Source organism: Primulina tabacum, chromosome 15 (assembly GCF_025594145.1).
Source record: "Primulina tabacum isolate GXHZ01 chromosome 15, ASM2559414v2, whole genome shotgun sequence".
NCBI classification, from domain to species: domain Eukaryota; kingdom Viridiplantae; phylum Streptophyta; class Magnoliopsida; order Lamiales; family Gesneriaceae; genus Primulina; species Primulina tabacum.
This window is the reverse complement of record NC_134564.1, coordinates 3,443,541-3,515,629: the sequence shown is the minus strand read 5'-3', so window position 1 is coordinate 3,515,629 and position 72,089 is coordinate 3,443,541. Positions and strand designations below refer to the sequence as shown.

At 35.5% G+C, this 72,089-nt stretch overlaps 6 protein-coding genes across 8 annotated transcripts; 3 read left to right on the top strand and 3 right to left on the bottom strand.

The window, feature by feature from the left end:
• The first annotated feature begins 1,966 nt into the window (after nt 1–1,966).
• LOC142526793 (cyclin-dependent kinase inhibitor 6-like) lies at nt 1,967–3,779 on the top strand. The gene is made up of 4 exons (XM_075631388.1): nt 1,967–2,247; nt 2,348–2,418; nt 2,649–2,858; nt 3,547–3,779. The coding sequence occupies exons 1-4, from the start codon at nt 2,053–2,055 to the stop codon at nt 3,614–3,616; spliced, it is 546 nt and encodes a 181-aa protein (XP_075487503.1). The 5' UTR covers nt 1,967–2,052; the 3' UTR covers nt 3,617–3,779.
• A 3,244-nt stretch (nt 3,780–7,023) lies between these two features.
• LOC142528058 (uncharacterized) lies at nt 7,024–9,206 on the top strand. Of its 3 annotated transcripts, XR_012815594.1 has the most exons (6): nt 7,028–7,372; nt 7,685–7,765; nt 8,021–8,056; nt 8,137–8,376; nt 8,461–8,602; nt 8,736–9,203. XR_012815594.1 is itself a non-coding variant. In XM_075633107.1 (5 exons), exons 2-5 carry the CDS (start codon nt 7,748–7,750, stop codon nt 8,539–8,541), a joined length of 375 nt encoding a protein of 124 aa, XP_075489222.1. In that variant the 5' UTR covers nt 7,024–7,372; nt 7,685–7,747; the 3' UTR covers nt 8,542–9,206. The 3 variants fall into 3 exon arrangements, 1 of the variants encoding a protein (XP_075489222.1); XM_075633107.1 differs by having other exon boundaries at nt 7,024–7,372; nt 8,461–9,206; XR_012815595.1 differs by having other exon boundaries at nt 7,028–7,765.
• Nucleotides 9,207–37,459: 28,253 nt separating this feature from the next.
• Nucleotides 37,460–49,575, top strand: LOC142526722 (autophagy-related protein 2-like). The gene is given in 15 exon segments (XM_075631276.1): nt 37,460–38,059; nt 38,438–39,489; nt 39,961–40,109; nt 40,796–40,971; nt 41,110–43,699; nt 43,776–44,341; nt 44,440–44,552; nt 45,327–45,429; nt 45,431–45,535; nt 45,858–45,971; nt 48,202–48,309; nt 48,392–48,524; nt 48,770–48,972; nt 49,187–49,383; nt 49,497–49,575. Coding segments are annotated over 15 exon segments (5,889 nt in total). The 5' UTR covers nt 37,460–37,855; the 3' UTR covers nt 49,573–49,575.
• A 1,315-nt stretch (nt 49,576–50,890) lies between these two features.
• Nucleotides 50,891–51,928, bottom strand: LOC142527294 (uncharacterized). The gene is made up of 2 exons (XM_075632059.1): nt 51,383–51,928; nt 50,891–51,292 (listed from the first exon to the last, which is right to left on the bottom strand). Exons 1-2 carry the CDS (start codon nt 51,834–51,836, stop codon nt 51,273–51,275), a joined length of 474 nt encoding a protein of 157 aa, XP_075488174.1. The 5' UTR covers nt 51,837–51,928; the 3' UTR covers nt 50,891–51,272.
• Nucleotides 51,929–58,583: 6,655 nt separating this feature from the next.
• Nucleotides 58,584–62,999, bottom strand: LOC142527777 (ceramide synthase LOH2-like). The gene is made up of 6 exons (XM_075632707.1): nt 62,661–62,999; nt 61,300–61,508; nt 60,632–60,787; nt 59,834–60,019; nt 59,407–59,585; nt 58,584–58,993 (listed from the first exon to the last, which is right to left on the bottom strand). Exons 1-6 carry the CDS (start codon nt 62,775–62,777, stop codon nt 58,974–58,976), a joined length of 867 nt encoding a protein of 288 aa, XP_075488822.1. The 5' UTR covers nt 62,778–62,999; the 3' UTR covers nt 58,584–58,973.
• Nucleotides 63,000–65,454: 2,455 nt separating this feature from the next.
• LOC142527778 (ceramide synthase LOH2-like) lies at nt 65,455–69,744 on the bottom strand. The gene is made up of 6 exons (XM_075632708.1): nt 69,441–69,744; nt 68,080–68,288; nt 67,412–67,567; nt 66,614–66,799; nt 66,187–66,365; nt 65,455–65,773 (listed from the first exon to the last, which is right to left on the bottom strand). The coding sequence occupies exons 1-6, from the start codon at nt 69,555–69,557 to the stop codon at nt 65,754–65,756; spliced, it is 867 nt and encodes a 288-aa protein (XP_075488823.1). The 5' UTR covers nt 69,558–69,744; the 3' UTR covers nt 65,455–65,753.
• Between the last annotated feature and the right edge of the window lie 2,345 nt (nt 69,745–72,089).

The following is a 72,089-nucleotide window of genomic DNA, read 5'->3' as shown; positions in this document are numbered from 1 at the left end:
AAAATAATGACTCTTTCCACTGAACTACATATAACTTACATTAGAGTTTTAACATTTTATTAATATATATAATTATTAAAACAGACCATGACACCAAAGTTAGTTACTCTAAGTGTCTCAAACTTAATAAAATAGTATAGATAACGTCATTGTTTTGTATAAACATGTAATTTATATTTTTCGTATCGAAGATAATTAAATATTATTTGTCAGAAGAACGATGGTTGATTTTAACTTGTAAATCATACACACACAGACTTTATTAAATGATGACCAAACTTAGAAAATAAGTGATCATAAAATTATTGGAGGACAATTTCATCAACCACATATATTTAAATGATATTCCTAACCATCATTTATAATATACCTGTGAAAATGGAAATAAGTGTCTCCCATAAATTTGCATTCGCACCATTAAATTTGGCAACGCTTAATAAAAGCAAACATTTCACCAAGATTTATTGTGTGTGGTTGTCCTCAAACATTTATGTTCATTTAACACGCCTTAAAATTCCATACCAAAACGTATTCCTTTTCTTTATTACTCTATGTACGATATTTTTTTAGGACATTATATTTTAAAAAAAATAAAATTCCACGGCATGTTTTTGTCCCTTAAAAACATGCATCAATTTCTGATATTACGTCGACACTGGACACATCAACAATTTCGTTTTGATATTTTTAAATTATGGATATTTTTTGTCTTATGATTGACGTGACATTGGACATATCGGCAATTTTCGATACCACGTCGACAGTTTTCAGTACCACATCTTCATTTTCTGATGTCATGTCAACATTATGACGAATTATGACTAAAAGGAAAAAAATCAACTTTACTACATTATATCAAAATATTACCCAGACCCAAAACGAGACAAGTTAAATATTCAAATTTTGTTTTTTGGTAATTTTAATTTATGAATATTTTTTGTTTAATTGTTGAGATGGCGCCGGTTACATCAGAAATGTTCGATAGTTGACAATTTTCAATATCACATCAGCATTGTTTTGTGTCACGTCAACATTCTGACGAATTTTTACTAAAAGAAAAAAAAAATAAAAGTTACTGCACTACAAATAAAATTTGAATACTTATCAAAACCCAAAACGAGACAAGTTAAATATTCAAATTTTGGTTTCGGTACTTTTAATTTATGGATAATTACGTCAACATTTTTAAGTACTATATCAATATTTTTGTGTCACGTCAACATTCTGACGAATTATGATTTAAAAAATCAAAACTAATATACTAAAATCAAAGTATGAATTCTTATACGAACCCGTCTAAACGATACAAGTTATTATATAAAAATATTATTTTCCAAAACTAATTCGAAGACACGACATTAGAAATAGGCAATTATGCTCCAACCAAAATTAAATAAAATTTATCAAGATCCGAATCAAAATTAAATATATCGAATCGGATTCAAAATTCATTATGAATCTCAAAACTTAAAACTCAGATCTCAAAATTAATGGCTTATTTTGATCATTTAAAAAATTGATAACAAGATTAATTGACAAGAGTAATTAAACAATAATTTTATTGATTGGTTAAATTTGAATTCCTATAACTTAAAATATTATTGTTGAACTATGTCCATAGTCTATCTTATGGCATGAAGTTTTTTCCCCACTACTTTTCGGTTCTACTGTAACAAATCACAAGATTCCCGGTCTCCTAACCGGATACTGCCGGTGCCCCGTCTCTCCACGTGTCTGCTACTTATTGGGCGCGGCCGCCATAATTATTCCCCTCATAGGGTCCCGATTTCTTGTAACGGCACTCCCATGTGCCCGGTCACCGTTAACGGAGTCAGGACCACATGCTACGTTAACCGCTCATTTGATCTCCACCGTTGGATCAAAGCACCATCTCTCCCCTTCAAATTTTTGGTGTGAAGTCTGGTAGTGAAAGCTACATATCTATATAGACAAAAGAAATTGAGCTTTCAGCTTCTAAAGTCCAATTCCTTCTCTCTCTCTATCGCTCGCGAATGTGTGTATATATACTATGTATGTATAGGTAGAGAAAAGATGGCTGAATACCTGAAGATAAGCGAGAGGAGAAAAGCTATGGCGGAGGAGGATGTGCAGCTGATTTTCTGTAAGAAAAGGAAGCTGTGTTCTGAGAATTCACTTTCGTCTGCGGTGTCGGTAGGATATGGAGGCTTCGAGGATGATGAATCAAGCGACGATGTACAAAAAGGATCGAGATCACCAGATCTGGAGGTGAGAGTTTGAAATTCGAACTCGATTTCTAATGAGAATTGTACTTGTGAAAACAGATTTATAGAATTCAGGTTCATCAATCGTTCCTATTTCCTTTCAGAACGTTGATTCGGAGAACGAGCCCGAGAGTTTCGAAACGGAAATCTCTACGCCCATCAATGGCGGCGTCAGGTTGTAAATAATAAATTTATCGATCATTTTTTGCATATATATCAATTAATTCTGTTTCTTTAATTTCACCGTTTCAGCTTCTGAATTTTGATATATCCATTCCTAAATAGAAAAGCCGTTTCTACTCAATTTTTTTCAGGCGAATTATTCATTTACTTTAGCATTAATTTTTCATCGCTCCATCTGCGGTTTTATATTTAAAAATTTGTTGTTGCAATGGTTTTTCACAGTAGCCTTTCTACTCCAACAAGCGAGCTTTGTCGAGACTCAGAGGAAGTGTCAATGAGATCATCAACGTCAAAGAAGAAACAATTGTCGCAGGCGGTGAAATCTCACCGGGATCTTGCATCTCCGGCAGCGGAGAAGATTCCGTCGGCTGATGAGATAGAAGAATTCTTCGCGGCGGCAGAAAAGTGCGACCAGAAGCGATTCGCAGAAAAGTGAGTGTTACCTTTTAAAAACTTGCGTATATGCATGCAATCATTACACACACATCTGCGTTAGGAAACACTGCGGTGCGCGTTATAGTACTCACACCATTCATTCATTCATTCACAGGGGATATTGGGAGAATTGGGTCAACCATATTTTTAAAATAATCCTCTCACGCGTATTTGAAATATATAGTAGATGATTATTTTTTAAAAATAATTATTGATTAAAATTAAATAACAAAATACCCCATTCATAACCCGATTATATATAACTAATCAACATATTATGTAATATTTCTTCCAGTTTATATATTCCTGAAAAAATTCCATCTTAATTTTTATTAGATAAAAACTTGTGTAAGACGGTTTCAAATATCGTATTTGTGAGGCGAATCTCTTATTTGGGTCATCCATGAAAAATTATTACTTTTTATTGTAAATATCGATAGGGTTGACCCGTCTCACAGATAAAGATTCGTGAGACCGTCTCACAAGAGACCTACTCTTTTTATTATTTTTCTGATGCCTAAATTGTAAAATCTATTTCCATTATTATTTTTAGTAAATAGATGTACGTGCTACCATTATTAATCTCCATTGAATAAAGTTTATGAGTTTTTAGTATAATCTATTATTTATGCAACTCAAAGAAGCAAATAATGATTTGATTGAGTGGCTTTCCTTCCGTTTTCAGGTATAACTATGATTTTTTGAAGGACGTTCCATTGGAGGGAAGATACCAGTGGGTTCGGTTACGGCCTTAAATGAAAATCTTTTTTTAATTTCCTTTTAGAGTTTCCATTGCCATTTTCTAATAAATTCGACCTATTTTGTGTACAGTGATTTCCGAAGAATTATAATTTTAGTCTAGTAAATTGATATGATTTGAATTTTATTCTTTTTACTCGATAATATTTGGTTTTCATATAGTAACTTGCATTTTTTTTGGTTCTTTTTTCGTCATAAGCCAATAATCATCGAACATTACTTATTTGATATTGATGATGACCGACGTATCAAAAATATACCTATATTATAAATATTAAAATTAATTCAAACCAAACAGAACAAAAAACATTTCAAAACAATATCCAATATTCAAAATGTAAGAAAAAAGCTCGTCGTTTCCTTTTATTTTTTTCTTATATTGATTTTAATATGTATAATATATGTTCTATTATTAATCAGTGGCAAATAATCCATATTTGATGGAAAAAATCCAAATTAGAAAAAAAACAAGTTATTGGATAAGAATCAAACATTTACTAGTTACATGACTAAACCTCAAAAACATCAACTTCCACGCCTAAAATTACAATTTTTCCTTCCCATGACAATGTGTTAATGCTAGAGTTCTTCACTTCTTTAATTTCTATCCATTTACTTCAGCAAACCTGGAATTTTGACAAAGTGGTTTGAGCTAAATTGGTCTCGGTTCTTTAGATGATGTTATGGAGAACGTTTAAAATAAAAGGGGGGCTAACGTTTATATTTTTAAACCAGGGTGATATCTATTTCAGGTCTGCACCCCATCCCCACATGTATTAAAGGGTGGTGTTTAGTTACTTTTTATTTTAAATATATATTTATTTCCTATAATAAATTTGAAAACTCTTTCAATTGAATCTTGGGTAATGTACTCTAAAATGTTAGTTCTTTTTGTAAATGGAAATGGATGGTAAGGGATTGTTGATCTCTTATTTGGTCAGTGGTCCTCATCAAAGTTTTTTGTGATTTTTTTTTATTACAACTGACAAAATTATTGAAAAGGGCATTGTTTTTTGTTTCAAGGTAATCCATTTGGAATTTACGAGCGAGTTTATGCCAACTTTTGGAAGCGTTTGTTAAATCACTTGAATTGCATGTATGGCGTTGGGATGAAAATTAGACAAACTTCCACATGTGTGTGGGATGAATGCAAGTAGTGCATGTGAGTACGAAAATTAAAAACACGTGGATTTGTGTTTTGTTGGTTGCAGTACAAATATATATATCGCAGTACATACATATATATATTTATAATTGATATGCGGAACATCTATTGTGAGCACTTATATGAGTATTGATTGAGGTAATGTCCGTCTATTGGATATACACGACGATATCTTAGCGGCGTTCATAATATGAGTTCAACATATCGAAACTATATCTATGTTGCTTGTTAATTAGTTTATTTATAATATTTACATACTACAAAATGTATCACGGGCCTTGTGAATTTGACTGAAATCTTGAATTTGTTTTGTATTTGGATATTTATGGCCATCAAACTGGCCAAAAATTTATTTACTTGGAGATGAATCTTTTAAACCAGCAGCAAAGCTAGTAAAATATTGACTGCGCGTGTTTCCTAAAAACTTACCATGATTTTTGAGTTTTCTTAAAGAAAAGACTTCGAACAACCTGATTTACTTTCCAGGGTTTATTACTGATCAATACACGTAAAAAAAGTATCTTAATTATTTGTAACTGTACTTGATTAGAAGAGATAATGCAATTGTTGGGTCCATTATCATGAGTCATGCATGTGGGTTGATGGGGTGTTTTTCAAATGGCTTCCATGTGCTTTGGATCCGATGCCCATTATTCTATATATAAACACAAAATTTGTTGTAAGACGGTTTAACGAGTCAATTTTGTTAGATATATCTCATGTTTGGGTCACTCATGAAAAATATTAATTTTTTTATACCAAAAATATTATTTATTATTGCAAATATGATTATGATTGACTTGTTTCACAGATAAAGATCCGTGATACCATCTCACTAGAGAGCGACTATTTTTGTAAAAGAAGTAGAGGAATCCAAAGCATGAAAGAATGTTACTAATTAATTGGTTGGTTAATTCAAGAAAGGATGCATGGCCTTGAATTTAACAATCTTTTCTTTTCTTAATTGCTTACTTGGTATCCATTAGACTGGATTTGGAAAATTCTGATTAAAGTAGCTACTTTAAAATTATAGTAAAAAAGTTCATTTTTTTCCTCTTTTAGTGACAGTTATTTTTTTTAACTATATTATATCGTTAATTACTTGATAAATTTCTAATTCAATTATTTTTTTTATAAATATTTATTTGTACATATTATTGATATTTTATTTTATCAATTATTTTTACATCTCGAACATAATATATATATATATATATATATATATATATATATATATATTAGATATGAAAGAATGATGTATTGATACATTTAATAGTTCATACAACATGAACTATTAATGTGAACTATTAAATGTATCAATACATCATTCTTTCATATCTAATACAAACTTCATACAACATGAATTATTAAATTTATCGATCAATTATATATGGATCTCCGATTATCTATTCTTGTATTAAATAAGAAAGATCGATAACTCATTTATTAATTTAATAACTTATGTATATCTCTCACTCGATTTAGCACATGCTTTTCCTTGATTATTGATTTAAACGAGTTAATGATCTTCATTAGTAAACTTGAATTAATCACACCACAAAATGATTTCATTTGATGTCATTTGGGTTTAGTTAAACCTATCTTGAAGGTATACCCTCATGATAAATCTAACGACTACCAATGCATTAAAAAAGTATGTTGTATAAAAAATAGACCCCCGCATATGTAGATTGGTGATACTCCGGGGAGACTCGGGTCATGGATACTGGATTATCCCGGATCTATAAACCCATCGAGTTCCTATGATTGACTGACGAGAAGGTCTAGGAAATAAATACCATACATTATTTATATCAAACAGATTTAGTTCTTCCTGAATAGCATCTATCCAACCGTTATATAAAAAGCTTCGTCTATCTTTTTAAGTTCTAATTGCAAAAAAAAAGTCTGCATGCAATAATTCATTAATCATATATTGTCTAGTTCTAGAAAGTGTTGAAAGGCATTCAATATTAATAAAAACAGCCCAAGTGTGTGGCCATGAAGTCCAGTTTAAGCCCAATAAGACACACAGCCCGAGACAATTTCGAGTCGCCGAGTTTCTACGAATTATTTATCACTAAAATGCGCCGTGGTGCGCATCGTCTGAGCTGGCAGACACGCCACCTTTCAAAATGTGTCTTGTATGTTACTAAATGATGATCATGAGCTAATATAAGGTGGCGAAATGAAATTGTGATTATTGTAATATTTTGAAAGAAATAAAATTGGAAAGAATTAATTACACTGGATTGTCTAGTTCTCTGAGCCGCATACTCGTATATATGATTGATTTTTAGTAATTAATGTGATAAAAATTCACATTAGACGAAGATTTTTGAATGGGATTCTCCTCCCTCCTGCTGTCAACAGTTGTGGCAGATGATATATGTAGACTGCTTATTTGGCTTGTTTTCGTCCCTTTTCCTGCTTAGTCAAGGAGAAATGGTTTTGTGTCTGATCTGCATTTGCCTCCGATCCTTTTTTTTGGTCAAATATCATTTGATTGGTGAGCTATTTTTTCTGCAGATTTATTCCTGAGAGAGCTACATCACTTGCTTTTTCTGTTCTTGGTGAGATAGTCAAGGTCAGTCTTTTTGATATATTTGCATGTGGAAACAGTGGCAAATCGAACAATAACTTATGAGCACAAGATTTAAAAACCTTTCGCAAATTATCTATTTATTTCAGGCCTCTATGATTCAATGATAACCATGTTGGGTAATTTTGTTGACTTTCTTCCAAGCATGACTCAATGTTGATGTCCTATGTCATTTAAATTGCATGTATCAATACTGTATGTTCTTTTGGTTAATATAGACACGTTTAGCTAGCTCATAAATATTCAGTTATAAAATTTGACTCCTTCCTATTTTAGTCCGTGTGATTGTATTCACAGGAGCTAAGGGCTGGATTATGTCCTGTAGTCTTTTCTTCCTTTTCAGGTGGTTCTAAAGCTTGCATGTATAAGGTTTTCCAGGAAAAGTCACTACATGGGCATTTTCACGACTGATACATGCAAAAAATTGTCTCTAAATTATGTGTTGCTTCTTTTCCATTCACTAATCATTCTTAAACTATTTCTTTGACGACTTTGTCTCACATGTCTTTTCAATTAAGCCTCACATCACTCTGACGATGAAGTCACTTCACTTATATGTAAAATAGGACTAAAAAATACTCTTTTCTTGTTCTGGATGTGGCATGTCAATGGTTCTTTTTCTAATGGATGCAGATTATTGAAGGACGTTCTGAATTTGAGCTAAATCTGGTAGATTTTGTCCCTGGTCTTCTATCTATTCTGTGTATTGAGGTTACCCCCTTTTATTGAACTATTTGTGTCACTTAAAGGAGGATAGTAGACTGGTTGCAAGCTGCATCTCAGGCCAGATCTATGATTCTGATCCTGTTGATTTTGTTCATGATTTGGGTGCCCGATTTTCTTTACACCGTTCCATGCTCAGAATGTCTGGTTCGTCAAAGCTGCTATCGTTGTCTGCAAAAGGTGTTACTTCAAGCTTGGATGCTTTATTCCTCATCAGGTTTGGATCCCAAAATGCAGAGTACTGGCAAACTCTTTACTCGTCAGTTGTAAGTTACCAACTGGCCTGTGCTTGTTCAAATCATTTCTCGACTCTTTTGCTCTCACCCTTGTATTCTTTTACCTTTTTCCAGGGTTTGGGTGCCCCCTTTTTCATTTTAAGCTCAAAAAATGATAGTGTTGCTCCATATTCAACTCTCTGCAACTTTGCTTAGCATTTGCAGGATGTGGGGGGTAATGTAAAAGTTGTGAAGTGGACCACCTCAGCCGAACTAGGTGTAGGTCTTAAACCAGATGTCTGCCATTGTCTTAAATTTCAACTGCCTACTCAACTTTCTTTTAATTTGTTGCTAATTTATATTTTTATTTTTTTATGCATCTTACCTATTTGTTCTATTACGTGTCATAGGTCATTACAAGTATCTAGCAATGCAATAAACATAAGCGATAGCACAGTTGCTTGAGCAGGCAGTTTCAGTTTTCTCCCAAAAAATAAAAAAACTTGGAGAAAAATCTCGAGACAAACTATTTGCATGATGTAATCTCTGATTTGATTCGCGATCTCCAGAATGCAGCAGTTGACTCGAATCAAAGCTTCCTAAGAGTTGCTCTGGGGACAAATGACCACTTCTTCCTACCAAGTCCATCTGCTTATCAAAACAACAAAGAATTCGGGTTCTTACAGGAGGATCAAAAAGAGAGGTCTTCTTTACGATCAAGTCCTTGTAGTTGTATGCACACCAACAGTGTTCTTGGCCAAGTTCTTTTTAATATCTGTGTCCCTAAAACTGTTGAAGGTTGGGATATTAAATTCTCATGTGCCTTGAATGGAGAGCCGCTTGCCTCATCACATGAGCGATCACCATTCCAGTTACATTAAGCAATGATCAAGATTGCGAGAGCTTCCGAGTTAACTAGGTGGTGATATGATGCTGATGCACCCATTTCATTTTTTAAAAATACCAAAATTAGAAATAACAAAAAGTAACTAATTATTAGAATATAATATTTTTTTATATAATTTCAAGTCTACCATTAAATTAGAGGCAAAAACTTGTGTGAGATGGTATTAAGAGTCGTATTTTTTGAGACATATTTTTTATTTGGCTCATTCATGAAAAAATATTATTTTTTATGCTAAGAATATTATTTTTTATCGTGAATATTGGTAGGATTGATCTGTCTCGCAGATTAAGACTCTGAATTAGAACGCATCCTGTTTCGTCCCATGTTTCTGATGTTTTGCCACGTGTCTTATGGTTCTCTCATTTTTGGGCCACGTGATTTGTCCCACACGTGATCTTTATCTTTTTAACCAAACTTCAATGCATGAAAATTGAAATGAATATGCTGCGATACGATGTCAAAAAATAAGTTAATAAAAAATGATGCGATACGTACAGATGAGCATATGACAAAACGTATTTATCGAATGGTATATTTAAAAGTTTTTTAAAGGGATAAAATTAAAATTTAGAATGTTTTTCAGATTTATATAAAGATATAGACTTACAAATTGATACTCACGGAAAATTTAGGGTCCGATCTCAACGAGCGTCACTAGTTCAGACGTGGGCTTTAAGATTACCCTGAGCCTGAAATCAAGAAGAAGACCGTTAGGAAGGGGCCACGAGGGTGTCCTGGCGTAGCCCCTCCGACGCTCAAGTCAGTGACTGAGGATATATGGGGGGAGCAGCTAAGGGTGCTGCTGAAAACAATATATTGAATTTTTGAACTTGAACACTCAAACCTGGTATTTATAGGAGAATATCTGAGCCCTTGATGAGCTTGTCTTCCATTTGGGCTAGGGATGAGCCAAGGGTAGATACCTGAACTCTTGATGGACTTGTCTTCCATTTGGGCCCTCGCCTCCAAGATGTAATCCGGGCCTAGGGGCCCACGGTGTATCACCAGTCTCCCCCTCCCGAGTCGAACTGAATCGTAGGTTCAAAGTTTGATTAATTGGTTCGTTCTCGGTTTACCGGTGCGAGTTGTGAATTTTCTTCCAGCCGCTCGTTAGTCTCCGAAAATAGGAAGCAGATCAAAAATCGTAATCCTAGGAGCTCTCCATCGTCTAGCAACCGCATGCTCCCACATACACTCATCTCACGACCTAGCCCTCTCGCACCTGCGCCATCACCCTTAGAACGCTCGGCACACGTCCCTGCCTCACCCACCGCCCCTCCTCGCACCGCCTACTCGCCCACGCGTCCTCACGCAGGTCCTCGCTGAGCGTAGCGCCCAGCCTTCCGCCTCCCTGCTCGCCACTGCCATCGCCTGCTCGCCGTCTGCTACCGCGCGCACGCCCTCGCATGCTCGCCCTCCTCGTCGCGCGCCTTGCCAACAGCGTTCAGCCCCCAGCGCGCCATCTTGCCACCGCGCAGCCCTAGCGCCCGTCCCCACTTCCAGCCCGCTCGCACAGCAGAACGCTCGACTGCGCACCGCCTGCCACCGTGCGCATGCCCTAGCACCTCACCCGAGTACGCTCGCCCCGCCTCCGTCAGCTCACCCAACGCGCACGTCACACTCGACCGCGCACCGCCTACCACCGTGCGCATGCCCTGGCACCTCGCCCGAGTACGCTCGCCCCGCCTCCGTCAGCTCGCCCACCGCCCCTCCTCGCATCGCCTACTCACCCACGCGTCCTCACGCAGGTCCTCGCTGAGCGTAGCGCCCAGCCTTCCGCCTCCCTGCTCGCCACTGCCATCGCCTGCTCGCCGTCCGCTACCGCGCGCACGCCCTCGCATGCTCGCCCTCCTCGTCGCGCGCCTTGCCAACAGCGTTCAGCCCCCAGCGCGCCATCTTGCCACCGCGCAGCCCTAGCGCCCGTCCCCACTTCCAGCCCGCTCGCACAACAGCCTCGCCTTCCGCCTACCTGTTCGCACCTGCCATCTCACGCTCGACCGCGCACCGCCTGCCACCGTGCGCATGCCCGAGCACCTCGCCCGAGTACGCTAGCCCCGCCTCCGTCAGTTCGCACCTGCCATCTCACGCTCGACCGCGCACCGCCTGCCACCGTGCGCATGCCCTAGCATCTCACCCGAGTACGCTCGCCCCGCCTCCGTCAGCTCGCCCAGCGCGCACGTCACACTCGACCGCGCACCGCCTACCACCGTGCGCATGCCCTAGCACCTCGCCCGAGTACGCTCGCCCCGCCTCCGTCAGCTCGCCTCAGCGCGCACGTCACACTTGCCCTGCACGAGCGCGCACGTCACACTCGCCCTACACGAGCGCGCACGTCACGCTCGCCCGACGCGCCTCTGCCACGCTCGCCCGAGGCTCGCCCAGCTCCTCTGCCTCACTCGCCCAGCTCCTCTGCCACACTCGCCCGAGGCTCGCCAAGCGCTCCCCAGCGCCCCTGCCACGCTCGCCCGACGCTTGCCCAGCGCTGCTCCACGCTCGCCCAATGCCAGCTCGCCCCTCGCCCTTGCCACGCTTGCCCAACGCTCGCCCAGCACATCGCCTCGCACTCTCCCTTCGCCCGCAGCCCTTTGTTCCTGAAGTGCTTTTGGAGTCACCGGGCAGGTCGATCCCCGTAATTTGCGCAGCGGCAAACATTTTTCGTTATCGACAAACCAAATAAATTTTTCTCCTCACAAACTCTGCTCTTCTACTAGGTGATGCCTTAGTAGGAAAATTTTTATTTAATTCTCCTCCTTCACTCTACTCCTCTGCTAGGCGATGCCTTAGCAGGAAAATTTAATTTTTCTCCGGCCAAACTCTGCTCCTCTGCTAGGCGATGCCTTAGCAGGAAAAATTTAATTTCTCCCAAACTTTGCTCCTCTGCTAGGCGATGCCTTAGCAGGAAAATAAAAATTCTCCGCCTTTACCCTCTAACTCCTCTGCTAGGCAACGCCTTAGTAGGAAAATAAAGATTTCACCTCGTCACCCTCTAACTCCTCTGCTAAGCGACGCCTTAGCAGGAAAATAAAAATTTCTAGGCAACGCCTTAGCAGGAAAATAAATATTTTGCCTCGTCACCCTCTAACTCCTCTGCTAGGCGACGCCTTAGCAGGAAAATAAAAATTTCACCTCGTCACCCTCTAACTCATCTGCTAGGGGACGCCTTAGCAGGAAAATAAAGATTCTCCACCCTCACCCTCTAACTCCTCTGCTAGGCGACGCCTTAGCAGAAAAATAAAAATTTCACCTCGTCACTCTCTAACTCCTCTGCTAGGCGACGCCTTAGCAGGAAAATAAAAATTTCACCTTGTCACGCTCTAGCTCGTCTGCTAGGCGACGTCTTAGCAGGAAAATAAAGATTCTCCACCCTCACCCTCTAACTCCTCTGCTAGGCGACGCCTTAGCTAGAAAATAAAGATTTCAGCTCGTCACCCTCTAACTCCTCTGCTAGGCGACGCCTTAGCAGGAAAATAAAGATTCTCCACTCTCACCCTCTAACTCCTCTGCTAGGCGACGCCTTAGCAGGAAAATAAAATTTTTCTCATCCCCAACTCTGCTCCTCTGTTAGGCGGTGCCTTAACAGGAAAATAAAATTTTTCTCATCCCCAACTCCGCTCCTCTGCTAGGCGATGCCTTAGCAGGAAAATAAAATTTTTCTCATCCCCAACTCTGCTCCTCTTCTAGGCGGTGCCTTAGCAGGAAATAAAATTTTCTCGCTTTCATAATACACCAACATTCATGAATTGAAAAGAAGAACTTGGCTTTATTAAATTTCAACTGATAACAAAAGACAAATTCAGAAACGAGATACAACAAAATTCTAGTCAAGATTAATATTCTCTAAGGTGGTAAGCGTTCCCGAGCCTCTTTAGAGCCTTGCCCGGCGCATTCTCCAACTTTCATCTCTGCTCCTCTTGTACCTCCACATGACAAAGTTACCCACTTCTTCCTTTCCTAATCATGTTAAGCTCCACACGCGCTCTTTTCTCCTCCTCCATCACTACCCCCTCATAACATCGACGCACGGCTTTTTGGTCCCCGCACAAGACTCCAACTCCCTTCCCGACACGAAACTTCAATTTCTGATGATAGGTGGAAGCTACAGCTCTTAAATCCTTTAGGGCTGGCCGCCCCAGAATTCCATTATAAGCGGATGGGGTGTCCACCACTGGTAAATGTTGTCATCTTTGTTACTCGCCGAGGTGCATGTCCCAAAGATAGAGGGAGAACAATCTGACCCCGCGGCGGGATGGCATGTCCTGCAAACCCATATAGAGGAGTAGAGATCGGTTCGAACTCAAATCCTTCCACCTTCATCTGATCCAAAGTGCTCTTGAACAAGACGTTTACGGAGCTTCCATTATCAATAAATATCCTCGCCACATCATAATGGGCAATGGTGGCCGTCACCACCAATGCATCGTTATGTGGAGTCACAACGCCTCGGAGGTCTTGCGGTCCAAAGCTGATGATGGGATCTTGTGGTAAGTCTTCACCCTTCGATATCTCAAAGTTCTCCAACCTTCTCCCATGTGGCTTCCGAGCTCGCCAGAGTCTCCATCAGTAGCACCCCCGAGATCATATGAATCATTTCTCTCGTAGGGTGGTTATCCTCGTTCATTCCCCTTCTCGGCTCGACGGGCTCCTGAGGGACATCTTGACCTTACCTTCCCTTCTCTGCTCCCCGATCCTCTGATTTATCCATGGAGGGCCTTGACCACGCTTAGAGGATGAGCGAGACCTCTGTCGACTCCCGGATGAAGATCCTTCTTGTCTATCCCGCGAATGGCAATCCAGCACTGCACTCAACCCTTTGCGACTTCTCTCACCTCCCCTCGGGCTCCCCCACTTCCATCACCTTGTCACTGACTCCCATCTAGAAGAACATGGGATGAGAATTTTCCTCTGCCCCTAGCCTTATCATCCTCCATCTCGCCCGCTCCTCTCTTCCTACCTCCTCTTTCTGCTCCCTCAGCTTTGCTTCCCCCAGGCCGTTGCTCCATCCTCTTATGCCGCTGGGCATCTTCAAGATTTACATACTTTTCCGCCCGAGATAATAGATCATCATAACTTGATGGAAGTTTCTTCACTAATGATTTAAAGAACTCTCCTCCTCTAAGTCCTTGGGTAAAGGCACTTATCATGATGTCAGGAGTGGCCGCTGGTATCTCCAACGCTGCGTTGTTGAAACGCTGGACAAACTCTCGCAAAGTTTCAGCTTCTTGTTGTTTAACCACGGACATGCTCAAATAGTTTTTTTGGTGTTTTTTGCTGCTAACGAATCTGTGCAAGAAATTAGCGGAAAAATCCTCCAAAGATCGTACGGATTGGGCTGCAAGGTGTTAAACCATTGCTGGGCTGACCTCACCAATGTGCCCAGAAATACCCTGCACCTGACCCCATCTGAATATTGATGTAACAGGGCCGCATTCTCAAATCTCCCCATGTGTTCCTCGGGGTCAGTATAGTCCATCGTACTCTCCCACATTCGACTGTCGAAAATTTGGAGGAAGTCCTTCCTCTAAAATGACTAGTGAAAAGGGACTTTCTCTCTTGGGTGCAGGCGCTCTGCTTCCCAACTGCTGCCTCAACATCTGTATTTTCTTCCACATTTCTCTCATTTAACCAATCTCCCACTTTGGTGGGGCTGTGTCTCTTCAACCCTGCTCTGGCGGCCCTCAGCATTTTCCTCTCGCTCCTGGCGAGTGGCCTGCTCTTCAACGAACGTAGATTCTTGATTCCTCTTCATAGCCTCATCCACGGTCCGAGTGATAAATTGACCCAACTGCTCCAGGGTCAAGTTCCCCACATTTTCATTAGGACGGGGTTGCTCGACCCTGTTCTCTTGACGAGGTTGTTCTGTTCTCGCCTCCTGATGGGGTTGTTCCTGCCTTACCTCAGCATAAGACTGTTCATGTCCCATCTGAGGACGCGATGATGATGAGGTAGCTCTTCTACTCCCTCTCTTCCCTACCATCTCTACGTCTCAACTCAAATCTTCCCACAGACGGCGCCAAGTGATACTCACGAGAAATTTAGGGTCCGATTCCAACGAGCAGTCACTAGTTCAGACGTGGGCTTTAAGATTACCCTGAGCCTGAAATCAAGAAGAAGACCGTTAGGAGGGGGCCAGGAGGGTGTCCTGGCGTAGCCCCTCCGACGCTCAAGTCAGTGACTGAGGATATATGGGGGGAGCAGCTAAGGGTGTTGCTGAAAACAATATATTGAATTTTTGAAGTGAACACTCAAACCTGGTATTTATAGGAGAATACATGGGCCCTTGATGGGCTTGTCTTCCATTTGGGCTAGAGATGAGCCAATGGTAGATACCTGGACTCTTGATGGACTTGTCTTCCATTTGGGCCCTCGCCTCCAAGATGTAATCCGGGCTCCTCAAGATGTAATCCGGGCCTAGGGGCCCACGGGGTATCACATATAAATATAAGTTTTTATGTAAAATATAATATTTCTCCACTCTAAATTTAGGAGACATTTACGAATATTTTACACTTAGAGAGTGCCAGAGCTAAGGGTGTTCATCGGTTGGTTTGGTTTTCGGTTTTTTTGGTTTTACAAATATATAATCCGACATCCGAATCATTTTTCTTCGGTTCGGTTCGATTTTTTACCGAAATGGTTCGGTTATTTCGGTTTTAATACAATTATTTAAATTAATAAGATAAATATATTATAAAATATAATATGTTATCTTTTTACATGATTTCTAAGTAAAACATTTAAATATAAAGTCTATGATATCATCTCAAAAAATATATAATAAAAATAAAAGTATTAATTTAATAAAATTTCGGTTTTTTCGGTCTATTCGGTTTTGACATATATAATCCGAAACCGAATCAAATAAATTTCTGTTTTAACATTTATATCCGAATTACAAAATTCGGATTTTGGTTTGATTCAATGTTCGATTTTTTCGATTTGGATTTTCAATTTCTTCGGTTTTATGCGAAGTTTGAACACCTCTTAGCCAGAGCTATATAACCAACCATTGTGCAAACATTGTGAAAGTATTTTAAAATATATAACATAAAGTAACCGAACACACATTTTGCGTATCACAAGATATAAGCAAATTTTTTTAATAAAAAATATTTTAATATATGTTAGTTAAATTATTTCAAGAAACTAAAATAAAATTTAAATTTTATACAATATTTTTTAAATTTATAATTTAATTAAATTTTTAAAAATCGGAAGGCTCATTTTGCTCGAAATATATTTTTTTAAAAATAACCTTCTTTTTTACTACAAACACATAATAAATGACAATTTGTTACTTGAACTTTTATTAATGCATACATATTTGATTAAAAAAATACATGTGAATTTTATCCAATAGAAGGTAATGTTTGACCACGATGCTATTTTAAATTTTAATAAATATTAAATAAATGATTTTTTTAGTGGTAAATTCAAAATTATCCGAATATCCCCACACAAAAACAATAAGGAAAAGCAGAAATCGCTCAAGAGTTTCTTTAAAGATCTATTATGGATCTCCTTCCTCCGATTCCGAGGTCGATTGTTGATTTGTGAGTGTTTTGTAAATGCAGCGATTGAGTGGTAAAAAAAGAGTACACCTATGGGGACCCGGACGCTAATCATCTTATTAATCGTCATTGGGACTAATTTAATTAATTATAATAAACAGGATCTAAATTTTTTTTTTTAAATTGCGGAACTTAATGGCATACATCTTAACATACACGTCAGTATTAAAAGTACAAATCTTGCACTATATACAATCAGTCTCAACTAAGGTTTAACAACTATATAACAAGTGTTTAAACCCTAGCTCTAGTCCAAGTCCGTAGTCTCCACTCTAACTCGATCTTTCTTCACCTCTGTGACCCTGAACCTGTCCCACCTGTTGTCATGCACACATACAGACAAGACAACAGCCGGATAACTCCGGTGAGATATAAATATCCCAGTATAAACAATGTATCAATGCAATCATATAAAACATATATAAAAGCATAAACAATCATTAAAACATGTATCCAATCTGACTACATGAACCAATACGAATCTGTATTTAAGTCAATGATTTATTATCTTATCTCAACTTATTTCTAACCTAGGGATCCCGATCTAATTTAGACTTTGGTATGCTGTATCGAATGTCTACAATAGACGTCGATCTACATCTAAGCTCATCGATACACCGTAAGTCTAGAGTCTTCGCGGTTCTAACAAAGACTCGGCGGTTCTGCCCTAGCTAGGCTGATCTGCCCTAGACTCAAACTCTGGCTCTGCTATAATTCAATAGACTAAACATATCAATCTGATAATCTGCAAATATCAATGCAATAAAATAAAGTATGTGATTTTGGGAAACTCAAGTCAAACCTAACTCGAGTTGTGCAATCCCGAATCAACATTTATTTATACATTTCTTGTTGTCGCTCTGATACAATCGAAGTCTCTACTCAAAGCCTGTCAATGTTCAATCTGGCAATGACAATATCAATATACTGTATCAATATTCTATTCAAATCAAAACATCCCCGTCTTATCAAATTCTGACGGTACAACAGTACAATCTTGCGATACCGGTGATACCACACCAGTATATACTAATTCCAATAACTTATAATCAATCACCGTACGAATCTGACATCACATCTCAGTCAATTTAACTCTGAAACTTATAACAATTCCATAATCAATCTGTTTCTTAATCTGACTTCGATTCTCTGATGTCTACTATGTCAAGAACACTATATATGAATCGTATCTGATTCTGGACATAGCATAATTTCAAATCTTAACTAAACGTAACAAAACTTACGTCCTGTAGTAGCTGTCGTTGCTATGAACTCGGTGTCGTACTCGGATTCAAATTTGGACAAGCGGATCGTTCGTAAATCGAATTTTGAAATTGAAAGCTAATTTTCTTCGGAGCTTTGCTTTTCCTTTCCTTTTTGCTGAAGACTCTCGGTTGTATATATATATACATATACGCACATGCAAATGGACGAGTGGCTCAATCTTTGTAGCACACGTCTCGCGCATATGCGCGACCCCAATCAGCGCATATGCGCGAGACACTCGGTCTCCGCGCGTATCATGCACATCGCCTCGCGCATATGCGCGACTCATCTCCGCGCATATGCGCGAGACTCTATGGAGTTCCTCGCATAGGCTTCGCGCATATGCGCGACATCTTCCGCGTATATGCGCGAGGTCTTCTGCCTGTTTGGCGCATGTGCGCGAATCCGGTCGCGCATGTGCGCCGATGCTACTGTCCTCGCACATCAATTTTCACCCGCGATCTCATTTCGTGTCCCGGTTAGCCCTTTCATAATTATCTCGATTAAAAATCAATAATCGTAATTTAACACAGTATAAAATCTCGGGCATTACATTTCTCCCCTCCTAAGATACGATTTCGTCCTCGAAATCACAGGCATTCAATTATATCAATAGGGAGTATATACAGAAACGGTCTAAAAAGTTTACATTATAGAAACAACTCAGGGAATTCTTGTCTCATATCTGATTCAGTCTCCCAGGTTGCTTCTTCAGTGCCATGACGAGTCCATTGAAGTTTCACAAGTGGAATGGTCTTCGTTCTGAGCTGTTTTTCTTTACGATCAATAATCTGAATCGGTTTTTCAACATAGCTCAACGTCTCATCCATTTCAGCCTCGTCTGGCTGAATAGCATGTGAAGCATCAGGAAGGTATTTTCTTAATAACGATACATGAAAGACATCATGTATCCCGGATAATGAAGGCGGTAACGCGAGTCGATATGCACGATCTCCTATCTTTTCGAGAATCTCATAAGGCCCAATATATCGTGGAGACAGTTTCCCTTTCTTGCCAAATCTGACAACTCCTCTGAAATGTGAAATCTTTAGAAATACTCGGTCTCCTGTCTCAAATACCAAGGGTCTACGTCGAACATTGGCATATTTGGCCTGTCTGTCTTGTGCTGCCTTCATTTTCTTTTGAATTAGCTTCACTTTTTCTGTCATATCTCTGATCATGTCAGGTCCAATCTCAGGCACTTCAGAGATATCATCCCAATAGAGAGGGGATCGACACTTCTTTCCGTACAACGCTTCGAATGGTGCCATCTCAATACTTGTCTGATAGCTGTTGTTGTACGAAAACTCACAAAGTGGCAATGCATCTTGCCAATTAGTGCTAAAATCAAGCATTATTGCTCTCAGCATATCCTCCAGTGTCTGGATAGTCCGCTCTGACTGTCCGTCGGTCTGTGGATGATATGCGGTACTCAGATGTAACTTCGTATCGAGAGCCTGCTGCAAACTCTGCCAGAAGTGCGAAGTAAATCGAGGATCACGGTCTGATACAATTGACTTCGGCACTCCATGCAATCTGACCACTTCTCTGACATAGATCTCTGCCATCTGGTCAAATCTGTACGTCATCTTGTACGGAATAAAACATGCAGATTTGGTCAATCTGTCAATCACGACCCAAATCGCATCACAACCTCGGGAGGAACGCGGCAATTGTGTCACAAAATCCATGGAAATGTGATCCCATTTCAATTCAGGAATGGACAAACTCTGTAATAAACCTCCTGGTTTCTTTCTTTCTGCTTTCACCTGCTGGCAATTCAGACATTTGGAAACAAATTCGGCAATGTCAGTCTTCATTTGTTTCCACCAGAACTATCTTTTCAAATCATTATACATCTTTCTGCCACCAGGATGAATACTGAATCGACTGTTGTGCGCTTCTGACAATATCTGTCGTCTCAAATCTGAAACATTCGGCACAACCAAACGATTATTTACATACAAGACGTTATCACCTACATGATATTCCGATCGATGTCCTGTTCCGATCATCGATACTGATTTCTGTACATTCTGGTCAACTTTCTGAGCTGCCTTAATTCTTAAGATCAGCTCGGGTTCCACTTGCACCGTATAAAGTTTCAACGGTCTATAATCTGTTTCAAATGCTAATCCAGACAAACAGCAGTCTTCTATCAAATTTGAAACACCGATCGTCGACAAGGATAAAGAACATACCATTCGACTTAGTGCATCAGCTGCTGCATTAGACTTTCCTGGATAGTATTTGATTTCACAATCAAAATCCTTAAGCAAATCAAGCTATCTTCGTTGCCTCATATTCAATTCAGATTGTGAAAACAGATATTTCAAACTTTTGTGATCAGAATATATCTCGAACTTCTCACCATAAAGATAGTGTCGCCATATCTTTAATGCAAAGACAATGGCTGCCAATTCAAGATCATGAATTGAATAACGGGTCTCATGTGGTTTAAGCTGTCTTGAGGCATAAGCAATAACATGCCCTCGCTGCATCAGAACACATCCCAACCCTCTGTGAGAGACGTCACAATAAACCACAAAATCACCAGTACCGGATGAGATAGTCAACACCGAAGCACTGGTCAATCTCTTTTTCAACTCCAGAAAACTGGTCTCGCATTCTTCAGACCAAACAAATGGAGCATTCTTCTGAGTCAGCTGAGTAATTGGTTTAGCAATACTTGAGAAATCTTTAATGAAACGACGGTAATATCCCGCTAAACCCATGAAACCGCGAATTTCGGGCACTGACGTCAGTCTTGGCCAAGAAATCACGGCCTCAACTTTGCTGAGATCCACTGATATCCCATCTCCGGATATAATATGCCCCAGAAATACTACCTGTCTCAACCAAAACTCGCATTTCGACAGTTTAGCATATAATTTCTCAGTCCTTAAGATTCGCAACACAGTTCTTAAATGCTCAGCATGCTCATTCATATTCTTTGAATAAATCAAAATATCATCAATGAATATAATCACAAATTCATCGAGATATTTCTGGAATATACGGTTGATCAGTCCCATAAACACAGCTGGAGCATTCGTCAAACCAAATGACATGACAATAAACTCATAATGTCCATACCTGGTTCTGAATGCTGTTTTCGAGATATCAGAATCTATGACTCTCAGCTGATGATATCCCGATCTTAAATCAATTTTGGAATATACTGAAGAACCCTGCAACTGGTCAAACAAATCATCAATACGAGGCAAAGGATATTTATTCTTTATCGTTGCCTTGTTCAGTTGCCGATAGTCGATGCAGAGTCTCATCGAACCGTCTTTCTTTCTTACAAATAATACTGGAGCACCCCAAGGAGAAACACTCGGTCTGATGTACCCCTTGGCCAGTAAATCTTCCAGCTGATCTTTTAATTCTTTCAATTCAATTGGTGCCATTCTATACGGAGCTCTAGAAATCGGTACTGTACCTGGCATCAATTCAATGCTGAAGGCTATTTCTCTAACTGGAGGTAATCCCGGGATCTCATCTGGAAAGATGTCAGCAAACGCACGTACCACTGGCAAATAAGCCAATGATGGACTCGACTTTAGTAAATCTACTGAATATACAAGGAATCCCTCTGCTCTTTTCTGTAACAATCGAGTCATAGATAATACGGATACTAAAGGAATTCTCGATCTAGAACCCTTACCGTAGAATTTCCACTCTTCCGTCATATCTGGTCTGAATCTCACTATCTTGTGGAAACAATCAACTGCAGCTCTGTACTTGGTCAGCATATCAATACCAATAATACAATCAAAATCTGACAACCCAAGTACGATGCAATCTAATTCAATCTCATGCCCGTCATACTGTAGTACACAATATTTTACAGAACTTACGGATATCAAACATGTCCCCAAAGGAGAAGAGACAGACACTACAGTAGCTAAAGACTCTACAGGCAATGCATGACTCAATGCAAATCGTTCAGAAATAAATGTATGTGAAGCACCAGTATCAATCAATACATAAGTAGGGTAACCACATAAAGAACAGTTACCTGCCACAACATCATATGGTGCTTCCTGGGCCTGCTCCTCGGTCAAAGCGAATACTCTGGCCTGCTGTCTAGGAGGCTGGCTAACAGTCTGGCTACCTCCTGGCCTCTTCTGTGACTGAGCTGGCGCTGGCTGGAATGTATGAACAGCAGCTGATCGTCTCTCAGTCTGTGCTGCTGATCCCGATGACTCGGCTCCCTGAGATCTTTGGGACCCTTTCTGTGGGCACACTTTAGCAAAGTGTCCCGGCTGTTTACAGATGTTGCAACTACCAGTTACTCCCTGGCATTGCTCAGTTGCATGTCTTCCTCCGCAAGTCTTACAATAAACTCCAGTATAACTCTGGCTCTGTCGGGAACCACCGGAGCTAGAAGAACTGCTGCCAGATTTCTTAAATTGCTTTCCTCTGGCTTTCAAAAATTCCTTCTTCCCTCCACTGCTACTGCCACCCTCAAATCTGGGAGGTGGTTGCTGTGATTTCGGTGCAGGAGGCACAAATGAAGCCCCTTTCTGTCTCATCAGACCGACTTCTGCTCCTTTGGCTCTGTTCAGGGCGTCAGTAAAGTTATTCGGTCGCCCTGTGTTCACCAATGTGAAAATATCGGGGTTCAAGCCATTGATGAACTGGTCAGCAGTAGCTTCCTCGCTGTCAGCCACATGTGGATCAAATTTCAACAAGGTGGAGAATTTGGACACATATTCTTTATGTTCATCTGTCCCTGCCTTAGATTAGCAAACTCCGCCCCCTTGTCTTTTCTGTACGACACTGGAAAGAATCGTTGATAAAATTCAGTTCTAAAGACATTCCAAGTAATAGTCGTACCTCTATGCTCCAAAGCCCTCTTTATCGTAATCCTCCAGTTCTTTGCAACATCGTGTAACTGGTGTCCAATTAATCGAACTCGCTTCTCATCTGTATACTCCAATGAGTCAAAAAGCATTTCAATATCATCAAGCCAGCTCTCGCATTCCACAGCGTTCTCTGTTCCTTTCAAAGTTGGCGGATGAAATGACTGAAATCGTTTCAGTAACGTTTCCATTGGAGTCGATGTTACATCCATTGGAGGATTTGATGTACTTCCCTGTTCTGGGATTCGTTTGGGAGGCATATCTGGTTATCAACAGAATTAGTAACTCAAATACAACAACCAACTTCAGTCCTTCTCTGATCATCTTACTGCTGATCTAGAATCGGTGCTGATCCATTCTCAATAAAACATATTACTATATCAAATCAGATAAGCAAGTAACATGTATTAAAGCAGTAAGACATGCTAGCATTCAAAAGCAGGAAAGAAATCCTCAATCTACCCCGCTCACTAGCCTCTTCTATCTAAATCTAAAGGATCTATCGCTCTGATACCACCTGTTGTGGGGACCCGGACGCTAATCATCTTATTAATCTTCATTGGAACTAATTTAATTAATTATAATAAACAGGGTCTAAATTTTTTTTTTTTAAATTGCGGAACGTAATGGCATACATCTTAACATACACGTCAGTATTAAAAGTACAAATCTTGCACTATATACAATCAGTCTCAACTAAGGTTTAACAAATATATAACAAGTGTTTAAACCCTAACTCTAGTCCAAGTCCGTAGTCTCCAATCTAACTCGATCTTTCTTCACCTCTGTGACCCTGAACCTGTCCCACCTGTTGCCATGCACACATACAGACAAGACAACAGCCGGATAACTCCGGTGAGATATAAATATCCCAGTATAAACAATGTATCAATGCAATCATATAAAACATATATAAAAGCATAAACAATCATTAAAACATGTATCCAATCTGACTACATGAACCAATACGAATCTGTATTTAAGTCAATGATTTATTATCTTATCTCAACTTATTTCTAACCTAGGGATCCCGATCTAATTTAGACTTTGGTATGCTGAATCGAATGTCTACAATAGACGTCGATCTACATCTAAGCTCATCGATACACCGTAAGTCTAGAGTCTTCGCGGTTCTGACAAAGACTCGGCGGTTTTGCCCTAGCTAGGCTGATCTGCCCTAGACTCAAACTCTGGCTCTGCTATAATTCAATAGACTAAACATATCAATCTGATAATCTGCACATATCAATGCAATAAAATAAAGTATGTGATTTTGGGAAACTCAAGTCAAACCTAACTCGAGTTGTGCAATCCCGAATCAACATTTATTTATACCTTTCTTGTTGTCGCTCTGATACAATCGAAGTCTCGACTCAAAGCCTGTCAATGTTCAATCTGGCAATGACAATATCAATATACTGTATCAATATTCTATTCAAATCAAAACATCCCCGTCTTATCAAATTCTGACGGTACAACAGTACAATCTTGCGATACCGGTGATACCACACCAGTATATACTAATTCCAATAACTTATAATCAACCACCGTACGAATCTGACATCACATCTCAGTCAATTTAACTCTGAAATTTATAACAATTCCATAATCAATCTGTTTCTTAATCTGACTTCGATTCTCTGATGTCTACTATGTCAAGAACACTATATATGAATCGTATCTGATTCTGGACATAGCATAATTTCAAATCTTAACAAAACGTAACAAAACTTACGTCCTGTAGTAGCTGTCGTTGCTATGAACTCGGTGTCGTACTCGGATTCAAATTTGGACAAGCGGATCGTTCGTAAATCGAATTTTGAAATTGAAAGCTAATTTTCTTCGGAGCTTCGTTTTTCCTTTCTTTTTTGCTGAAGACTCTCGGTTGTATATATATATATACATATACGCACATGAAAATGGACGAGTGGCTCAATCTTTGTAGCACACGTCTCGCGCATATGCGCGACCCCAATCGGCGCATATGCGCGAGACACTCGGTCTCCGCGCGTATCATGCACATCGCCTCGCGCATATGCGCGACTCATCTCCGCGCATATGCGCGAGACTCTCTGGAGTTCCTCGCATAGGCTTCGCGCATATGCGCGACATCTTCCGCGTATATGCGCGAGGTCTTCTGCCTGTTTGGCGCATGTGCGCGCATCCGGTCGCGCATGTGCGCCGATGCTACTGTCCTCGCACATCAATTTTCACCCGCGATCTCATTTCGTGTCCCGGTTAGCCCTTTCATAATTATCTCGATTAAAAATCAATAATCGTAATTTAACACGGTATAAAATCTCGGGCATTAAAACACCAAGGGCTGGAAATACCACCATCGGAAGGAGGTAAAAATGTTCTTTTTTTTCTTTCTTAGTATGGAAATGGTATCCTTCGTCTTTTTCATCAAACCTCGTGAATGAATGCTCCGTGTTAGATGTTTCAAATGTAGCTTTTTCATCAAGCTTAAAGAATGCTCTGTCACCTTTGTTTCAGTTCTCTTGAATATTTTGTTAGAGTAGATATCCTGCAAGCCAACGGTTGACTAGGAAATTTATTGACTCAAGTGTAATAAACAATCTTTATTTTAATATTATTTAACTTTTTATGGTCTTGTTTTATTTTATCTGTATACCCATGCAATCAGCATAGATAAAGTCCTTGATTATACTTTAATACATATTAATCGTAACTCGATGTTGAAACTCATTTGTAAACACTGTATAATCTAAATTCGTTCCTAGTCGATTCAGTCGCCTAAAACATGGATAAAGGTCGCTTGAGCTCGAGATTAGCATATGTGATGTTGTGTACTGTGTTTCTTGGTAAGGGCATAGAGATGTCCAAACATGCAGATGGGTAGTCATATGATGATTATACCGAACAACCCTCCCTCGGACTTTCCAAGTGGTTATCATTCATCGAGAGGATAAGTTCGTGGTTGTGATTGTACACCATTAGTCCTTACGACCCGAGACAACACTGAGGCTCTATATGCTAGGGCTGTGCTTTGACTCGTTTACCGGCTCCAGGAGAGTCATCAGGTGGCGAGGTTGGGTATAGTTGCGACACATATAGAAGCCAGTGCATTGTAGTCGGGGATTCACCGCTCACCTACGGGTGTGGATATCTTATGTGATCTGATGAAATAATAGTGCGTGAAATCTCTGGCCAGAGTATGAGATGTACATTGGAGAAGGAGTTCTCCAATGGTGCATGCGATGCCACTATTTATATGTATCACATAGTTATCGAATTATTATGCAACTCTCGATGAACCAATGATTACAGATTCGATCGGGATATATGAGATGCAGGGACCGTACTGTACGTTAATCATAATCGACTGGTTCTTGCAGGCACTATCAGTGATACATAGGGAATCATGGGGCGATGCTACTAGATGCTCTTACCATGATTCGATGGGTTTAATCAGAAATATGATTTCTGATATTCTCATGATCAATGGTTGATATATAGAATGAGGCAAATAAGGGTAAGCCCGAATAAAAGATTATGTCCTGAATCACAAAGAGTTGTGAACCCAACAAGTATTGGTTTACTTGTTCCCGTTGAGATAATAAATTCAAGGAGTTGAATTTATAGAAAACGTTGAGATAATAAATTCAATGAGTTGAATTTATAAGAAATAAGTTTGATATGATCAATCGATAAGCTTATAAATAAAGTTTATAAAAGCTTATAGAAATTTTGAGAGCATGACTGTTAAGACATTCAAAGAAATACACCTGTCTTATTTAGACATTGGTGATATCGAAATTAAAGTAAGCATCATAATAACAAATAAGTTGAAATTGTCACATCGATGATGTTTGATCGTCGATCGAGATTATGATGATATTAATGTAATGAGAGCATGTATTATGAGCTTGTAAGAGTTTAAACCCATCATGCAAATTTATTAAAGTTCAAATGAGCATTAATAATTAAATTATATTTTAATTGAGTTAAAATATAGCCCATTATGTTTTTATAAAATATGGTATTGATTTATGCAATATGAAAATATTCATGATACCATAATTTAAAAACTTTGCACACAAAGAAAATTAATGCATTTTAGAATCTTTTATTAACTTAAATAATTAGATTAATTAAGTAAAGAAAAGATTAGAAAATATAATAATAAAGCATGAATTTTTTTCGGTGGGTTCTTAAAAGGAAAAATGAGATTTGGCATGCAAATATTTTTTAGAATCTTTAATTGACTTAATTATCTGATTAATTAAGTAAATTGGAGATTAGAAATAATAATGAGATTTTATTCTTATTAAGGGGAAGAGGCATCCGAAAGTTTAATAACAAGAATTCAGAATTTTCGGCACTCCCCAAGTATTTGTGTGCTGCTCTCAAAAGCTCTCAATTCTTGCAAGAAAAATTCGGCTTATAGTTTCAGTCGATTTCTTCTTCGTGTTTCATCTCTCCGCAAAATATATTCTATACTTTCTAGTGCAAGTTAGAAGAAGAATAAATATACCAGTCGTGGACCGGATTAGGAGATCGAAGAACGTTCGTAGGGACTTACAACAAGAGCTATGTCCGCTAATACCGGAGTAGTTGGATCCAAGTGAAAATTTCACTAAAGGTAAAATTTTCTAACTCTCCTATGAATGTTTATTAAAAACCATACGAGTGCTTAAACAATATCTTGAATGTCAAGATCTAAATTTTTTTAAAATTTCCGCTCTGTTTTGGCACGAGAAAACCGAGATCCAACATATTTTCCCTGCTAGCATTTCGTTTTATTCGAGTATTTCTGGAAGGGGTGTTATGTCTTCCTAACGGCTTCTCAAGTAAGCATGGGATAACTAATGAATTTCAACTCTTTTATTAGGGTTTGGACCATCATTTATACCTCATGTACACTAGTATTGGAAGAACTGATGGAAAAGGCGGACATTGGTGATCCGTGCATTCGAATATTGGCCGAGGATATGTTGGTCCCACAGCGATTCTACTAGTATTAGCGTAGTGGATATGGCTAATAGTCTTAGGACGTTCTTAGAAAGATAAGATTTTGGGGGTTTGATGTCCAGACGAGGCCCTCAGCCCGGATGCTTTGGGTGCAACCTGCGTTCAACGACTAGCGCCAGAGTATTCAATATGTGGTTGAATGATTTACCTTTTGTTCAGCATTGATTAAGAGAGTGGTGGCGCATTATATATGCTACTGAAAACTAATACAGAACCCTAGGTATTCAAAGCTTTTTTATGCTATTTTTCCATGCTCAACCCCTCGATTCTGCTTTTAATGGTCAATTTTAGAGATAGAAGAGATCAAAAAAAGCTCTGTATCTTCTGAGGTCAGATATCTATGCATGTTTTTTTATGGCATTTTACATGTTATTTTCCATTTCAATTTTTTTTCTTGGTTTATTGAATATGTTATGCTCCATAGCTGGATGATTTTCATCATGTTACCTTGTGTTTTAGGGAAAGACCTTTTCCTGCTTGCACATATGATATCACTGTTATTACTTAAAGATACATCACATCGTTATCGAATTTAAATGCAATTCTCGATATACCCATGATTGCATTTTTATCGGGATATATGAGTTGAAAAGATCGTACTATATGCTAACTATAATTTAAGGTTCTTGCATACACTATCAGTGATACCTAGAGGATTATGAGACGATACTACTAGATGCTTTTACCATGATCTGATGGGTGAAATCAGCCTTGAGTTTTGACATTCTTGATCAATGGTTGATGAAAAGAATGAGACTAATTAAAGTAAGCCCAGATAAAAATAAATGTTATTCTTAATCAATGAAGTTATGAATCCACGGCTAGCTGTATGCCTGAACCATTGAGAGTCACACAAGTATCGGATTCCGTGTTCCCATTGAGATATTCAAGTTCAAGGAGTTGAATTTGACAACTGTAACTAGAGGAAGATCAAATAGATTGATCATAAATGAGTTTATAAGTGAATTCCAAATGATGAAAAATGTGGAAATTACCTTAACTGTTAATTATGTGACGAGAGTGGAACTATCTGTTCTGGTGAACGAGCTCACAAAACCGGCATTTGCTAAAAATAGATTAGTGGAAATTTTGATATTTGAAATTTTTGATTTTCATTATATGAACAAGATTTGTAACATTGTTATATCAGCGCTGTCTGATCGTTGGTCAGAGTTATAATGAGTTCATAATTATTTTTTAGTAAATTTAGAGTCTACTAATTAAATAATAATGTTAGTCGTGATGACTACTATATGTACATGAGAATTTTATTTAATTAACGAAAAGAGGAATCCTGATGGGATCAGCCACCTCAATTTTTCACAAGAAAAAATTCACGGTCACATCGCCATAAGATCTCTGAAATTCTGATGATCCAGTCTCGACGCAAAATTCTGTAAAATCTCTAGTGTGATTTAAACAAAGAATCCAGTCTCCGATCGTGAATTTGATAAGGCGATCAAAAGTGGAAGAACTGTTTGTAGGGATTTACAAGAAGGACCACTCCGCTAAATACCGAACTAGTTTGGTGTCAAATGTTAAATACACAAAGATAAACCATTCTAAGCATCCTATGAATATTATAATTACACGATGCACAAGGAATGTTTCGAACATTGAATTAAAAAATTTAAATTTATATTGCGTATTGGGTGCGAGAACACGGTACTCCAACATCCACTTATACTGGTGAGCCATTATTGTCATAATTTTTGCTAGATTGTTTACAAATTGTTAAAGGGATAAATTACAAATTGCTACTCTGAAATAATGACAAGAACATATTTGATCAAATGGCAGAAAATACGAGAATTGGCATAGCTATAAAGGAAGAATATGATCTAGATTGTATTTCGGAAAACAACCATCAAGAGAATAGCACATCAAATCTAAATTTGGATTGTCTGCCTCCCCTGGATCATTGTAATAATTTATGCTCAGTTACCTCTAAAGGCATCGAGCTTTCAGAATTTGTTGAGTTCCAAGAGGTAAAAAGATTTGAGGATATCATGATTTACGTGAATAGCCTAATTCTTGACTCGGAATTACCATTACATGCTAAAATGAAGTATTATGAACTGTGTAGCAGCAAAAAAATGTTTCTTCATGATCATCTTATGAAGGGCCTCGACAGTAAGCTAGCTACTGGAGCGATTTTCAAAACCTCGAAGATTGCCGATGCTCTAAAATCTACTAGTATCACGTCCTCTGTTCACAATTTGCAGCACTGGGACAAAACTCTTAAATATTTTGAAGACTTGGGCGCGAGTGTTGGATTTTTACATGATTGGATAGATATGCTAGTCATATTTCACGTGAATACAAAACTACTAACGAAACAAAGAGGGCGAAATTTGCGCAAGTTGAAGACAAGAAGAGAGCTCTAGGGGAGGAATCTTTTTTACCTTGGATCGTTGCTAAAAAGAATAGAGATCCATAAAGAGTCGATAAAGAGTCTCAAGGCCGAGATAGACGTATCATGGAGAAAAATGAAGGGCTAATTTAATTCTGAGGCGCATCACAATCGTCTCTTACCCTTCAAGATAAATCATTCGATTTTTGGCGCACTTTGTCCGAAGCGGGGTTTAAGACAAGGTGATCCTTTATCTCCTTGCCTACTTGTATTATGTGAGCAAATATTATCTTACGTTCTCTATAAGGCCACGATGGCTCGTGCTAATTCCATACGAATCAGAACGACCTTTGGTAAAGGGATTTATAATAAAAAATTCTTTTCCAGCTATTTGACATCTTTTTTTTTCATGGATGCCTTGTTTTCTTTAGGGTGCCGAGGAGGGATTCATTGCAAATCCGACATTGTTTACAACTTTATGAAAGCGCTTTTGTGCAGCTGGTTAACTATGATAAATTGGCCCTTACATTTAGCCCCAGTACATCACCCCAAATTATTGAGGACACACAAGAAGTGTTATCGAAGGAAATAGTTACATGCCATTATTTTTACCTAGGACTCCCAACTTTTTCCGTTCGAAATAAAAGATTACAATTTGCTTACTTGCGAGAGGGTGTCTGTCAGAAAATTCAGAAATGGTCGTCAAAGTTTATTTCATTGGGAGGCAGGGAGGTGCTCATTAAATCGGTTCTACAAGCCATACCATTGTATGCGATGTCGTGTTTCAAGATTCCTACATCTATCTGCCGTGGAACTGAACAAGCTTGTGACATATTCCGGTGGAATGTAAAAAATGGTAAATGAGGACTTCATTGGTCGAAATGGTCCAATCTTTGTAATCCAAAATGTGCTGGAGGCTTGGGATTTTTCTTATCATTCATTATCCAAATTCTTTGTTGGCTAAAGTGCCTAAGGGTAGATATTTTAAACATGTGGATGTGATGAAGGCTAAGCTAGGCTACAATATATCGTATGTATGGATTACGGAGCTGGGATTTGCTCTGAAAAGGTTTTTGCTGGAGGGTACGAGATGTGCAATCTATATTGGCTAAATCCGATCCTTGGATTCATGGATTGCCATCATACAAGAGCAGATTTTCCAAGGGACAGGAGATACAATGAAAGTAGCAGAATTCATCGGTCCTATGAGGGTATGGAATGAGGTGGCTATTAGAAGTACTTTTATCCCATATGAAGCTCGGAAGCCATTCTTAACATTTCCTTGAATCGACTGGGCTGCCAAGACATTGGATTTTGGAAAGGTAATCTGAATGGTTTATATTCTATAAAATCTAGTCATAGCTGGGAAATGAATAATATGATCCCTCCCTTTTTCCAATCCTCACAACCAAACCAATCTTGGTGGTCACTGCTTTGGCATCTTAGTATCCCTCGAAGGTTCACATTTTCATATGGAGAGCCTCTTAGAGCTTCATACCAACCACAGCGAATCTGTTAGCAAAGCATGTGCCTACTGATGGTGTTTGTCCCTTGTGTAAGAATCATTTAGCCACCACGACACACTGTTTATTTTCTATATTGCAGTTAGAAAAATCTGAAAGCAATCGGTTTTTTAGCAAAATTTGAGAGGTCTTAGATTGGCGTCCTTTATTGATTGTGGCTTACTCTTATCGATAACTCACAAAAAAGAGGAGGTTGAGGTCTTTGCTTTGATGGCTTGGACTATTTGGCAGGAAGTTTGCAAGAGGGTTCATAATCAAATGCAATAGAAGATTGAGATTAATACTGATTGGGTATTTTATTTCTTGGAAACATTCTGTATTTCGAATGCGAGGTTTGGGATGCATGATGCTGCTGTACAGTTGCAAGATGGAAAAATTTGGAAGCGTCCATATCCAGGTCAGTTACGTTTAGATGTTGATGCGAGTTTTGATAATATGATAAATAATTTCAGTGTTGGGGCTATGGTGAGAGATAGTCACGGCTTTGTCTGGGCGCCAAAACCAGAGGTGTGGAATTGGAAGCCATTGGCTTTGGGATGAATTTTTGCTTGAACCAAAGTTTCACCAATGTTTGCATCTTTTCGAACTCTCGGTATTAGCAGTTGATCGACAATCAGAGAACCTTGGTCCGAAGGGAGCTATAGCTATGGAAATCCGATCTTTGCTTGCTTCCACTAATTTTATTTCTATCAAACATATGCATCGATCGGAAAATCGAGTTGCACACCATTTGGCTCACGACGTCCTCAGTTTTTCTATACGTTTTGAATGGCTTAATTGTTGTATATCACATTTTAACCTATGTTCTCTTCTTGTAAGCTAGAGTAGCTGTCATATATTATGTCTCTGTTATAGATAAAATCAAATATTTTTAGTTTTGAAACTCAGCTTACTGCTTCCCTGCAAGTGTAAACAGATAACCAGTAGTAGATTTTCTCTTATCAAGATCGTCTGCATAATCTGAATCGACATAGTCTCCGAGTGTAAAATCTTATCTTTCATAACATAATGCAGCATTTGAGGTACCTTTAATGTACCTAAGGATTCTCTTAATCGTACTCCAATGCTCTCGTCTAGGATTCACCATATACCGACTAACTGTTCTCACTGCTTGAGCAATGTTTGATCTTCTACAAATCATGACAAACATCAAACTTTTCACTGCTGATGTATATGGTATTCGAGACATTTCCATCCTCTCTACTTCACTACTATGATACATCTCGGAGGATAACTTGAAGTTTACAGGAAGATGGACCAAAATTGACTTACTATATTGCATGTTGAAGCATTGCAAGACTTTCTTCAAATAATTATTCTGGTAAAGCAAATTACTTTTGTTACTTATGTCTCGGTGAACTTGCATCCCTAAAATCTTGCTTGTTGGTTCCAAGTCCTTCATATCAAATTCTCTAGCCAACTGCGCCTTCAATTCTTGGACCTGATCCTTGTTGAGGCCTGCTACCAACATGTTATATATCCACATACAACAATAAAATGATTTAATCATCACCAGAATTCTTGAAATATATACAAGGGATATGCACTAAGTCTATTGTATCTAAGGCTCGTGATATAGGAATCAAATATCTTATACCAATACCCCGGCGCTTGTTTGAGATCGTACATAGATTTGTTATCTCTACAAACCAAGTTCTCTTTGTCTTTTTCTGAAAAACCTTCTGGCTGGAGCATACAGATTTCTTCTTCAAGATCTCCATGAAAGAATGCTGTTTTCACATCTAACTGTTCTAGATGTAGGTCAAACATCCGCACACAATGTCAATACTACTCTAACTGTTGTAAGCCGCTGAAGTCAATGCTTTCTTTCTAAACATACTTTTTACCACCAATCTAGCACAATATCGCTCCACTTTGTTATTCTCATCACGCTTGATCTTATAGACCCATCTATTACCAATGATTTTCTCTCTCGTGGTACTGTAACAAGATCTCAAGTTTTATTATTCTCTAATACTTCCAATTCCTCCTGCATTGCTGTCATCCAAATGGATACATATGAGTTTTGAGTAGCCTCATAGAAACTCGATGGCTCATCATCATCTATTAATAGATATTAAGCAATACCGCTTCAGTGACATAATCTGAAAACCAACTCGGTGGTCTTCTCTCTCGAGTCGACTACCTCACTTTGGAAACCTCAGACTCAACATGTTCTTGTTCCTCAAGCTCCGGTACCGCTTCACAAGAAATGTGATCTTCATCTATCTTATTTCCACTTGAATGATAGTAGTTTATAAATTTAGTGTGCATTTGTCTCCTTGTACTTTAACTTCCTCAAAGATAACATCTTTGCTAATGACAAGCTTGTGGACAGAAGGATCCCACAAGCGAAACCCCTTTACTCCATAGCATCACTTAAGAAGATACATTTTCTGAATTTGGAATCCAACTTCGATCATTCTTGCTAATTGTACAAAACGTATACATGACTTCCAAATGTATGAAAATGAGAATAATCAGTCGGATTCCTAGTTCACATCTTTGTCGGAGTCTTCAGATCAATCGCCACTGAAAGAGAACGATTGATGATATAACAAGCGATTTTGACTGTTTTTCGCCCAAAATGATTTGGTTAGACCCGTAGTTTTCAACATGACTCTTGTTCTGTCCAACAATGTTCTATTCATTTGCTCCGTCATTTCATTCTGTTGAGGTATGTAAACCGTCAGTGAACTATCTTTTAATGCCATCATTTTGGCAAAATCATCAAATTTGTCATTGATATATTCTTATCCATTGTCAGTTCTTACACAATTGATTTTCTTTTTTGAATAAAGTTCAACCCGCATTTTGAAATATTTGAAGATCTGGAAAACATCTGATTTCTTTTTGATTGGATACACCCAACATCTCCTAGAGAAATAATCAATTACGAGACAAATTGTCTCGCTCCTCCTAGGGATACAATCAATGCTTGCCAAACATCCGAATGAATCAGCTACGACATGCTTTTGCTTTTGCTTTTGGCAGTGGAAGTGGCAAACCTTAATATATGTTGTTTACGGATAACACAACAATCACAAAAAGATAGAGACAGTTTTTATGCCCTGACAACTGCTTCCGTTCTGAAAGAACAATCCTCGTTCTGATATATGCCCGAGTTTTCTATGTCATAACACTGTTAACTCTTATCATTAACCAATCGATGCAACAACTAGTTTCGCTTCTTTGTATGTTTATTCCAAAAGTATATACATATTTGCAGTAACATTTTCCGTCTTCATAACCACAATCGCGCCCTTAACAATTTTTATGATCTCGTTTTCGATATGAGTTTTGCACCTGATACCATCCAATTGCCCCAATGACAAAAGATTTTTTTTCAGCCCTTTCATATGTCGTACCTCTTGTATGGTGCGAATGTTGTTATTAAACATTTTTATTTTGATATTATCGATCTCAGCGATTTCCATGTCATGATCCATGAATACAAATTTTCACGAGACAAGTTCATACCAATCGAACCATTCTCTTCGAGACGTCATATGTCATGCCGCTCCTGAATCCATAATCCATGTGTCATAAAATTCCTGTCTACCTTCTGCAACATTTGTTACTTCACTGAATAATATTTCACCACTGTTTGAAGTACTGGCCACATTTCTTCGGCTCCCACTAAAGTCACGGTCCATAAGTCTCCTTGAGTAAAGTTTATGCCTGCTTCGAAGTTACCAACCTATCTTCTTTATTCTTGCGTCGACTTTCTTATCCGAGAACTGTAGTTAAGACATCATTGAATTTTAAAGATCTCATAAGGATATTGTTGGTTAAGTTGATGATAAGTCGATCATCTGAATTTGGTTGACTTTGAAGTAGTCGTGCGTGCACGTTCATTTTCTTCTATTTTATATCCCATAGAGGTGAGTTGGGCAAATAGAATATTTATTGTGTTGATATGGTCGGTCATTGATGAGGATTCCGTCATCTGAAGAGTATAAAGCCTTCTCTTTAAGAAAATCTTGTTGTGCAATGGCTTGAACTCGAACATTTTTTCAGAATATCCCAAATATCTTTTGTTGTTTTTATGTTTGAGATACTTGGCAGTACTTTGTCTGCTATAGTCAAATGTAAATCGGCAACAATATTATCACTAATCTCATTACCACTTTCTATCGTCTGTCAATTCCTTCGGTCTATCTTCAATAACTGTCAAACAATTCTTCTTTCTTTTAATTATTTGTATTTTTATTTTCCATAGCATAAAATTGCTCACATTGAACTTTGCTATCTCGACATGGCCATCATTATGTCTATAAAAATTTAATAGACTGGACCAAATAATCTTGTTCTAATAAGAAAATCTCAAATAATCTTTTCTGATATGGAATATCAATTTAGGTTGCAACCAAATAACATACTCAGAATTTAATAAATTTTAAACCAAAACTCTGATACCATTTGTTGATATCAGGTGCGGCATCTTGAGATACAAATATGAGAATATCTTGAGATACAAATATGAGAATAAAGAATAAAATTTTGGACATCGATATTTACGCGAAAAACTCTTAAAAATTATAAGATAAAAACCACAAACAAGAAGAAAAGAATTTCATATAATATTTTATAGTATAAAATTACTCACAGGTTTTTCCAAAAAAGAACACACTTTTTACAATATGAGAACACACCTCATAAATATTATATAAATAAGCACGTAAAAAATGCTATAAAATGATATAATAGAAAAATAGGAACTTGAGATGCATTAAACAGATGGAAAAAAGCTATATTTATAGAGCTATCTGGATTGTAAACACGAGAAGCCAATTTTCAAATTTGACAAATGTAAATCTTGAATGTGAAAGCTTCCAAGCTCATTATATGTGTCAAAAAAATAATCCACATTCACATTCTAACTTATAAGCATTTATATTCAACTTGTCTACAAATAATAATAAAGCTAAAACGCAAAGCCAACAAAATGTCTATTATTAACGATTGGGATATATATTATATTATATGGTGGTTGGAAAGTCCAAATCTATTGAAAAATACAAGACGAAACTAAAATATTTTCCATTTGTATCCATTGTAATAATATATCATAGTCTACTTTGAGATATGTGAAGAAACATGTGTAAAACAATATAAATTTAACACCACAAAAATTGGAGGGCCGATGGAAATTAAATATTGTTAAAACATTAGCCATTAGAGTTTTATATTAATACAAATTGCTTATTATTATTTTCTTTTTAAAGTACTGTATTGATATGAATATTTACATAATTTTATCGAATGTTGTGTCATATCAATACTCCGAAAAAATATCGAACTTAAAAAAAAAAAACTAAATTGTATTAATACTAAATCTCAATGATTTGGCTGATCAAATGTTGAAACCAAGGGCAAAAACTTATGTGAGACGGTTTCACGGATCGTATTTGTGAGACGAATCTTTTATTTAAGTCATCCATGAAAAAATATTACTTTTTATGTTAAGAGTATTACTTTTTATTGTGAATATCAGTAAAGTTGACATGTCTCATAGAAAAAAATCTGCAAGATCGTCTCAAAGGTTTACTCAAAACCAAGAATGAGACCTAATTTTAGACTAATTGATTAGACAAATATTATCAACATATTGGACGTACAAATTCCCAAGCACAATGTACGAAAGGAATCGAAGATTATGCTTCCCAGATAACAGAAATTTACGAGTCAACGTTGGCAGAGATTAAGGCAAACAACAATCAGAATTGATTTCCAATCAAATTACCGTTGCACGAAACCTTGGACAATCAATCATAGACCCAAATCCAAACACGGGTTCCCCCGAAACACGAGTAACCTCGATTTGATTTCAAGCTTTATCCCCGAAATCCCGGCAAATTCATCTGAAGTTTGAATCTTTTTTTTAATCGGTATTGATTTCTATCTTCTGAGTATTGCTTTCATGGAGGCTGGAGCCTCCATAAGCAAAGTTCTTGTTCAGTTGTTCGTTTACTTTGGTGAAACCCTAATTTTTTACGAAATAACAGAAGGGTTTGAAGCGAGTTGCGAGTAGATTATTAAGGAAGATGTTCACGTGGAATATCGCCAAATCCGCTGAGGCGATGTTCTCTCGCTGGGCGGTGAAGCGTCTTTGTAAATTCTTATTAAAGAAGAAATTGGGGCAGTTTATATTGGGAGATATTGATCTTAACCAGCTTGATGTTCAGCTCAGAGCAGGAACTATTCAGCTCACTGATCTTGCGCTAAATGTCGATTATATAAACCATAAGGTAGGGGAAATATATTTTGTTCGTTCAATACCTTATTTCTATTGTTTTGAATACTTTGTGAAGAGTGTTGTACTGTTTTTTGATTATCGCACTGAATTTGGTTTGGTGTTTCTGCTTTTAAGAGGGATATGTAGTTTATGGGATCCTGTATGATATAGTTTGAAGCTGGTTTGTTACTGGAATCTACTTTAATCGATTGTAATAATTAATTTTGAATGATCCTGGAAAAGTTTGAGTACTTACAATTTGTCTCAGTGCGATGCCCACGAATTTGGATCCATATGGTGCATTTTTTGGCTTTTGTTTTGACGAGTTAAGGTCAGGGATGCATGAAGAAGTTGACTGACTGTACTGCTATTGACTGTTGTTATTTTTCAGTTCGGGACAGCACCAGTTTTTGTGAAAGAGGGTTCCATTGGATCACTGAAGGTGACTATGCCTTGGAAGAATGGTGGTTGTCGAATCGAGGTGGGTGAACTTGAGGTCGTTCTTGCTCCACGAAGAGCGAAGATTTCTGAAGATAAACACGAAAGTTGCAGAGACACAAAAAATGACCATACTAGTTTCAGCAATGCTTCTAACATGCTAGAAAATGAAGTTTTGAACAATGAGCTGACAAATGTTGCTATAGATGTTCATGAAGGAGTTAAAACTATTGCCAAAATGGTGAAGTGGTTGCTATCCAGTTTTCATCTGCAAATTAAGAAGCTAATTGTAGCATTTGATCCACTTCTGGAAGAAGAAAATAAAAAAAGATTAGACCGAACATTGGTACTTCGAATCGGTGAATTAGAATGTGGAACACATATCTCTGAAGATTCTTCTTCTGGCAGTTCCACCAAAGTTCATAATTTTCTTGGCTTCAGTCAATTAACAAACTTCGTGAAATTTCAGGGAGCGGTTCTTGAATTACTTCATATGGACGGTCTTGATCATCAGTCACCTCCTGAAGTTCTCACTGAAACACATCTTGTTGACTGGTTTTCAGGACACTGTTCATCTGATTCCATGACTACCATAGTTTCTGGAGAAAAAGGAGGTTTTTCGGGGAATCTTAAACTAAGTATACCTTGGAAAAATGGTTCATTAGATATCTGCAAAGTGGATGCAGATCTTAACATTGAGCCTCTTGAATTAAGACTTCAACCTAGCACCATCAGATGCTTCATCTTTTTGTGGGGCCTATTCAAAGATATTGGCGAAGAATGCGAAGACCGTAATCATTGTGGACTGCCGAACAATTCGTCGGCTCCAAGCTATTGCATAACTCCTGACAAGGGGATATCAAGTAATGAAGGCTTTGCTGGTAACTTCTGCTTGATGGAGAAAGAACCAGAAAATGCTCTGCTATCGGAGTCCCATCTTATATCGGATTGGGTGAGTAAAAGCCAGAAACCTCGAAATGACGAAGAACCAGACTTTGGAGCAAGGTAGGTATCTGTCTTTGCATTTAAAGTTTTGTATAATCTTTTCTCAACCTAATGATTCTTGAACAAAATGATCTACGAGCCTGGAACAGACAAAAGAGACCAATTAAGATAGTGGGAGGCGAACAATGTCCTTATCAAACCTAAGATGGATTTTTCGTCTCCAGACTCTTTGTTAGTTGGAAAATCAGAACCGCGAGAGGACCAATCACCATAGTTTCAACCTTCTCATCTGATCATTTTCATGTGTTCTTGATTAGAAAATGCTATTAGTAGGTGATTTCTATCATGTGTAGTATTTGAGACTTCTTGTGACCTTTTGTTTATAATATGTACTGTTAAAATCATCTCATTATAGTTTTTCATTGGGAATATAAATGTCAGCTTTTTGGTCAGCAAATCATATGTTTGCTTGTCTTCAATAGTTCAGTCCATGTCAAACACTTTCCTTATGTATTATTCATCTCTTGACAGCGTGGACCAGTTTTTTGAGTGTTTTGATGGCCTAAGAAATTCACAATCAGCTTTAGGGAACAGTGGCATGTGGAATTGGACTTGTTCTGTGTTTAGTGCAATAACTGCTGCATCCAACCTTGCGTCTGGATCGTTACATGTCGCTCTTGGTATGCACTTTACTTTTCATACCTTCGTATTTTATCACTTTTTAAATTCATATGATACAATTTTATAGAATTTAAAACTAGTCTTCATTTCACTTCACCATTTTTTTTCATTATCGCTTACTCCTCTTGTGGCTGAGTGGGTGAGCTAAGAAATCGGGTAGTGAAATGTGGTGTGCCATTTGGTGAACAAAAGAATAATGTTAATTTATATATTTGGTGGGTTTGGAGTTGGTGAATTTATTTTAGTGAATGATTGTGTTGACTTTGCCAAGCATTCCCTTATCAACTAATTACTCATGATAGAGATGATAGCACTATTGGTTCTCCTCATTTGTGCTCTGCTCATTAATGTCGTGAATATAAGTGGAGTGAATAGTCACTCTTCTATAGGTGGTTATAAAAACAGTGGCACTTGGATCATCTTATTGTTGCAAACTCTTTATTAAGCAAGTGACTCGTTGTTTTATACACACCCCATATGAAGCTATGGAGTGATTATGTTGTGGAGTGCACCTTGTTTGAATTTTTTTCTTCTACCAGTGTGCCTTCCAATTTATTTTCATAATTGAAGTATGTACCTTAGTTTCTTTACATTTTCTTCATATGCAAATGCCTGTTAAATTTTACTTTGTTATTTTTGTATTTATCATAGAAACTGATATAGCTTTCTCTCCACCTTGGTGCAGAGCAACAACATGTTGAAACGAATTTTAATGCAAGCATTTCAAAATTATCCCTTCTTTTTTCTTTTGCTGATGAAGACCAGAAAGAGCCCTCAAAAATCAAGAATGATGAGGGCAATGGTGCTTTTCATATTCGTTGTGTGTGCGCCCAATTGGTGGACCTCTTGATTGTCTTCCAGGTAATTACATTTGGATCACAATATTTTATTACTCATTTTTATGAGAAATTCTGTTGCTGTACTTTAGTTATAATATGTGATGAACTTGATTTCTCAATATTTTACTGCTTTAACATAAATATATTGCAAGGTTTACAGGTATGCCCTCGGGAAATGAAATTTGAATCGACTGTGCACCGTATCCAACTAATTGATCACTTGTATTCCAAGAATGAATCGGTCAGTCTTGAGGCCCGTGGTTGTAATGAGAACTCCAAAAGTGAAATTTCCTTGATCCAACAAACACAAGATGGTGTACAAAGTGCACTCCGGACTTTTGAAAATTCGAGCAAAGATCAAGGATTAGATCATTGCAGTGGTTGTTTTGTTGATATTTCATTGAGTATCCAGGACAGCAATAGTTGTAGTCACATATCAAATAGAAATAATGTCCATGGCAAGGACGCCAGTGTAAAGTTGCTTCAGACCTCTGGCATCAGTCAGTGCCATGTCACAGTGAACTCGGGTTCATCTGGTGGCTTGTTACAGGGACCAACATCTTTTTCCTTAAAGCTGGCACCTTATGTTTTCTGGGTGAACTTTGATTTAATCAATATGATGTTAGATTTTCTTAATGAAATGGCAAATTGTGTCGAACAAACTGCCATGGAGAGTGGTTTTGTGTTGAAATCAGAAAGTAAAAAATATGGGCCTTCACCTCTGGGTGATCAAGGAAAGATTTCACTTCAACATGGATCCATTATGACTAAGAAAAGTGTGGAGGGTAATATATTCTTTCCAAATGCTAGAATAATTCTCTGTTTCCCTCTCAGCGGGCATAAAGATTTTAGCAGTTACCTGTGTAGTGAGCAGTTTATTGCTTTTGACATTGTTTCATCAAATATTGGAGGGAAGGAGAATAAGTTTGCTAGGCCAAAGCCTGTGGCAAGTCCAAACAAGAGAGATGTTATAGCTGCGTCATGCTCCTTGTATTTGTATTTAGGTAACTTACATCTGTTTTACATCACCTCAAGTTTCATGGATAAGAGTGTTGGAAGTGGAACCTACAGGCAGGAGCCCAGATTTGCTGTTGAGAAGATCGCTTCTGGTATGAAGGGAACAGGTCATCTGCCTCTCATTTGTATGTTTTGGCAGGAGGGTGCTGTGACTGGTCCTTGGATTGCAAAGAAGGCCAGGCTTTTGGCTTGTCCAGCGGAGAATGCAAGGAGTAAAGATAACACTGATGGAAAAGGTTTTGAGTTTGCCTCGGTAACCACTGTTAAGGATATTACTGATTTTGATACTCATTGTCGACAAGAGATTAGGTCGAGCTCTGCATTTTTTTTCCATGCACAATTACCTCCTATCACCATTGATCTAGGAAAACATCAGTACGAGAACATATGTGGACTACTAACTCAAGTGATAGAGCATTTTTCATGCATTGTTTCCGATCCAGTCCATACAGGGGAAGAGGATTCTACATCGCAAACATCATTTTTAGTGGAGTGCAGCTCTGTAACAGTTTCTGTTAACATAGAACCAGCATGTGATGTTAAGTACTCTGAACTTAAGGAACTTCCTGGTTTTTGGCATAGTTTAACACTCCAAGTGGACAAGTTTGAATTACTTTCTGTGTCAAATATCGGAGGAATAAGGTGTGCCAGTTTCCTCTGGGTGTCCCATGGTCAGGGCAGTCTGTGGGGTTCAATCACCAAGGGTCTACAAAGAGAGTTTGTCTTGATATCATGCAATGATTCGACAACGGGGCGAGGTAATGGAGAAGGTTCAAACGTTTTGTCATCTAAGTTTTCAGGTTCAGAAATTATAAACTTGTGGGATCCAGAGAGTATTCATAATTTTACTTCAGTTAATGTCAGAAGTGCCACTTTCATTGCCATCGGGGGGCGCCTGGATTGGTTCAATTCAATAGTTTGTTTCTTTAGTCTACCATTTTCCGAACCTGATCAAGCAGGTGATAAGAGTCTGGATAAAATTTGTGGATCTTCTTTTGTTCTTAATTTGGTGGATGTTGGTTTAAACTATGAACCATACTTAAAGAAACTGACGACTAGTGAAAGTTCAGATTTCATATCTTCTGAAATGAACGCCAATGAAGCTATGGATGAACTGTATGTTTCTTGTCTATTGGCAGCATCTTCCTTGAAACTTTCTAGTGCAAGTGTAGATGATTGCACAGCAGGGGAGCACAAAATCAGACTTCAAGATCTAGGTTTGCTTTTATGCACAGTGTCTGAATCTAAGTTAGTCAGTGGTACCTACAGTGCAGAAAATCTTAGGAAGGCTGGTTATGTCAAAGTTTCCCAAGAGGCACATGTTGAATTACTTCTAAGGACAAACTGTGAGAATGGCCATGCATGGGAATTAGAATGTGACGAGTCACACATCGTGTTGAGCACATGCCATGATACAACGTTGGGATTGGTTAGATTGGGTGCCCAACTGCAAAAACTATTTGCGCCTGATGTGCAAGAACATGTTGTGCACTTGGAGAATAGGTGGATAAATGCTCAACAGATACATGAGAACAGGGACGAGAGGACCTTAGGTAACGAGTCTCCTCCATCAGTTTCTCACACTCAGATTTCAAGTGTAGATAATAGACCCAGGACAGGCAACTTGATGGATGAAATACGTGAAGATGTCTTTCAGCTGGATGGAAACTCAGATGGCCAAGCTAAATTTTTTGAGCCACATCTTCGGTCGTTGTCAACTGATATTTCTTTTGGCGAACAATGTTTTGGAGATCCAGAACATCTCATCTGCGGATCTGCTTCATACTAGGAATATTTCGGCTCTTGGAGTCGGAGCTAGCATGGCTACATCATTAGATGAAAAGATCCCTGAGTTAATAGAAGAATATTTCTTGTCTGATCTATGTCCCCTCTCTGAATTAGCTTTGAAGAGCCACTCTTCTGACATGTTTTATTGCAAGTCTGGTGCTGTTGGAGTGGCTCAAACAGGAAATTGCGGGTGGTACAAGGATACCTCACTTAGAATTTTAGAGAATCATGCTTCAAAAGTGAATGAGCAGTCTAATGTTCAGCAACTTTTTGAGAATGAGGCTTCTTCAAGTGATTCAAAAAATGGTCATGTGGGTAAAGCAGAGGGTTGCATAATTTTTAAGAACGTGAACATTTTTTGGAGAATGTATGGTGGTTCTGACTGGTACAACATTCGGAATATCTCTCGGCCTTCTGCAGTGATTACTTCTGGAAGGGATGCGACCATATGCTTTGAACTTGCACTGTCTGGGATTGGATTTGAGTACAACTTTTATCCTGATGGTGAAATATCTGCATCCCGGCTCTCTCTTACTGTTAACGATTTCTGCCTGAATGACAAAAGTGATCACGCACCTTGGAAGCTGGTATTACTCAATTTACTGATATTCATTGTACTGACTACTGATCAAATATTTGGTTTGCATTATTATCTGATTCGTAACTAACCTCATTAATTATTAAGGTGCTTGGTTATTATCGATCTAAAAAGCATCCAAGAAAGTTCTCTACGAAAGCAGTGAAGCTAAATTTAGATGCTGTTAAACCAGACCCTTCAATTCCTCTAGAAGAGAATAGGTATGCTTTGTCCCCCGCTTCCTTGTTTTTTTCTTGGCTTTGATGAGTACTCTGCTGTTGCTTTAAATTGTTAAATCAATGAATGTAAAGATAGAAGGAAGATGAAGGGAGGGGAAGGATTGGGATGGGGGAGGATGTGGCATCCCCTCACCAAATTCAATTTTAATTGTTCCACCTTATCACAAATTTGCTTTAAAGCTCCTTATAAATGTAAGTTGCATGTTGTGATCTGCAAATGCATGTTCATGCTCATGGAATTAGATAATTTCAATAGGAAGCGACTTCATAAATTATTTGTGAAGTGGATGTGGAGGAAGAAGGGTATGAAAGAAGTGTAACTAAAATAGAGATAACACGTTGTTTGTAATAAGTTGAACGTTCTTAGTTCATGCTTGGTTTTGTGAATTGTGTTTAAGCAGTTGTTTTTCCCTCTGATCTGAAGTATTTGTGGTTGAGGATTGATTATCTTGCTCAATCGATAGTTGTGCTTCCAGTCCCACAGCTGGACTCGTAAGTTTATACTTTTGAAAATGACACAAGCATATTATTCTCAGGTGTTCTTTTCCTGTGTATAATTTGTTTGATAATGTCTCAATCATTAAAAGGCATTCTATGAATTTTTGATGTTGATGAATGATGCACCCCTTTTTCACTAAATCATCTGTACAGGATTTCGTACCGAATAACTGCATTGAGTGACAGTATCTTAATCATGTGTGTATGTTTATTGTTCATATATGGTGCTTTCTTTCCTTATTATTATATCCTTGCCAGGTTACGCATTGCATTACTTCCCATGCGGCTGCATCTTCATCAGAGTCAACTTGATTTTCTCATCAACTTCTTTGGAAATAATAATTCATCGAGTGAACCCTCCCCCAGGTACTCCTTCCGTTTCTGATCAATCAGGAGAGCAAGCAGAGAAGAGTCGCAATTTGCTGTGTTCAGCCATCAGTGTAGAGGCATTCCTTCCTTACTTTCAGGCAAGTTTGAGTATAATTTCTGAGTAGGCCTAGTTTGAATTTATATCTTAATAGCTAGGTATCTGGACACACAATTGAGCGTCTGTATTTCTCAGGAAAAGGGCAGTGTTAACCCTCTCTATGTGATATATGCTCTGCTGAAATTCGATGTTGCATCGTTGATTGCTGTCATTCTAATGCTCTTGATATCGCTGTGACATACTGGTCACAGCGTTGCTCTTTTTTCAGGGGTCTCAAGTCTTTGCCTTGTGCATGTTGACCACTTTTGCTCATCATTCTTTGATTTCTGTACTTCTGCTCATCATTCTTTGCTTTCTTACAGAAATTTGATATATGGCCTTTGCTGATTCGAGTTGATTATAGTCCTTGCCATGTCGACTTAACTGCTCTGAGTGGTGGCAAGTATGTTGAACTCGTTAACCTTGTTCCTTGGAAGGTAATTGATTATTTATTACTTTCAAATCTAAAATCTATAATGATCCGCAGCTTAATTTTTGGGGTCCACCCAAAATTGAAAGAAGCCAACGAATTAGTGAATAGATAAACTGATTGATTAATGATGTTGAAAAACTATGATTATGAGGTATAGTTACGGTGGAATCCACGTAGTTTCTGATATTCAGAAAGCATGAATATATGGTGTTCGCATGGCTACTGCACTAATCTGACATGGATTAGGGTGTGTCTAAATTTTAGAAGATAATGGGAGATAACAATTAACACATACGTGTAATTATGTTGTGCCCTAGATGTGTGTCATTCATTGTTCCTATTTTAGAGCTACATAAACAGGTTGTTACAGTTTTTTTCCTTTCTTCTGAAACAAAGACCGGAATTAGTCCGAGGATAATAAACAGAACTAAGTTGTTTCTTGCATATATCTGTTTCTAGAAAAATAATAGACTTAACCAAATTATTTTTTCTGATGTATTGCTTGTTGTTTTTACCATATAATTTTTTTTATGTTTCTCATTGTACCGCATTTCGTTATTTTTACGCACTTCATTTATTCCACGCTTTTCTGCTTTATTATTATTATTAATATTAATTTTACTTTCTTAATCTATTTGATTTATCTTTACAAATTATATTTTTGTGTAAATGTTTTAAAATTTGTAAGCATAATCGGATTAGTTCAGAACTATAGTTGTGCAAACGAATTTCTGAAAAATTCGTAGACATTAAAACATGTCTTGCTTCATCTGATATATTATTGTTTATCGTTTTACCATATAAAATATATTTTTATGTTTTGCATCCTAACCAAAATTTCACTGTTTTTACTAACCTGCTTCATTTATTCCCCACTTTTCAATTTTTTTGCATTATGTTACTTTTTCTTTAAGCGAGTTATATTTGCAGATTATAATTTTAAGTAAATCTAGTTAATAAATTTTAATTTTTCACGTGATTTTTCTAAATATTAATGTTTGAATATTATTGATTGATTTATTTTTATATCATTTTTTTATATTTCATATTTAACATTTATCATAAAAATTCAATTATTTTGAATATCAACATATTGCTGATTATTTTTACTTAAATCAGAAGTAATATGCACAAAAAACATTATCTAGTACTTGCTCTCTTTAGCCATTTCAATAATTTTCAAGTCTTTTTCCCAAACAAGGACATGTTTCTTTGTTTTATTAAAAACATTTTCAACTCTCGGATAGGTAGATGTGCACAAAAAAACTTTAAAAAGAATTTTTCTCCAACAAGTAGAAGAAAGAAATAAAATAAAACACAATGACTCCCAGATAAGACCATTGGATTTTTTGATAGTCGCCCTTGCTGAGTCAGTATCATGCTCTGTATCGTGATTTACCCATGTCTAAGTATCCCTATATTGCTGTATTGGGCTTCTGCGAAGAGAAACGAGCAGCAAGCATTGAGTTATGAACTTCTTAAATGCCGTTGATCTGCATATTCATTTTACCTGTTTGGTTTTTAACTATCCACATTTACACATTTTTGTGTCTAAATGCTGTACTGTCGATAAGTATGTGTTTTTGAATCTTGTTTGCAACTATGGGTGCATACATTTCAAATAAGGTTTCTCTAAAACAGGTCACTTTACATCTTTTTTGCAACTATGGGTGCAATATTTCCTCCAGAACTTTCGGATTCATCTAAATATCAGAGAGATCAAGCTTCATATTAATTCCTACTTTTAAGTTATTCTCAAAAACACGCTAGCTTTGTGATAGATACGTGCAAATGGACATCTACTATCCTACTCGTAGGTTCTGTTTAATGCGGTGCTGAAGAGGCCCTTTGACTCTTGTTTTCGATCACCAAAAAATTGTGGAAATTATAATATTTCTTGGTATGGTTTTGAACTTCTACTAAAACTGCGGTTAAATGACTGGGTTCTTGAGGTTAGTTCTGTGTTGTAATGGATGTACTCGTGTGCAACTATTGCATATTTAAATAATGTACTATGCATACATTTGCCACTCTGATTGTTTGCGCGGAATTTATTATATAGTCATAATCTTCATAGTAGTTTTCTCTCTCCTTGAGCAGTGTCATATTTTAATAAGTGGACCCGGGTACGCTTGTTTTTCTTTGACTAATAAGCTAAATGAGCTGGAGAGCCAACTGTTTATCCCACTTTATTTTCCAATTAAAATTTTAATCTTCAATGACTTCTGATGCAGGATGTGGAGTTGCAACTCAAACATGTGCAAGGAGTTGGCCTCTATGGCTGGAACAGTGTCTGTGAAACGATATTAGGAGAGTGGTTGGAAGATATTTCTAAAAACCAGGTTGAATAAAATCTCACTGTTACACTTTCTATGAATTCTGATATGGTGAATTCACCGAGACTTAATAATATACATTCCTTAGATTCATAAATTGTTGAAAGGCCTCCCTCCTATCAAGTCACTGGTTGCTGTTGGTTCTGGTGCTGCAAAGTTGGTGTCTCTGCCTGTGATGAATTACAGAAAAGATCATAGGTTAATCAAAGGAATGCAGAGAGGTAAATTCTGTTAAAAACGTCTCTTCGACTAGTGATGTGAGTTAAGGTGACAAGAGGCTAACTTGAGTTTTCTTTTGTTTACATGCGTCTGTCTTCTACATGTTTTTCTCTTAAAATTTTTTTGGCTTATCCATAACCTTTTTTCCAGACCACCAGAACTAGGGCTTATTTTTACCTTATTAACCTTGGAATCAAAGACAACTTATATATACGTTCCACCTCTTATGTGCCTGCTAATAATTCAGGTACTATTGCATTTCTTAGGAGTATTTCGCTTGAAGCCATTGGGCTAGGAGTACATTTGGCTGCGGGAGCTCACAACATCCTCCTTCAAGCAGAGCATATTCTCACAAGTATTCCACCGTCTGTACCATGGCAAGTAGAAAGCAGAGTCGCTACAATTGTGAGATCAAATCAGCCCAAGGATGCCCAACAAGGAATTCATCAGGTTAATAATCAAACTTTTTCTAGATTTATTTTTAAATTAGTCGAGTTTCAAGAGAATAACCTACTACAGATGTAAGTAAATATTGATTGTCCATTAATAGATGCACAAAACTTCTTACCATTTTCCCACAGTTTAGTTTGAAAAAAAAATTATCTGTGTGTTCCCTAATCCTCATGTATAATTGAGCAAGATATGACTAATTTCGCGATGACAGGCTTGCCAAAGCATTACTGATGGCCTAGGAAAAACAGCTTCTGCCCTTGTCCAAACTCCCTTGAAAAAACTCCAGCGTGGTGCTGGCGTGGGTTCCGCTTTGGCAACTGCTGTGCAGGCTACTCCAGCTGCAGCTATTGCCCCTGCTTCCGCTGCTGCACATGCAGTCCATTGTGCTCTTCTTGGCTTTAGGAACAGGTCCGGAATCTCTCTTAGTTGGTTCCCAAGTTTTTACCGGCCAATTTAGTTTCAATAATTGCATTACCATCCCATTAATCAAGCCTTATAACGATTCATTATTGGATGTGCAGCCTTGACCCAGAGCGTAAAAGAGAATCACTCGAAAAGTACTCGGGCAGAGCCCCACCCAGGGAATCCATTCAATAGGTGTCACAAAAGCACAATTCTAATGTTTCTTATTGACAGGATTGAGAGGCTGGATATTTTCCTAACTGTTTCATACATAAGCAGATGAAAAAGAGATTCTATTCATATCAACAACGATCTGTTCATCGAAAACGTGCATGCTGTTCATTCGGGATATAGATCACCATCTAATATACAAAGGTAATGACTAATTTCTAAACCTGACCTATCTTTTACCCCCAAGTTCCTCTGTTCCGTGGCTATGCAATTAATAATGACATTTTAGTAGTTTGTTAGTTGACAGAAATACCTTCTAAATATTAGCTTCTCATTAGTAACTCTTCTAATATCAAATTTAAGAAAGCTTTGTCTTGTTCGTTTGATGTTACTCGGAAAATTACATGGTCGACACTAAGCAAAAACTTGTTCTTCAATTTCTTAACTTATGACTTCTGAAGGTGAATTTGTCAACTTACAGTACATATATTCTTGTTTCCAGGTGTACATATGTAAAGATATTGTACAGACAGGACACCCAATTTATTGGATTTTTTTAGTCAAAGGCATCTTGTGGGTAGTGTGAATATGTGATGATTGATAGTTTTTAGCACCACAATTCAATTAAAGCTTTGTAATTATATGGCTTCTATTGATTGGGGAGTTATTTTACTTTCTTGTGACGATTATAATTGTAACAATTTATATATATATATATATATTTTTATCACTGTATTGCTATTTATTTCAGTTATTTGGATAAAGCTCCCACAGGGTTATAGCTTTTAAAGGTGTTTTTTTTTAATGCCAAGCCTGGTGATATACAATGAAGAGTAGGTCTTTTTTGACTGTGAGACGGTCTTACGAATTTTATTTGAGACGGGTCAATCTTATCGATATTCACAATAAAAAGTAATACTTTTAGCATAAAAAAATATTACTTTTTCATGGATGACCCAAATAATATATCCGTCTCATAAAACATGATTCGTGAAATCGTCTCACAAAAGTTTTTGCATACAATGAAATACTAATGTTTTTTAATCGAATCATGATCTTCATGGGACTAGCGGTACGTTCACATAACAAGTTTATTACAAAATTGTTTACTTCTTTGAATTTTAAAAAATTTCTTCGAATTTCATGAAGAAGTATTTTCATCGAAATTATTTAGTGCCAGTTTGCGGTATAACTAAAAATTTCTCCCCAAAAAGATTCATAGGCCGTAGCTTATTTATATATATGATTTAAAAAAAAAAGATTCACAGCACGAGAAAGAAGCCCGTAAATATCCATGAAAAAGGAGTATTTTGCCAAACTTTCTTTTGATTATTATTACAACACTGAGGTGGGGTGGCAGATTTTTTTCACTTTTACAAGAATTGCATCCCTTTCATGAAGAAACACCATTGGATGGGTTAATCTTATCTTCCCCACTTGCTTGAATTATCCATTTCCCCTTGACTACACACGAAAAATCACCCAAAAAGATGCATCCCGGGCCAGAAAACTAACACTTATATTCATAAAATACCACTAAATACATAGGGAAAACAAAGTACAGGTGCAAATTAATACACAGAGATCAGTAATAGAACTGCAGACATTTATACAACACATACATATCTGCAATTCTGCAGAAATCCCAGACCTGACATTTAATGTTACAGAAAACAATCAAAATTTGAAAATATTCCTCCCCATGATCGATCAAGGAACATGCATCAGTTAAAGTTAAACACCCCTGTAACAAGAAAAAAACAAGATTAAATTCAACACATTATTTTATATAGTTCTATATCTTATTAGAAGTAAAATATGTATTCTCACTCACCTTTAAATACATTATTATCATGTGCCTTCAATTCATCGATTCTTTCTAATCCTCGATCCATATTCTTTTCTATTTTCTTGGATACGACGTTCGATCTATGAAAACCAAACCTCTCCTTCCACCGGCTCGTCCCTTTGGCTATTCTTGGTGATACGTTTTCGTAGTCGTCGTCACCAATAAGAAGCTCATCTCTAAGGGTAGTAGGGCTATCTATTATGCAATTTTCCTTCGAGGGCACCAATTTTCCCTTGGAAAAAAGCTCATCAGCAGAGATCATAGAGTACTTTGGGACTGAGAACTCGAAATCCGAGGAAACGGGGGCCTCTCTATAGATGTTTTCTAGCTTGATTGGAGGCTGTTGATCGGCAAAATCGTAAGAAAATGAGATTCTTGGTGTGATGTTGTAGAGATTCTGTTGTTGTGGATCATTGTTGAACATGTTTAAACATGCCATAAAATAACACTAGCTAGAAGTTAAGGCAAACTTGAGGGGGCTTTTTTTCTTGTAATGTTGGTCTATTCTTGAACTTCACATGCAATGTGATAAGCCTTTATATACAGGAAATAGCACTCTTTCATGTGCATCTATTATTTATATAACAATACATACATATATATACACACAAAAACACATATTGGGAGGCTTTCTGGCTTATATAATGTTTAATTATTTTAACAAAAAACAGACCAAAAAAAAAAATAAGGGCCTTCATTTTTCATTTATACCCATTATGTGACATTCATGCATTGGATCAATTCTTTAATTAATTTATTTAAGTTTACTGTGTTTGAATTGGAGTAATGATCATAAAAATTAATATATAAAAGAACCGGATTTGGATCATTTGCTGTGGTTAAAAACATAACACCAGGTGTTAAAGGCACTTTTTACAACTGATCATCTGATTGACGTTGTCAGATAAATTTAAAAAATTGTTAGATGAAACGAGATGATCAGTTGTAAAAAGAACACAACACCCGCAGCAGAGGATCCAAATCCCAAAAAATCATGTTAATTTTAAATATTACTGTTATTCACTTCCTTTTTTCCATCAAATACCCTAAAAAATTCAAAGTAGAAGTTGCATGCATCGCTGACTATTATCATTATATCATATGTATCTTTGCATTGCGGAAATATCTAACATTTATTATTAGAGGAAAGATAAATATAATAAAACAAAATTAGCATTTTCAAAATAATAATTTTATTATTATTATTATTATTATTTAACAATTTTTCATTGCCTACACTCACCCGTGTGATCGGTTTGCTGTGAATTAAAGTGACATTTATGAGATTGGTCAATCATTGATTATAAATTTGTTCAAAGATAGATAACATGCACGACCTCAATTATCGCTGTCTTTTGGAGATGGAAACGTTAAATACGTATAAAATTTGTTAGAAAATTATGGAGGTGCTTTCCATGAGGATTCCCATATCATTTTTCTAACATTTCAAAGATATCACGAGCTCGTAAATTTTGATCAAAATAATTATTTTTCTTTTATATAAACCAAGTGAAAACTTATATTTTTGTACGAAGATTTTTAGCATAAAAATATTCGAAAATAGTTATATTTTTGCTCGTCACCTAATCGATCCAATCTTAAATCACTTATTTTATTTATTATTATGCGAAGCTTGGCCTCAATATTGGGAAAAATATATAATTTTTGTTCTACAAGTTAGTTTTCTTTTGTTTTTTTCTTGTAAGTTATCAAAATTTGGTTTTAGACCGTCGTATTTTTGTGACACTACTGACAATAATATTAGATAGATCAGCAATTCAAGTGTCATGTTTTACATCAGTGAAAAATGATTAAAGATGAGAATATAAAGACTAAAAATTATTTGACTAAACCAAACCGCGACGACTTATATTTTCTGAATGGATTTTGTGATTGAAATTCAACTTTTAAATATTTATATATATGATTTCAATTTTCACCTTTAAGTCAATTTATGCTCAACATTAAAATTTTGTAAGTACAGTTGGACTGCATGTGAGTACATTTAAAATGTCTTTATGGTTAAGCTATGTTCATTCACTACATGTTGACTTAGGCCAGTGAATCTTTACTAGTCTTTCTTCTTGATTATAAAATAATGGACAGGGTAACATGCAATGCAAGTCCAATTAAAATGTAAGCAATCCATTCTAAAGTTGGTTTGATGTAAAAACTTATGTGAGATGGCCGTTTCACTTGTCAATTTTGTGAGATAGATATTTTATTTGTGTCGTCCATGAAAAATTATTATTTTTATTGTAAATATGGATATGGTCGACTCGTCTAACGAATAAAGATATGTGAGACCATCTCACAAAAGACCTAATTTGGATTATATATATTTTAATGACAATCAATAGTGTTTCATCATAAAAAATGAATATAAAATACAATATAAAAGTGATAAACTATTAAAACATTCATGAAATCACTTTGAAATTTAATTTTTTTCTTTTTTTTTTTGGCAAAAGGTTAAAAAATTATAGATGAAGTTTATATACAGCGCACTATAAAGGGGATACATTAAACTATTTGTGTGACAAAATATTCGATTGTATATAAAATTAAAAAATTTGGCAGATATACACTTTAGAGTCCATTTTCAAAAATTAAATAGTCAAACAATCTTTGATCTATGCATGCAACCCTAGCTAGGATAATTAAACATCATTATTATTATTTAGAGAAAAATATTAGGAGCAAAAAATAAGTCAATAAATAGATCAAAAATGATATTTTTAGGAAAGTCAAGAAATTAAATTTCGCGAATCATATATATTTATTGTCGACGAAAATTTCAAGCTATCCTTGGGGTATGTGTGGTTCACTGAAAAAATATGAATTTCATATATATCAATAGAACAATATCCTAATGATAGCATCTCATTTCCTGTGGTAAACGCTTACAAATTTTCTTTTCCTTACAATTTCAAAAGGTAGTGGTGAAATTAAAGGTCCTTGCCTTGTGGTGTTAATTAATGCGTTTTTTTTAGAGCTCGAAGATCCATAATTTCTTGAAAGATAATTTGACTATTCACCGCCTACTTATAGATATCTTCAAAAGTCGTTTGACTAGTAAAAAGTAGCAACATCGTTATGCCACAAAATTAATCGAATAGATCTCTTGTGAGACGATCTCATGCATCTTTATTTGTGAGACGTGTCAACCCTACCGATATTCACAATAAAAAATATTATTCTTAGCATAAAAAGTAATATTTTTTCATGGATGACCCAAATAAGAGATATGTCTCACAAAATACGACCTATGAGACTGTCTTACACAAGTTTTTGTCAAATTTAATTTTATATGGAGTAGAAAAATATATATGAATTATCATAAAAATTATTTTAAAAAAATTGGTCTATAAATAGTGTTGATAACCGTGGTAGGACACGTAGAGCAAATTAAAGGAGAAAATAATTAAGAACTCAATAATCACTCTACCAATTTTTTATACATTATTGATTGCCTTCAATAATGCAGTCTAAATGTTGGTCTTATACTAGTAAAATTGAGGTTTATCAATAAGAAATTGTTTTCAATTTTTCAATATGTTAGAGACATACTCGTTTGTCATTTTGCAAAGATTTGTAGAATAAGGGAATATAGATGGATTTAATTAATTTGTTGTCTTTAGGCCAAACTGGCAAAAACTCCAGTGGCACATGCAGGCAGGCTTAATTACAATATATATACATATAATACACACACTCATATATATACTAGAAATAATGCACGTGCGTTGCATGTGGGAAACATATGTTGAAGTAATTAAAATTTGAAATAAAATTAGTTAACTCAACAAAAGATAATGATAATAGTATTGTAAATTTTGATATTTCGTGTTAATTAGCATATGTAATTAATTTGAAAAAAAAAATATTTTTAAAATTTTAAAAAAAGATTTGAACTACTAAAATTTTTCTCATATCGTTATTATCATATTGTTTTCTTTTGTTATTTGTCATATTCTCTCAATAATGCATATATTTTATTATAATATTCAATTATTATTAGGGGTGAACAAAATTTCGGTTAAACCGAATTAACCGACCGAAAGAGTCAATTCAGAAATTCGGTTCGGTTATTTCGGAAATCCGATTTTTAAATTAAAAAATTCGGTTATATCGGTTAATTCGGTTCGTTTACGGTTTTCTAAATTTTGAAATCAGCTAACCGAATTAACCGATATAATAAATATTATTATTTAATAAATTTTTATTATTTATCAATTTTAATATATTTTTTAATTTTAAAATTTAAAATCAGCCCTAATTATAAAGAAAAATTTGTGATGTATGTGATTTTATGTTTCTATGCATTTGTGTAGACTGTAGTGTTCAAAAAATTACATATATAATTAAAGTTAAATCACAAATATTTTTTTAAAACTAATCGGTTAATTCGGTCACCAAGCGAATTAATCGATTTTAATTCGATTCGGTTTTCATCGTCTATGAAAATTAATTCGGTTTGTTCGATTATTGCTAAATATTTCGGTTCGATCCGGTTATGACTAATTCGGTTCGGTCGGTAACAAAACCGGCTGAATGCTCACCCCTAATTATTATAACAATCTATCATCACATGAAAAGTACTGATAGATTGATTTAAAAAAATATTGATTAAATGTTGTCATTTATTTGTAATTTATAATAATAATATTTTTGACAATAAATCATCTTTTTACTGACTCTTATGACACTTATTTTAATATTTTATATTAACTCATAAGTATAATTAGCACAATCAAATTAATAATGTCATAATGGTATTACCTCCAGAAAAATAATATATTTAATTTTTCTAATTGTTTAAATATCTTAACGAAAACATTTGTGTACCCTTATCTTGAGAAAAATTCATTGCATTTATAAAGTCTGAACGGTAAATATAACTTTATAGTATACATTTAAATTGGAAACTGAATTTATTGTATGACAAACACTTCTTTCATTTTTATTTTTTCGTGTAACCCAAAAGAATTAATATTTTTTCTCTTTTATCTTCTCCAACTTACTGTAAAAAGTTATAAAAAAAATATTTATATCTAGAAAAATATTTTTATTTATTGTTTTTTTTGTCTTTATATTTTGTTATATGTGAACATATATTCAACTGCATTGTCTTAATTGTCATATATCTTTACTATATAATTTATGTACATTGAAGATGAATAAGTTCATTTTGGAGTTTTTTATTACCTGGACTTAGGTCAATATATTAATATGTGATATACATAGATATAAGAATTTTCAAATTCAATTTATTCTCAATGATTTTTCATAATAAAGGCCAACTCAAAATAATAAAAATTAGGATCTATAATTATTTTAAATATGATATAAAAATAATACGGGGAAATTTTTTTTGACATTCTAGTCGCAAAATACAGTGATAAATGCATGTAGGTGCACTATTTAATTGTGACAATTATAACTTTATTTAAATATCTTATTTCTCACTCAAGGATAAAAATTTGTTTCTTTCTTATTTTGATTATCGACAAATCCAATATTTCATTTAAATGTTTTTTGTTAATAATAATTACATGAGTTTTATTGTATATTTATCCAATTTGAAAGAGATAAATTATAATTCAATATATAATAATATTTGAAAACTGTAGAATGCTTTTAAATTTAAAAATCGAGTAACATGTAAGGGATCAATTCAAAACTAAAAGTTGATGCAACCTGTTTCTTCTAGCTTTACAATCGAATAATATAGGATCCAGCGTTTGTCGCTTTACCAAAACCTTCTTTCTTTAGCTTGTCCAAAAATTATACCTCTTCATTTCAAATATAAAGACTACGATTTTTTTTATTTGTCTCAAATATACCGTTAAGTAACTATATTTAGTATTATGTTCTCTATTCTTACTCTCAACCTATATCTCTTCATTAAATACATTAGTTAATTCCAATAATTTTTTATATCATTTCAAAATATTCGTTAAATAAAGGCGATATGAAAATTTTATTTGTAAATTTGTTTTTTCGATAATTTTTTTAATCTGTGTGAAAAATATATAATAGACGGGTGGAGTATACGAGAATGAAATTTGGATAAAATTAGTAGATCTTAAACATTTTTTGCTGAACTTTTTTTTTATTATCTTAACTGAATTTTACATATTTCATGCATAATTTTCTTTTATTGTCAGAATTAAAGAGGTAATATTATTACAATAAGATCTCATGTACCCCCCCTCCCTACTCGACATTCAATTTTATCTATATATATATTTTTTAAAAATAGGTATTATTGAAAAAAAAATCGACTTTAATAGGTGGACCTCACATGGTTAATCCAATTGTTTGGATTAGTCAAATTGGTTCAAAACAGTTGGATGATTCCCAAGATTTAAATTTACTAAAAGACAATAACTTAATTTTGAAGAAAATGGCCATCAAAAGGTGGAAGATACTATGCACTGTGTTTCTTTTGGTCTCCCATTAAATGAACAATATTTTTTGTCTTTTTACTCCTAAATTTATAACAAATTTTCTTGCTATTCTCTAGTATATATATATTTTTTATTGAGAGGATTTTTTAAATATTAAATAATTGATGGGTACCTTGCATTTTGCCCCTTTTCCAGATTGATATTTGAATAACAAGTTACGGATAAGTTTCAGGCCACCACCAATTAGTTTTCCCCTGTTTTGTTGTATTAAAAATTCCTTACAAAAAGTTGAAAGTTGGTCAAATTCAAAAGAACGATAGAATATGTTTATCCAATCAACTTTTCGGTGTCATGAACTTTCATCGTGAGAAGGATTAAACCGAATTCACAGCATCAAATATCAACAGAGTAGATTTTTTTTGAGACATTCTCACGGATCTTTATATGTGAGACGAGTCAACTTTACCGATATTTACAATAAAAATAATACTCTTAGTATAAAAAATAATTTTTTTTATGGATGACCCAAATAAGAGATACCTCTCACAAAATACGACCCATAAGACCGTCTCACACAAGTTTTTGTCGTATCAATATATAGAAATTGGTGATAAAAAAATTTCCAAGGCTTGTGAATTCACGTACCAAACTCACTGCCCAAGTCAAATTACTCGTTCAATGTATTTTTCAATATTTAAGGATATCGATAAATTTTATAACCTAAGTGTCTGAATTATTTGTTTCAGACATATGATAACTATCGATAAACTTACTCGAAAAAAAGAGAACAATAGATAATTTACTATTTTACTTACATTCTACAGTAAATTTATATGAAATATGAAAACATCGACCAAAACAGAAAAAAAAGGATGAAATTCCAATGGATACAAATTTAAACTCGAACGAATGGACATTCCATCACTCTAAAAATCAAGGGAACCCCGAATTTTGCCAAACAATGGACTGCAAAACATTGTATGCGTGAAAACTGAAAGACTAGGAAGTGTTGCTACCTATGTAATGATACAAGAATTTGAATATCCGAATAAACTAGACGGGGATAGTTTACTGTTTTAACCGATAAATCAGAAGGACAAAACTGCAAGATATGCAGCAGATTTTACCAAGCAGACACATTTGTCTAAGAGCGTGATTTCCAACTAGTCGTCGTCTTCTGAATCTGTGCAAGGATATACTAGTAGTGTTAGTAGATCTTCATGAATAAACTTTATCTAAAGAACAAACAAGAACTGACTGCTACACACTAGAATCGGGTTGGTATATGATCAAGGAAGAATATAGAGATACATGAACAATTTCTAACAGTCAAGCGCGTCGAGTGTGACCAAAAGGCAAGACCTAAGTCATAACATGATCAAGATGCTTCAAGGATCAAACTCAACCAAGTGACAAAAAGCATCATCTATGAATGGGAACTTGCATTTTTAACAGGTTTCTGGGGTCAAATTTGTGTTTATCCTACTAACAGGATTTGAAAATTCAGAAGCATTGGGACAAAGGGAAGACTCACATGCGATTTGTAGGCAAGTGAATAGTTCATATATGTTTGAATCAACTTCCCGTAATGCTTACCAGATCGTATATCTTCCCCGACTTTTCCTTTATTTTTCAGCTGTCGTGTGATCATTGACCATATGAGGATCCACCAGTAAATGTGAAACACAAGCAGGGTCAATAGCATTGTATTGAAGACATAGTATATCACCATCATGTAAGGCTCCGATAGTGTCAAGAACTCGCATAAATAGTAGCTGAGGAATGACAACCAAAAAATTTGGTAAGAGGAAAGAGGCATGGACTTACCAAGCAAAGGCAAACTAGAACAGTCACCTTATCCAAATTAGAAATATTAAATATCACATATGATTCTCCTAAAAATTATAAATTTCAACTCCATCCTGAGATTCATGAACACGCATGCCATCAAAATACAATTCATTCACCAGAAGAGCTCAACTTATCGTTAAGAAAAAATTGCAGTGAGAATTTAATTATCAACCTTGATGATCTGATGACCCAAAATGGAAAGATGATGAGCCTCAGTACAAGCCACGAAAAGGCAAAAAAACCAAAGCATATACTAGCTCCAAGATCGTTCTCGGAATATTTAAAAACTTTAGCAGCTTCAAGGAATACATCACTGACATCATGCAGAGCCAGAATGACTGCTCCTATCCGAAAGAACCTAAAACAGTGCAAATCAAATTAGTCAAAATTTTCCTTTTAAGAATAAATCATCAACATTTGTAGCTCTGTGTATATGTGTGTCGTTAACTAATAAAGTAGTTTTCTTCTGTTCATTTTACCTAGGAAATCCACAATAATGTGATAAACTGGACGCTCCATTCAGATGTCCAAGCACTAATTTCTTTTAGAAACTTGTGTGATGTCACAAGATGTTTCATGTTTAAAAGTATTTTAATAGGGATAAATACCAATACTATAACCCTAATATGCATAATTAAATTAATCTTTTACAGACTCATTCTCATAACTTTCAATGTTATCGTTTAATATCAAAGTTTGATATCTTTATCACACTGATTTGGCTAATATGTATTAACAGTAATTACAATTTTCAGAGATCTAGATTTCCACCGCACTGATTTGGCTAATATGTATAGCCCGTGCAAAACAAGTATCACAACAATAAAATCATAAAGATCACGACAAAATATAAACAACCATTTGTCTAGTCTCTGATTAGTTGGTTACTGTTGGATGGCCTTCTACTGGAAACTAAAAACCTATTTCAGGACCTCAGCAATCATAAGCAGCAGATAGATAAAAAAAATACCTCGTGATGTATGAATAAGCTATCAGGATCACAGTGACAACATGATGAGATATCATGACAAAGAAATCCTTCCGGCGTGTTTCCCAAGTAAGGAGGGCAGCAATACCACAGATATAGAACCCACATTGGCACATGTAAATGAGTTTCAGGGAACGCCTGAAACAATCAATCCATTGTCTAAATGCAACGGGCAATTGCTATTAATAGCTTATAGCTTCTGTAGCTCAAGGCATACAATCATGACATTTATGCAATCCTAGGGTCCTGCGAAGATTATTTGTAGCAATGACTAGGAACATTTTTCCCATGAAATATGTACGCAAGGATCAGAACGCAAGGATCAGAAGAGTTTTTGTACGCAAGGTCACAGACTGATGGAGAATTAGTTTCGTCAGCAAAATCTCTGGACTCCACTTCAGTGATTCAAGAGTAAACACAAACACATGCAATAAATCACATAAAATTAACAGAAAATACAGATAGTATGGTCACATAACAGCACTGGAGAGATGCATCGGTTCTGCGATCAAGCAGATGTCATACAAAAAATCCTATTACAAAGCATGAAGAATTTTAAAGACAGAAAATTTATCATTCTTATCACTAAAACAAGAAAGCGAAATGCCTACAGATTGCTACAGTATCCATGATGAAACATTATCACTTACTTCAGCTCTTGATCGGGCCAGCCTCTAAAGAACTCCCTCGCATCGCGGAACCAGGATTCATGATAGGTACTTGACAAAATACAAAACTCAACAGTGGCATAATAGGTTAGTTTCCACATGGACTCTGAACATTTCATTATTTTTGCCTTTGCAGCCTCATTTATTTTTAGCATGGGGTTTCCTCTACTCAACAACCAGAATGCCAGATGCTGAAATAGATGGAATCATTCGTGAACCAGAAATATTTTATCAATGAGCAGTGATATCAACAGCATCAAGAATTATCTGCGATTACCAGAATTAGTCCAACCCAGATTGTATGATGCTAGTATGCTCATAACAATGCTATTGGTACCCAAATTTGACATGTATCGACCTTTGGCATACAAGTAGATTAAGTACAACCAAGACAAGCATTTATTAATCAACACGATATGTTTTCCTCTTTGTCCAAAAAGCTCAGTGCAAACGGCATATTATTTATGTGATCAAAAGCTAAATAACATATTGTTCTGTATATATCTTATTAGAGTAGTAAAAGAGGATACAGGACTACTAAAATTACTTAAAGAACCGAAGTTAGGCTGAAAAACAAAATCTTTGAGATGATCATTAGAACAGCACAGTCCACGGTCTTTCCAAACTTTTAATGGTTCACAACTCATCCAACACAAACTGCAGTGGATGTACTTGATTCATCGTCATTCAATCATATCCAGAGACACTAAGAGTAGTTGGGATAGATCTAAAAAATTATAATTCCTCACATTTTCCAACAGAACCCTCCTGTTTATCGACACTACCTTAACATTTGTATGCTTGTTTCAAGACTTAAATTGGGATCTTGGAACAACTTAAGATGTGAGAACTGACATGCCATCCAACATGCAACATTTTAGAAAACACTGCAATTTTATTAGAACCAGACAACAGTTATTAAATCTGAATATATTATCGTACTAACTAGATGCTCCGACAGAAAGTCATACAAATTTCGTAAGCAAGCAAGCAAATGCTAATTGCTCCATCCATCAAACCTTATCTTGTTGGAATAGTTTCTCAGACGGTCGGTGCGCATAACAATGCACTATGCAAATATCCAAGAGTACTACAAAAAAAAATATCCTAAACTCTTTGTCATTGCTCAACTAGAATCACGGTTGGTGAAACAACACTGAACAATAAAATTCACGACGCATAATCTCATACCCAAGCAAATGATTACCATTGCCATATAATCACTATCCAAACTTATTTTCTCTGATTTTATCTAAAAGAGAGAACTAAGGAGCCAACTTGAATCAGTAAAAAAAAGGAAACAGAAAAAAATGCAGCCACTAGACGAGATCGAGAGATCTTACACGAAAGATGAATCTGTCAAGGAAAAACCTCGCAGCAACAAATGCAAAAGCGAAATATATAGCAACGACAAAATGATAAGCACCGGGGACGCCATTCTGCGCCCAGATCGATTCCATAATATGATTCTCACGCCACCAAACGAGAACTGACCAACCAATCAATCAATCATCACAGGATATTTTTTCAGCACACCAATCGAAGCAAAATCTACATACAGTAACTATGCAGAACAGTAGAAATCAAAGCAAGTGACGATCTTGTTCCAGCTCGATCGCGGATAAGTAATTAAGTAGTGTGAGTGAGAGTGAGAGTGAGTGAGAGTGAGAGTGAGAGTGAAGATCTTGAGATGTTCCCAAAGTATTTGAATAAATTAATCGGAGTCCTCACAAATCTAGTTGTTTTTTGCCTTGTGTGCTTTTTCAAAAAGTTTCCGTTTTTTTACTCTCCCGGTGTACAATGTTCACGTGGATAATTAATAATAAAAACATGATCACTAAATTAAGATAAAATTAAAATCGTTTGAATAATATTTTGTTTATAAACATTTACAAATCTAAATATATCAAAACATAATAGATAAAATACATCATAATTATAAATCATATATATTCATTTATTTATATGATATTTTTTTTTATCTACGTGATTATAAAATAATAAAAGTTCTCTCAAATTAACAAATATATTTTTCGTTCAAATATAATTTTCAATGAATAAACAATAAAAATAAAAATAACATAATAATGAATTTTATCAAAACCAAAATAAAAAATACAATGTACTTAAATGGAGTACACATAGACAAATGATTGTCAAATGAAATTCTCTTAATTAATTAAATTATCATAATAATGTTAAAATAAAACCACTAATCTTATTATTAAGTTAAATATCAATTGTGATTTGGTTAACTTTTAACCTCTTGCGGATTTTGTTTAAACGTATTATATATAGTTAATTTTATATCAGAATGAATTATTTGTAAATTAATATTTATTATTAATAATTTCACGTGAAATAAAATTTTAAAATAATATTACTCAAATATATGTGTAGTAAAACACATATATAAATAAAATAACACAAAAACTTTTATGATACGGTCTTAAGAGTCAATTTTGTGAAATAAATATCATATTTGTATCACTCATGAAAATTATTACTTTTTATGCCAAAATTATTACTTATTATTATAAATATGACAAGATTGATCCGTCTCACGGATAAATATTCGTGAAATCATCTCACAATAAACCTACTAATAAACTACTATGTAATACTCAATTAAAAATGCTAATAAATTATCATTATGCTTCATATTTATTATAAAAATTATCTTGGTTAAAAAATTATAAGAATTATTTCATAAATTTAATTCAAAAGTATAAAGCAATTTTCATTATTTTAATTTCTTATTAATTTCTCTTTTTATGAATAATGTTGAAATAAATCAAACTAATCATATTATATTAGAAATAAAATATTAGAAAAATTTGCAAAACTGCATATAGAATCTACATGCTCTCAATGTCTGTTTTTATTGAAAAATACCATAAAATTGAGACATTAACTAAATATCACAATATAAGAAATTAAAAATAAAATGAAATATGATACCAAGGTCTTTTGTAATAATTATCGTCAATTCAACCGAATAATGAAATAATGTTATTCTCATTTTCAACCTCAACCCAATATATTTTTCTCGAATAATTTATAATACTATTTGAAATTTATCATCTACTGTCTAAATTAATTTATTTAAGGAGAATTTCAAAATTTCACTTTATTAATTTAGTTAAATTAACATATTAATCAAGTTAAACTTGATCACAAATCAAATGATCTCATCCAAAAGCTAATCTATATACTGTCACACTTACACTTTACCTCAATTATTTCATCATAACAAATTGAGTGGAGGTGGTAGTGACAATCATTTAATCGTACACTCCGTTGAGTTGGAATAATAATAATAATAATAATAATAATAATAATAATATATTTATTAATAATTATGACTTAGTTAATATGGTACATGATAGTTTTGTATTAAATTTATGAAATAATTCTTATAAATATTAAATAATTGATGGGTACCTTGCATTTTGCCCCTTTTCCAGATTGATATTTGAATAACAAGTTACGGATAAGTTTCAGGCCACCACCAATTAGTTTTCCCCTGTTTTGTTGTATTAAAAATTCCTTACAAAAAGTTGAAAGTTGGTCAAATTCAAAAGAACGATAGAATATGTTTATCCAATCAACTTTTCGGTGTCATGAACTTTCATCGTGAGAAGGATTAAACCGAATTCACAGCATCAAATATCAACGGAGTAGATTTTTTTTGAGACGTTCTCACGGATCTTTATATGTGAGACGGGTCAACTTTACCGATATTCACAATAAAAATAATACTCTTAGTATAAAAAATAATTTTTTTTTATGGATGACCCAAATAAGAGATACATCTCACAAAATACGACCCATAAGACCGTCTCACACAAGTTTTTGTCGTATCAATATATAGAAATTGGTGATAAAAAAATTTCCAAGGCTTGTGAATTCACGTACCAAACTTACTGCCCAAGTCAAATTACTCGTTCAATGTATTTTTCAATATTTAAGGATATCGATAAATTTTATAACCTAAGTGTCTGAATTATTTGTTTCAGACATATGATAACTATCGATAAACTTACTCGAAAAAAAGAGAACAATAGATAATTTACTATTTTACTTACATTCTACAGTAAATTTACATGAAATATGAAAACATCGACCAAAACAGAAAAAAAAGGATGAAATTCCAATGGATACAAATTTAAACTCGAACGAATGGACATTCCATCACTCTAAAAATCAAGGGAACCCCGAATTTTGCCAAACAATGGACTGCAAAACATTGTATGCGTGAAAACTGAAAGACTAGGAAGTGTTGCTACCTATGTAATGATACAAGAATTTGAATATCCGAATAAACTAGACGGGGATAGTTTACTGTTTTAACCGATAAATCAGAAGGACAAAACTGCAAGATATGCAGCAGATTTTACCAAGCAGACACATTTGTCTAAGAGCGTGATTTCCAACTAGTCGTCGTCTTCTGAATCTGTGCAAGGATATACTAGTAGTGTTAGTAGATCTTCATGAATAAACTTTATCTAAAGAACAAACAAGAACTGACTGCTACACACTAGAATCGGGTTGGTATATGATCAAGGAAGAATATAGAGATACATGAACAATTTCTAACAGTCAAGCGCGTCGAGTGTGACCAAAAGGCAAGACCTAAGTCATAACATGATCAAGATGCTTCAAGGATCAAACTCAACCAAGTGACAAAAAGCATCATCTATGAATGGGAACTTGCATTTTTAACAGGTTTCTGGGGTCAAATTTGTGTTTATCCTAATAACAGGATTTGAAAATTCAGAAGCATTGGGACAAAGGGAAGACTCACATGCGATTTGTAGGCAAGTGAATAGTTCATATATGTTTGAATCAACTTCCCGTAATGCTTACCAGATCGTATATCTTCCCCGACTTTTCCTTTATTTTTCAGCTGTCGTGTGATCATTGACCATATGAGGATCCACCAGTAAATGTGAAACACAAGCAGGGTCAATAGCATTGTATTGAAGACATAGTATATCACCATCATGTAAGGCTCCGATAGTGTCAAGAACTCGCATAAATAGTAGCTGAGGAATGACAACCAAAAAATTTGGTAAGAGGAAAGAGGCATGGACTTACCAAGCAAAGGCAAACTAGAACAGTCACCTTATCCAAATTAGAAATATTAAATATCACATATGATTCTCCTAAAAATTATAAATTTCAACTCCATCCTGAGATTCATGAACACGCATGCCATCAAAATACAATTCATTCACCAGAAGAGCTCAACTTATCGTTAAGAAAAAATTGCAGTGAGAATTTAATTATCAACCTTGATGATCTGATGACCCAAAATGGAAAGATGATGAGCCTCAGTACAAGCCACGAAAAGGCAAAAAAACCAAAGCATATACTAGCTCCAAGATCGTTCTCGGAATATTTAAAAACTTTAGCAGCTTCAAGGAATACATCACTGACATCATGCAGAGCCAGAATGACTGCTCCTATCCGAAAGAACCTAAAACAGTGCAAATCAAATTAGTCAAAATTTTCCTTTTAAGAATAAATCATCAACATTTGTAGCTCTGTGTATATGTGTGTCGTTAACTAATAAAGTAGTTTTCTTCTGTTCATTTTACCTAGGAAATCCACAATAATGTGATAAACTGGACGCTCCATTCAGATGTCCAAGCACTAATTTCTTTTAGAAACTTGTGTGATGTCACAAGATGTTTCATGTTTAAAAGTATTTTAATAGGGATAAATACCAATACTATAACCCTAATATGCATAATTAAATTAATCTTTTACAGACTCATTCTCATAACTTTCAATGTTATCGTTTAATATCAAAGTTTGATATCTTTATCACACTGATTTGGCTAATATGTATTAACAGTAATTACAATTTTCAGAGATCTAGATTTCCACCGCACTGATTTGGCTAATATGTATAGCCCGTGCAAAACAAGTATCACAACAATAAAATCATAAAGATCACGACAAAATATAAACAACCATTTGTCTAGTCTCTGATTAGTTGGTTACTGTTGGATGGCCTTCTACTGGAAACTAAAAACCTATTTCAGGACCTCAGCAATCATAAGCAGCAGATAGATAAAAAAAATACCTCGTGATGTATGAATAAGCTATCAGGATCACAGTGACAACATGATGAGATATCATGACAAAGAAATCCTTCCGGCGTGTTTCCCAAGTAAGGAGGGCAGCAATACCACAGATATAGAACCCACATTGGCACATGTAAATGAGTTTCAGGGAACGCCTGAAACAATCAATCCATTGTCTAAATGCAACGGGCAATTGCTATTAATAGCTTATAGCTTCTGTAGCTCAAGGCATACAATCATGACATTTATGCAATCCTAGGGTCCTGCGAAGATTATTTGTAGCAATGACTAGGAACATTTTTCCCATGAAATATGTACGCAAGGATCAGAACGCAAGGATCAGAAGAGTTTTTGTACGCAAGGTCACAGACTGATGGAGAATTAGTTTCGTCAGCAAAATCTCTGGACTCCACTTCAGTGATTCAAGAGTAAACACAAACACATGCAATAAATCACATAAAATTAACAGAAAATACAGATAGTATGGTCACATAACAGCACTGGAGAGATGCATCGGTTCTGCGATCAAGCAGATGTCATACAAAAAATCCTATTACAAAGCATGAAGAATTTTAAAGACAGAAAATTTATCATTCTTATCACTAAAACAAGAAAGCGAAATGCCTACAGATTGCTACAGTATCCATGATGAAACATTATCACTTACTTCAGCTCTTGATCGGGCCAGCCTCTAAAGAACTCCCTCGCATCGCGGAACCAGGATTCATGATAGGTACTTGACAAAATACAAAACTCAACAGTGGCATAATAGGTTAGTTTCCACATGGACTCTGAACATTTCATTATTTTTGCCTTTGCAGCCTCATTTATTTTTAGCATGGGGTTTCCTCTACTCAACAACCAGAATGCCAGATGCTGAAATAGATGGAATCATTCGTGAACCAGAAATATTTTATCAATGAGCAGTGATATCAACAGCATCAAGAATTATCTGCGATTACCAGAATTAGTCCAACCCAGATTGTATGATGCTAGTATGCTCATAACAATGCTATTGGTACCCAAATTTGACATGTATCGACCTTTGGCATACAAGTAGATTAAGTACAACCAAGACAAGCATTTATTAATCAACACGATATGTTTTCCTCTTTGTCCAAAAAGCTCAGTGCAAACGGCATATTATTTATGTGATCAAAAGCTAAATAACATATTGTTCTGTATATATCTTATTAGAGTAGTAAAAGAGGATACAGGACTACTAAAATTACTTAAAGAACCGAAGTTAGGCTGAAAAACAAAATCTTTGAGATGATCATTAGAACAGCACAGTCCACGGTCTTTCCAAACTTTTAATGGTTCACAACTCATCCAACACAAACTGCAGTGGATGTACTTGATTCATCGTCATTCAATCATATCCAGAGACACTAAGAGTAGTTGGGATAGATCTAAAAAATTATAATTCCTCACATTTTCCAACAGAACCCTCCTGTTTATCGACACTACCTTAACATTTGTATGCTTGTTTCAAGACTTAAATTGGGATCTTGGAACAACTTAAGATGTGAGAACTGACATGCCATCCAACATGCAACATTTTAGAAAACACTGCAATTTTATTAGAACCAGACAACAGTTATTAAATCTGAATATATTATCGTACTAACTAGATGCTCCGACAGAAAGTCATACAAATTTCGTAAGCAAGCAAGCAAATGCTAATTGCTCCATCCATCAAACCTTATCTTGTTGGAATAGTTTCTCAGACGGTCGGTGCGCATAACAATGCACTATGCAAATATCCAAGAGTACTACAAAAAAAAATATCCTAAACTCTTTGTCATTGCTCAACTAGAATCACGGTTGGTGAAACAACACTGAACAATAAAATTCACGACGCATAATCTCATACCCAAGCAAATGATTACCATTGCCATATAATCACTATCCAAACTTATTTTCTCTGATTTTATCTAAAAGAGAGAACTAAGGAGCCAACTTGAATCAGTAAAAAAAAGGAAACAGAAAAAAATGCAGCCACTAGACGAGATCGAGAGATCTTACACGAAAGATGAATCTGTCAAGGAAAAACCTCGCAGCAACAAATGCAAAAGCGAAATATATAGCAACGACAAAATGATAAGCACCGGGGACGCCATTCTGCGCCCAGATCGATTCCATAATATGATTCTCACGCCACCAAACGAGAACTGACCAACCAATCAATCAATCATCACAGGATATTTTTTCAGCACACCAATCGAAGCAAAATCTACATACAGTAACTATGCAGAACAGTAGAAATCAAAGCAAGTGACGATCTTGTTCCAGCTCGATCGCGGATAAGTAATTAAGTAGTGTGAGTGAGAGTGAGTGAGAGTGAGAGTGAGAGTGAAGATCTTGAAATGTTCCCAAAGTATTTGAATAAATTAATCGGAGTCCTCACAAATCTAGTTGTTTTTTGCCTTGTGCGCTTTTTCAAAAAGTTTCCGTTTTTTTCCTCTCCCGGTATACAATGTTCACGTGGATAATTAATAATAAAAACATAATCACGAAATTTAGATAAAATTAAAATCGTTTGAATAATATCTTGTTTATAAACATTTACGAATCTAAATATATCAAAACATAATAGATAAAATACATCATAATTATAAATCATATATATTCATTTATTTATATGACATTTTTTTATCTACGTGATTATAAAATAATGAAAGTTCTCTCAAATTAACAAATATATTTTTCGTTCAAATATAATTTTCAATGAATAAACAATAAAAATAAAAATAACATAATAATGAATTTTATCAAAACCAAAATAAAAAATACAATGTACTTAAATGGAGTACACATAGACAAATGATTGTCAAATGAAATTCTCTTAATTAATTAAATTATCATAATAATGTTAAAATAAAACCACTAATCTTATTATTAAATTAAATATCAATTGTGATTTGATTAACTTTTAACCTCTTGCGGATTTTGTTTAAACGTATTATATATAGTTAATTTTATATCAGAATGAATTATTTGTAAATTAATATTTATTATTAATAATTTCATGTGAAATAAAATTTTAAAATAATATTACTCAAATATATGTGTAGTAAAACACATATATAAATAAAATAACACAAAAACTTTTATGATACGGTCTTAAGAGTCAATTTTGTGAAATAAATATCATATTTGTATCACTCATGAAAATTATTACTTTTTATGCCAAAATTATTACTTATTATTATAAATATGACAAGATTGATCCGTCTCACGGATAAATATTCGTGAAATCATCTCACAATAAACCTACTAATAAACTACTATGTAATACTCAGTTAAAAATGCTAATAAATTATCATTATGCTTCATATTTATTATAAAAATTATCTTGGTTAAAAAATTATAAAAATTAATTCATAAATTTAATTCAAAAGTATAAAGCAATTTTCATTATTTTAATTTCTTATTAATTTCTCTTTTTATGAATAATGTTTAAATAAATCAAACTAATCATATTATATTAGAAATAAAATATTAGAAAAATTTGCAAAACTGCATATAAAATCTACATGCTCTCAATGTCTGTTTTTATTGAAAAATACCATAAAAATGACATTTACTGAAATGTTTCAATGACACTTGTAGAATATATATATATATATATATATATATATATATATATATATATATATTGAGACATTAACTAAATATCACAATATAAGAAATTAAAAATAAAATGAAATATGATACCAAGGTCTTTTGTAATAATTATCGTCAATTCAACCGAATAATGAAATAATGTTATTCTCATTTTCAACTTCAACCCAATATATTTTTCTCGAATAATTTATAATACTATTTGAAATTTATCATCTACTGTCTAAATTAATTTATTTAAGGAGAATTTCAAAATTTCACTTTATTAATTTAGTTAAATTAACATATTAATCAAGTTAAACTTGATCACAAATCAAATGATCTCATCCAAAAGCTAATCTATATACTGTCACACTTACACTTTACCTCAATTATTTCATCATAACAAATTGAGTGGAGGTGGTAGTGACAATCATTTAATCGTACACTCCGTTGAGTTGGAATAATAATAATAATAATAATATATTTATTAATAATTATGACTTAGTTAATATGGTACATGATAGTTTTGTTATTTAAAAATGATGTTAAAAATTCTTCTTAAAAAATATATATATATGCAAAAAAATTCTTCATAAAATAGATATTTACGTTTTATGAAATAGTCTGGTAAGTTTTAGAATATTCAATTTTTCTATTTAAATGGAGTTACAGAAACAAATATATTGGCGCTAAATAAAATAAGACATTAAAAAACTCACACTAAACAAGTTAATGTAATAAAACACAGCACGATTGTGTTTGAAGACAATTTAATGCTACCAACTTAGAAAATGAGTTGTTGCTTTAAGCCAAATTTATCGTCCTTGACAGAAACAATAAATGCTTGTTAATATATGAACTTGTATTTACACATTTCAATCATCGAAAATGATCAATTAAATAATTTTCGATGATTGAAATGTGCAAATACTATATCTATATATATATATATATATATATATATATATATATATACACACACACACATTTTTTCAATGCAAACCAGGAATCCAGTTGAACACGCATATTTCAATTAGGCTTGAGTTTGATTCGTTTAAGATCGATAGA

What these genes read in the sequence shown, in the direction of transcription:
- LOC142526793 (XM_075631388.1), top strand. Translation starts at nt 2,053, where the DNA reads ATGGCTGAATACCTGAAGATAAGCGAGAGGAGAAAAGCTATGGCGGAG. An exon ending in CGAGATCACCAGATCTGGAG is followed by an intron (nt 2,248 to 2,347) that starts GTGAGAGTTTGA and finishes ATTTCCTTTCAG; the next exon opens with AACGTTGATTCGGAGAACGA. An exon ending in CAGAAGCGATTCGCAGAAAA is followed by an intron (nt 2,859 to 3,546) that starts GTGAGTGTTACC and finishes TTCCGTTTTCAG; the next exon opens with GTATAACTATGATTTTTTGA.
- LOC142528058 (XM_075633107.1), top strand. An exon ending in CTGAATTTGAGCTAAATCTG is followed by an intron (nt 8,057 to 8,136) that starts GTAGATTTTGTC and finishes TGTCACTTAAAG; the next exon opens with GAGGATAGTAGACTGGTTGC. An exon ending in AAACTCTTTACTCGTCAGTT is followed by an intron (nt 8,377 to 8,460) that starts GTAAGTTACCAA and finishes ACCTTTTTCCAG; the next exon opens with GGTTTGGGTGCCCCCTTTTT.
- LOC142527294 (XM_075632059.1), bottom strand. Translation starts at nt 51,836, where the DNA reads ATGGCATGTTTAAACATGTTCAACAATGATCCACAACAACAGAATCTC. An exon ending in TGATAATAATGTATTTAAAG is followed by an intron (nt 51,293 to 51,382) that starts GTGAGTGAGAAT and finishes TTCTTGTTACAG; the next exon opens with GGGTGTTTAACTTTAACTGA.
- LOC142527777 (XM_075632707.1), bottom strand. Translation starts at nt 62,777, where the DNA reads ATGGAATCGATCTGGGCGCAGAATGGCGTCCCCGGTGCTTATCATTTT. An exon ending in GCTTATTCATACATCACGAG is followed by an intron (nt 60,020 to 60,631) that starts GTATTTTTTTTA and finishes GCACTGTTTTAG; the next exon opens with GTTCTTTCGGATAGGAGCAG. An exon ending in CGGGGAAGATATACGATCTG is followed by an intron (nt 58,994 to 59,406) that starts GTAAGCATTACG and finishes ATCCTTGCACAG; the next exon opens with ATTCAGAAGACGACGACTAG.
- LOC142527778 (XM_075632708.1), bottom strand. Translation starts at nt 69,557, where the DNA reads ATGGAATCGATCTGGGCGCAGAATGGCGTCCCCGGTGCTTATCATTTT. An exon ending in TGGCCCGATCAAGAGCTGAA is followed by an intron (nt 67,568 to 68,079) that starts GTAAGTGATAAT and finishes TGATTGTTTCAG; the next exon opens with GCGTTCCCTGAAACTCATTT. An exon ending in GCTTATTCATACATCACGAG is followed by an intron (nt 66,800 to 67,411) that starts GTATTTTTTTTA and finishes GCACTGTTTTAG; the next exon opens with GTTCTTTCGGATAGGAGCAG.